The 70,794-nt window shown below is 47.6% G+C and overlaps 5 protein-coding genes across 5 annotated transcripts; 3 read left to right on the forward strand and 2 right to left on the reverse strand.

Annotated features, from left to right (window-relative positions):
* Positions 1 to 1,431: 1,431 nt before the first annotated feature.
* Positions 1,432 to 8,320, forward strand: LOC120959396 (odorant receptor 43a-like). Its single transcript, XM_040382707.2, has 6 exons — positions 1,432 to 1,765; positions 1,825 to 2,342; positions 2,408 to 2,507; positions 2,586 to 2,675; positions 2,746 to 2,898; positions 2,972 to 8,320. The coding sequence occupies exons 1-6, from the start codon at positions 1,478 to 1,480 to the stop codon at positions 3,020 to 3,022; spliced, it is 1,200 nt and encodes a 399-aa protein (XP_040238641.2). The 5' UTR covers positions 1,432 to 1,477; the 3' UTR covers positions 3,023 to 8,320.
* A 5,204-nt stretch (positions 8,321 to 13,524) lies between these two features.
* Positions 13,525 to 18,829, forward strand: LOC120957421 (wee1-like protein kinase). Its single transcript, XM_040379624.2, has 3 exons — positions 13,525 to 15,580; positions 15,664 to 15,809; positions 15,950 to 18,829. Exons 1-3 carry the CDS (start codon positions 13,926 to 13,928, stop codon positions 16,108 to 16,110), a joined length of 1,962 nt encoding a protein of 653 aa, XP_040235558.2. The 5' UTR covers positions 13,525 to 13,925; the 3' UTR covers positions 16,111 to 18,829.
* A 39-nt stretch (positions 18,830 to 18,868) lies between these two features.
* LOC120957420 (cilia- and flagella-associated protein 251-like) lies at positions 18,869 to 22,830 on the reverse strand. Its single transcript, XM_040379623.2, has 13 exons — positions 22,344 to 22,830; positions 22,119 to 22,274; positions 21,766 to 22,054; positions 21,156 to 21,704; positions 20,889 to 21,096; positions 20,691 to 20,830; positions 20,473 to 20,624; positions 20,274 to 20,408; positions 19,961 to 20,200; positions 19,687 to 19,895; positions 19,451 to 19,610; positions 19,312 to 19,386; positions 18,869 to 19,244 (listed from the first exon to the last, which is right to left on the reverse strand). The coding sequence occupies exons 1-13, from the start codon at positions 22,419 to 22,421 to the stop codon at positions 18,873 to 18,875; spliced, it is 2,763 nt and encodes a 920-aa protein (XP_040235557.2). The 5' UTR covers positions 22,422 to 22,830; the 3' UTR covers positions 18,869 to 18,872.
* An 857-nt stretch (positions 22,831 to 23,687) lies between these two features.
* Positions 23,688 to 26,860, forward strand: LOC120957422 (uncharacterized). Its single transcript, XM_040379625.2, has one exon. It carries the CDS (start codon positions 24,347 to 24,349, stop codon positions 26,177 to 26,179), a length of 1,833 nt encoding a protein of 610 aa, XP_040235559.2. The 5' UTR covers positions 23,688 to 24,346; the 3' UTR covers positions 26,180 to 26,860.
* Positions 26,861 to 39,124: 12,264 nt separating this feature from the next.
* Positions 39,125 to 50,074, reverse strand: LOC120955044 (basic-leucine zipper transcription factor A). The gene is made up of 3 exons (XM_040375512.2): positions 48,899 to 50,074; positions 44,073 to 44,201; positions 39,125 to 43,932 (listed from the first exon to the last, which is right to left on the reverse strand). The coding sequence occupies exons 2-3, from the start codon at positions 44,167 to 44,169 to the stop codon at positions 41,588 to 41,590; spliced, it is 2,442 nt and encodes an 813-aa protein (XP_040231446.2). The 5' UTR covers positions 44,170 to 44,201; positions 48,899 to 50,074; the 3' UTR covers positions 39,125 to 41,587.
* Positions 50,075 to 70,794: the final 20,720 nt, after the last annotated feature.

Raw genomic sequence — 70,794 nt, forward strand, 5'->3', positions numbered from 1 at the left:
CGATCTCTGGGAAAAAGTTACAATCAATCCTTTTTCCCCTTTACAATGCAACGCAAGCAAATTAAAACAACACCAACACTTGCAAGCCCCATTCTACTGCGCTCTCCTCCAACCGATTCCTAAAAGCCATTAATTTGCACCGAACACCGAACCCATCGGCCCATCCATCCATCGACCAAGGGGAAACCAAACCGCATTTGTTCCACGGGGGTAAGGACTGTGCACGACCAGTGTTTCGGTTGTAATTCAATTCCCAAGATTCCATTCTACCATTTTCCAGTAATGTCTATGGTTAAAAGTGAATTTATAAACTATAAATAACATCACAATTAAGCGCACAAAATCCACACAACTTCCCGGTGCACCGGGAAAGGGCACAAGATGCAGGCATAAAGAGAGCATGAGAAAAGGTTCCCCGTCTCACAGTTGCTCCCTCTCACCATCGTTCCCGTATTCCGGGGCGTTAGTTACACCGATGATAAACGATCTACGGTGGGTCGTAATCGTGAAAATGCCATGAAAAATTGATTTCGATGTAAGGGCCCCGGTCCGGCTCCGGCGTTCCGAATCGGGCCAGTAAAGTGCATTCATGGGTTGCACCACTCAGTGTTCAGCCCTGTCCAACCCTTTCTACAGCGTTGAAGTAATTGTGGAATCCCTTTACGGGAAGGAGTATAAAATTCGCTCCATTCCTTAAAAACGATGCGCCTCCGAGCGATGATGCTTCTAATGCGTAACGCTTCTTGAAAGTTAAATTTGCATTTCGTCCCGCGTTTTGCGATTGCAACCGGATCTCTCGGGGCGAGAGATCGTGATCGATCAAATTTGATGCATAACTAAGTGCTTCATTTAGCGGCGTCGATCGTGATGGTGATGAATCATCTCTTCTTTGGGTGGAAAGAATTTTGGCATTTTACTGCATTCGTACGAGGTCTTGCTTTGTGTGGCTGTGTTGCTCGGACGCTTCAAGCACGACACCATATCCAGTAAGCGCAGTGATGATTCTTTCACAAGCGAAGCGAAACGATTAGTCATAAATGTCAATGTGGATAAAGTTTGCAGACGGTGTAATAAATTAGAAGCTCGTCCAGAGGCCTCAATTATGGAATTGATCGATGTCTATTAATCACTACGTAATTTGATTTTATAGATATATTTATTTTAGACTTATTACATGCGCAGTTTTTGTGATACAGTTTAAAATATTATATCTCCAACGTAAACTGTACATATCCTTGATATTATACCTTTATTATTCAAGGATTTATTCATTGCATACTCTCACAAGGCACAAGAAGCAGCAGGTGTGAGTTCAATCTCATAATTAATTTCCATCTTATCATAAATTCCTTTTCACTAAGGACTTCTTCTGGACTCCTTAACCTTCTGGAGCCTTCACTAAGGACTCCTTAAAACAGCAACGCACTCCTCTTGAACAATCCAGTCCGTCTTAACGTGTCCACCCCTGCACTTCACAATGAAAATCTGGGAAAAGTACCTTGAACGTAAGCGCACACTTTACCACGCCAAGTATCAAACCCCTCAGCAACTGTTCGACGGTGCGTGCGACATAGTGATCAAGTGTTTTGCTGTATGCGGTGGCGAAAGGATGAAACCGGGCTACACACGCCGCAATGCACGGTTGATCTTCCTGGTGACGGATCTCATTCTGTATCTGTTCGTAAACCTCTACTCGATCGCGATCGTTTGGGGATCGCTCATGGATGTTGTGTTTTGCTTTGTTACGCTGGGAATCGCCATTCAGGTGAGTTGATGAAGTTCTACTTTGAACACTCCATAACTCATCACGGCCCCTCTGCACAGGGTCTGGCAAAGATTGAAGCCTTCACCTGTCCGGAGCTGAACGATCTGCATCTGTACAATGTGGCACGGTTCAAAGCGCCCCCTCGCTTCCGGGAAGTGGACGAGGCACTCTTCCACACCGCCACCATGTGTATGGTGTTTATACGCATATTCGCCGTAGCGTTCTCGATCGTCGCCATTGCCATCTACTCGTACGCCATCCTGATGCCTTTGATCGAGCACGAACTATCGCTCGCCTTTGGGTTCTATCTGCCGTTTATTGACTATCGCACGCCTGTCGGATTTGCCATCAACTGGGTGTATCAGTTTGTGCAGGTGCTGGAAGGATGTATTGGGCTGATGGCGTGCGACTCCTGTCTGCTGGTACTGATCATGAATGCTACCGGACAGATGGACGTTATCATTGTCTATCTGAAGCAGCTGACGCTACTGATAGATAATAATCACACTGGACAACATGATGAGGAAATTGCAGATATTATAAAAGAAATTGTGCTCAAGCATTTAGAGCACACCAAGTAAGTGGTTGTTGGGCATTGGGTGCTTTTTTCCAGCTGAAATTTGCAACTCGAAACCCCTCCAGGTACATGACGGACATGGATAAGCTTCTCAAAAAGCAGTTCTTCATCAACTTTGGATGCATGATTTTCGAGCTCGTTGCATCACTAGCGATCGTTGTTAGGGTAATTAATCATTGTTAAGATTTTAAAGTACTTTAAATAACTCTTTAGCTCAACCTTCAACCATCCACTGAATCTCAGGTTCCTTGGTACCCAGGAATGGCGATCTGTCTGATTTGCACCAATCAACTCTTTATCAACTGTGCATTGGGAACATTCCTATCATCGAAGGTAAGAAGTACTTGTTGACTATTTCGTTACATTGTATGTCCTCGTTTTTTGTCTCATCTCACTCTTCCAGAATGAAAAACTGGTGGAGGAGATCTACAACGTAAACTGGTACGGACTGACGACGAAGCACCAGAAGACACTTCAGCAAATATTGCTCACCTCTCAACATCCTGTGGTACTCTCCGACGGGTTCTCGCCTATCGATTTGTTCAACTTTGTGGAGGTAAAATCATTAAATGATGTTTCGTTGTTGGGGTTTTTGTTATATTTTTAACTGTTTTTCCTCGCCTTTTTAGATATACAAGAAGATTTATTCCTATTTAATGGTTTTGCAGAAAGTATCTTAAATACTTGTTATCTGAAATTAAAGCTTCAAACATTGTAATAACTCTAAACCGATTTGTTGCACACAAACATACTGCAAGTCGTTCCAGTTGATCATTTCACAGAAATTCAACTTCGGTAGATGTTACGATCCTAATTTATCAATCCCACCAAACCTAACTCCAAACGATAACGAGCCAACGAGGAACGATCTCTCACACCCACAAAACCGAAACGTCTCAGAAAACATCCAACATGCTCCAGCATTCCCCATGCTCACGAACAGGAAGCACATAAAGCACGGTGCAAAAATCAAACAATCACATGAATCACATGTAACCGCGCCCGTCCTGTGCACTCCACGGCACGCCGGTGAAACGAAACAATACAAACAAAAGTTTAAAGCCCCGAAAGCCGGCCATCACACACAAACCAGAAATCCATCGAAAACGCCCCAAGTAGAACTTTTCGCCTCCTCTACCCCTCGGGGAGGAATAAAATCATAATCTCACTCGATTCCCGACAAACCACCGCACCGTCGTCAACGCCGCCACCAGCCACGATCGCAGCATCGCCCAAAAGGGAACATGGAACGATGGAACAAACGATACGGCACAATCAACAGTTTCACCACGGCCATTCTGCTGCCTGATTATATGCTTAAAGTATTAGTTCATAATAAATTTGACCGAGGCTTGAAATCGGGTCGAATATTGAATCCGCGGTAAAGCAACGGAACAGCGTACAGAGCACAGGAGAAGAATAAAGCGTTGACCCGCAGCGTTGGCCCCTGCAATTAACATGAATGAATGGGAAATCATAATTTCGCGCGAGTTTTGCGCCACGCCACGCGTCACATTTCGCGCTCAGCCCGGAAACCCGTTCCCGTGACCCGATAAAACTCGAAAATAGTTCCCCTATACTCTCTTTTCTACCTTGTGTCATTCCTCTGCGTCTGTATTTCCCTTTTTTTGACGAACATTTTGCCCACCCCTGGAAATAGCATTGGGCCAACGTCAAACGTGAACCGTTTCACGCCGGACGATAAATTAGCCATCTGTTGGAGAGGAGGGGGGGGGGTGGCAACAGCAAACCCGCGGCTCCCAAAAACTCGACCCCGACTAATAATTATCCTATCGCTAAATCAAAAGCTGTTATCGCCGCTGTCCAAACGCGCCCGATGAGCAGTTCAAAATTGGAAAATAATTTATGAATTAGATCGGTCTCGGGCCCGTGCACGCACACAGCAGCAGCAGCAGCTGCAGCAGCTCGAAAGGGTAGCAGTGCAGGCTGCCCAGTGATCGTGACACACACCTTTCTCTCGCTTCCGTTTTATGGCTCATAAAACGGATCCGAACGACCGTGTTATCTGGATGGTTTCATATTAAACCCGGCAATACCGGCACAGTTCACTGTGTTTGTGTGTTGTGGGTTGAGGTTCGTGACTTTAAACATTTTCTGCTTTAAATGCAATTATTAATTTCGGGTTTTAACGATGCATTTAAACGTTCATAGACATTCCTCGTCGATATTTATTAATTTTAATTAATTTTAGCCCCTGAAAGTATGCAATACGCTCAGCAAACTCTTCTTAATACGACAGTAGAGCTACAAACTGTTACAAAACGCACAGCAAAACTTCTGTTGCCCATCTGTGACACATCCCTTCATCCTATTTACACATCAACAGGCTCACACACACTCACACTCTTTCAGGGATCTTTCAGCAAACGAACCCACCATACCGGAACCCACACAGCTTTCACACGAGCGCAATTCTTCTCGGATAATAAATCGGTGTTGCTGCACCGACGGGTGTGAAAGAATGCACCATCCGGCACACAAAAACAAGACATAAAGTCAGCTCGGCTAAAGGAAGAGGTGTTGGGTTCCCTTTCCCTCTACCAAACCAGAGCCGTCTCTGGACACATCCCGGGCACGACCCATTGTTGTTATCGGTGAGAACGACACTCGTGAGAATAATGAAGCAATTTTATGCAACAAACCATGGCGACCATGGCGCAAAGCTTCACAAACCGGCCACTACCGACCAGGCGAAAGAGCTGTTGTGTCCCGCTTTTGTGTGGTCAGATTGGTGTGACACTGGTGTTGATGATGACGTCAAGTGGAATCAACCCATCCAGTTGAGCTGCAGCCTGGTGATGCCGGGTTTGGCCCTTCAGGTTCGGGTGCTTTGTGGTTATCCTTTTCCAAGGGAAGGGGAAATGGTTTTGCTCCGGCCAGATCCCCAGGAAATCGTTAAGGAAAACCGCGACATTGGTACTGCAAATAGGACGAAACAATTTCGGAGTGCAGCGTGTACAAATAAAGCCCCCAAAATAGCTCTCAAGGATGTTGAGGTTTTCGGGTGGCTGTGGTTTGCTGTTCAATTGTTGCTGGGAAATGGTCACAAGATCAAGTTGAATTTACCTCAAATTAAGCGAATTTAAAGCTGAAAAAGTTTGCTGTAATTTAAGCTTTCATATCTGCATCCCCCACCCAAAACTTCTTCCCTCTAATAGCTGCTCTAATTAAATCATCTCAACGCTGACCCAATTCCCTCACGCACCCCGGATTTAGTGATTGGCTTTATGTCTTTTTATTTACTACCGACGAACGCATTGCTTCACCCATCTGAAAAGCTCCCCAAAAATGGTCCCCAAAAGATGGCAACTATCAAACCGCCTCAAAGATACAGCAATGCGTTAACCGAACCGCCGTGTGCACCGAACAGCACACATTGGCGTGGGCCAAACTTTGTCATTTACTTTATTGATTATTTAGTGTCCATAAAACCGGAAGCGCCGGCGACGTTTGGTGCGTCACTTTGATTACTCTTGCGTCGCCCCTTTGTGCAGGCCAGCCCATCCGCACCAGCGCACTGTCCAATGTTAGGGTTAATCGCAGCTCCAAAGACAACTTACCAGGCTCAACTGGCCATGGCGAAGCGGGTGGAGCTTGTTGGAAATCGATCGCGCTGACATTGATGGACAGTTTGGGGCACTCTCTCGCGCGGTCACATACATTGTGTTCATTGCACGCGAAAGTTGGCACACATTTTACGACCCGCTTTACGAAAAGTTGGCCACCACCACCACCACCACCGAAAAGGTGCTGGCCATGGTGTGGAAGTGTTATATGTAACTTTAATTTACTTTACGCGACCGCGTGTGCGTTTCAGATTAGGTGTCGATGCGCCTGTAAAGATAGTAAAAAGTTATCGTGTACGATCGGGGTGGGGTCGTTTTATGATCACCCGGAAAAGTGTTTCCCTTTGGAAAAGGGATGTCTTGTGGGTTTTTTTGGTGTTGCTTTAAGTTGAAACTTTGGACTACAACTTTGCATACATTCAGGGGGTCATGGATTTCTGACAGCGGATAAAGTCATGAAGGTTCAACGACTCTAAAGGATTCAGCTGTCAAACCAAACAATTCTGCCAGCTTTATGATCTTGAATCCTTCCCTGTCGAGGATAATTTGTCGTAAAATTGGAAACACTCATCCCCCACAGACTAATCCCCACGCACGCTGTCAACCAGAAGCCACCGTTGACAGAATGTAAAGATAAATAAAACGATTAAAAGTTACAACTCTGCTCTGGTCGCTCGCTGTAATTCAATATCACAAGCAATTGATCAGCAATTTACGACACCCACTAAACAGCGAAGCGACGGGACTGGATGGACGGAAAAGTGCCACCGGGAACTGCGACTGTTTACGCTCCCGGTGCAACCCATTAACTTCTCTACCACAACTTCATAATTGATGGACCAACCCAACCCCACCCCACCGTCCATCCGTACCAACCACTGCACCATGCGTATTGTGTCGTAAAATGTTGTCCCGGGGATTCTTTGTGCAAACGCAATAGCACAGGAAAGTCCGCGACATCATACATCATGTAACGGAGCGTCTGCATCTGTCTGTGCGCCATGTGTGCATTCTCATTGTGGTTCTGTAAAGATGCTGTAAGTCTGTCGCGTCGCCCACTCCCTGAAGCTTTCAATTTTAATGGTTTGTTTAGTTCAATTTCCAACCTTCCAAAACTGAACCGAAAAAATCGATAATCTCGATCTCGCGCTGTGTGTGCGTCTCCGCGTTCACTCGCTCGCCGTTCGCCTTCTAATATCGGGGCAGCATTAACGACGCCGCCTCTGTAGATACGGTCGTCCATTTTCCGCGCGACCAGGACCAGGTTTTGCCATCGAAATCGGGGGCCGTCAAACGAATTGCTTCTGTCTGGCCGTCTGGCCAGTGTACGTGCGTGCGTGCGTGCATGTGCGTGCTGTCTGTGTCCTTATGCGTCTCGCCGGTAGTACGCCGGTAGTGACGCTGTGATGCGATGATGCGAGTTCGAACAGACATGTGTTCGGCGCGGCAACGATCGAAATCGTTGTAACAGAGCTGTGTGTGCGGTCTCATAAATCGACGAACATGAGCAGGGAATTAAATACGCACACACACACAGACGTCTGTACACCAGCATCCGCTCTGGGGCGTTTTAGCTCACATATTAGTGAAACTTTCACTACTTTATTGTCAATTTCTGTGTGCACTGCAGCAGCAGTACCAGCAGCAGCTTTCCTCTTACATCCTCACAACCAAAGTGCTGATGTCATGGGCTGGATGGGAGGTGGGGTTGGAAAATCTAGCATTGCTTCTAAGAACCGGTTCAGGATATTAACTAACTGCGTTCCCCGAAATGGACATTCCGTAGCAGCACCAGCATCTATTCATTGCGGTAATGCCACACACACACAATAAGATCGTTGGGAACTTGTACAGCTTTCGTACCTCTCGGCGAACGGTTTCGCCTTAAAATTTCCAAGGGATTTTCCCATCAAACACACACTCACACAGACACACTCACAGCTTATCCAGTAACTATTACTACAAAATCCGAGGGATTGGAAAAAAGGGAGGGTTGCGAAACACTATCCTTCCGGTTACATAGCGGGAAAGTGGATCGGTGCCAAAAATCCAACAACTTCAACGAGTGATTGGTGGTGTTGTTTTATTTTCATTCCTTTTAAGGGGGTATGGTTGGAAGGGGATGGCGTGCGAGAAAACCTCACCATTTGCCAGTAACTTACCGGAGGGGATAAGGGATTGGATGGATGGAGAATCCGCCCTTTTATCTAGGCCACTACTGCATTGTCCGGTGCTGCGGAGATACCGGGAAACTTATAATCCTTTTTCCCTTTGGAGCACGCACTATCATTGAAACACAACACCCCGAACAAGCAGTGGCTACAATTAAATAGCAAACTGTTTTGTGCTGAGGATCCCGTTCGTCCGTCCGTCCGTCCGTACGTTCGTTCGTGGGCCTATGACATCGATCTTTGCCATTCTTTCTTTTAGGGATAACCGTTTTTCCAGGAAACCAATCAATCGACGAAAAGTGTGAAGTTGTAGCTGGTGCAGAGGTTTAGCTTTCCCAGAAGTAAATGGCATATCTCCAAGAATTCGTTTATCGTCCTCCTGGAATCGCTATCCAATAATTGAAGGCCCAATTCGATGGAACTAAAAGCTCCACAACACATTGATTGTTGTTTGCCATACACCTGCTCTTGTGTCCTTGGAGCTCACATCCATATCGCTCAGCTATCGATCGGCTTACCAGCTTCCAAGCCAGTCGACTCGACTTTACCTTTAAAATGCTAACTTCCATCCTGGAAACTGCATCCAGAACATCGGTTGCATCGATTTGCTCCTGCTCGAGGCGAATTACTTCTGACTGTCCATAAATAAGTCCATAATTTATCTCCCATCTGGGGATGGCCAAAAGTAAGCTGTATGCTTCACACGGATAACTCTCCTTCCGGTCGATCAGAGGCAGCAGGAAAAGGATGATCGAAGGAAAAGCCCAAAATGCCTCTCTCAATCAGCTGGGCTGGAATGTCTGCAAATGTCTCCAAGGTCTGCTTTGCCGTCAGTCCCAATGGTGCGGTAAAGCGTTCCTTGGAACAAATCCGTCCCGAAGATGGATTTGCTTCGTGTTTAATTAATTATCCGGTTACATCTGTGCAACATCTCCGCCGCTGTGGTACCAACCGAACCCATCGATATACGATTGGGCATGTTAACAAACGACACTTACACAACTCTCGGTCTCCAACTTTCAATCCCTTGCAATCGATTATTGTACACCTGCTGTTAAAATATTCATCCTAAAAGGGTGTCCCGAGTACAACGCAAATAAAGCAAATGGGGCGACAGAGCAAGGAAACAGGCCCATGGACATCCTTTTCTTTTGCCACCGATGTCTTTTTTTCTTTCTTCTGTTTCCTCAACTGACCACGGTCGGGAGCATTGGGTCAACCAAAAGGACAACTCCTTCGCCTTAGCTCGTTGGACGTGCTTTATGCAATTCCTCGCCCCCTTTTTGTCTCTCTCACTCTCTCTCTCACACTCGGAACTCCAGGCTTGTCGCATTTGGAGTGCGCGAACAATTAATCATTTTCCAACCGGCCCTCAGCCCGCAACACTACAAACCCCGGTCCGACATAATTGTGGTGCTCTTGTAATAATGGTAATTTGCGCGAAACATTTATCATTCTTTGCTAAAAGAGGGAGAGGGAGAGAGGACAAAGAAGAAGAGAAGGAAGAAAAAAACACTCCTCGCCCCTCTGCTGGTCGTGGACGCAGAAAGGATGCAAATACAGGACGGACAAGAGAGCAATGAAAATGTGGTCCGTTTCTTTCTTTTTTTGCTTCAACCTCAAAGCCGCTTTATTTTATCCTTCTTCTATTGTAGCTGTGTGTGGGCCCACGTCTTGTGAGGATCGTGAGAAGAGTGTGTAGGCCACTCTGTAGACCACATACACAGCGCCGCTTCGTTTGCAAGTCTCCACACAAACCGTTCCCCAAATCAATCTTTTCATCTCGTTTTTTCCATTTCCACCGCCTAAACGGTCTTTCTCCCTCTCCACTCCCACCAAAGGAAGGTGCCAAAAGCACGCACAACCCAACCACAAATTGTCATCGCCCATTAAGTGTCCCTACAGCAAAACGACGATTATCTTATGGGGTCGATGGTGAGTTATTGGTTTCGCAAAACTGGAATATTCGGAGGCGCAAAGATACATTACAGCTCTCGCCAGCATATCGCACAAAGTACCGAAATGGAATGGATGAACTGTGGTGAGAATTAGGTTGCGTATTTGCTCCTCAGAAGCTCACCAGAAGCCGGTTGTAGGAGGGTTGTAGAAGAAGGCCCAGTTACGCCTGTTTCGCATATGTGTTCCGTGAGCGAGATCAAAATTAATACAGACGGACAGTATTGAATGATGAGCTGAGTCATTCATATGAATGGACTTATCTTTTGCATATTTTTGCCTGCTTTGTGTTTCTTACTCATGGGCTCTAAGCTTGTTAATTTGTAGCTAAATCTATGCCTTCGAAAAAAGGTTAAGTTTGTTTGGTTCCGCTTAAATTTAAATCCGATTTTCAGTTTTTAGCTAAATGACTAAATGAGTCTATTAAACATCAAAGACATTGAGGGCATTTTGAAAAAGGATATAATACATAAAATATATAAAGCCTAGTAATTAAAATCAAAACAACAAGGTATTATAAGAGGAATAGAATAGAGAAGATGAGCAGGTATAATAAATGTAACATTCGTGAGTAACAATACTGAAACAAATGAGAACTCTCCCAATTCTTATTTAATGATCTTTATAGCATTGAGCTAGTTAATTTTGTATATTGTATAATAAAATAAATGTTATAAATAAAGGTATAAATTATCACACTCCTTCTCAATTCCTTCATTGTCCTCGAACACAGTCCCCTACACAACCTCATCACACTCAATACTGCATCAAACGCCGATAGTGCATCCTCCGCAATGTACGACCCCACCGCGCATCCGAATGAACAGAGGGGGGGGGGATGAAACCAGGAGGGAAACCCTGAAGCCACCGGAAAAAAACCCATCGTCCCACCTTTTGCCACCGACTCGTCAAGATCAATATCATCGGAAAGCCAAGCAAACCAGTAGAGTGTAGAGTGCAAAGTAGTTTGCCGTGTTCCAGTTCCAGTTTTCCACAATCTTCAACAGGCACCCCATCTCCTGCAAGTGCCGCTAGCGACATCATCGCACACACACACACACACACACGCCCAAGTTCCACCGCAATGGCATCGACCGGGGCACTGGGGTATGCGCAATTCCAAAAACCCTTACCCGAAAAGAAACAAGCCCCCAAACCGGCGGCCGGCAAGAGACGCGGCTAAAGAGACAATCTTCTTCTAAGACTTCAGCGTGCAAGACCTCTCCCTCCGTGGACGCCCCATGTCAGTCCCGCCCAACGGAGTCTCTCACACACATACAGAGCCTGCCGAGGCAGACGGGCACGATGATAAATAATATACCGCGCTTTTTTGGCAAATAGTCCCAGACGAAAAGAGATAAAATATTATAGAAATAGAACTAATGTGGCGCCGCGGTTCTTGTCTGTTTGTGCGAATACGGAAGGGCGGGGGGGGGAGGTTTATCTGCGTACTACTACTACGATCTGGTGGGTACTACTACTACTACTGCCACACTACCTTACCTTTCGGTACAGAGAGGGTCTCGGGAAGAGGCAATCATTTTTGGAGGTCCAATTCCTCCACTTTGGCGTTCGGCGGCAACTGTTTGTTCGTCCTCGTGGTCTTACGCATGGAGCCGGTTGGATGCGATTGTGTCTTCTTGCCATTTTCCTTCGTTGTATGTCAACGTTCTAACTTATTTGAGAATTGAATTTAAGAACAATGTTATGAAAGATTCAAAGATTTCAAAAGCTACAACAGTAATTAAATCAACATTTCAGTTCGTTTATTATACGCAATCATCTGTAACAAATGCGTACTCCACGCTCCAAGCCATCCGCCAGCTCCTAATACCAGAGATGCAATCATTATTCTAACTATTCCTCCCATCGCTCACCATCACCACCCGCCGTAGGTGGACTTTTCCCTTTCGGGTGCCAATATGCTGCCCACTGCAACGGCCCAACTCCGTCTGGGCGCATACGGCGGCGCCAAGCAACGCCAAGACCACGGGATTTTCCGGCCCGAGCATGACCGCTCGAGGTGGATTTATGGAAAAGTTTTCCCATCCGCCGGGCTCGGATTGCCCGCTGACACCGAATAGTTACGGTGTTCCCTGGCGGAGAGTGCCAGGGAAGATAATCGGGAAACGTGGAAACTTTATGCGCTTTTGATGTGTTGTTTGTCTGCAGACTCCTTGCAACCGTTGATTGCGGTTTTACCTTGAAGGCCACGCTGCTCGCACTGGGCAGCACACATTCCGAAACATGCGCCAGAGAATGTGTGTGTGTGCGTGCTATTGTGATGCGTTTTGGCGGTGGGTTTATTGTTTTGCTCTTGGCACACGCATCTGGTACGAGGATGCGAGATGGAATCTTTAGCTCAAGGTCGTTCCGCTTGGCAAAAATTTGCATATTGGGGTGGATTTTTGGATCTGACAGTTATTCCGATTGTGGGAGGCTTTTTTTATTTCAAAACAAACGTGCAATTCATTTCCCTGCGGATAAATTATTATGTAACTAATCAATTTGTTATTAAAACTTTGTAATTTTGTATTTTAGATTTCGAAGAAGTTGAAAAGCACTACATAAAAAAGTTCAAAAGATATCATATTGCAACGGCCTTTGCTTCGAAGAATTTTTGTTTGAATATTCAAACTCAAACGGCGATCGCATGTGCTTGCTTGAAAAGAAAAAAACTGTAAAATATTTTCTTGCAACCGGAAACCGTTATTCGCTCAATCAGGCGAACTAAGCGAGACGCGGATGGTGATGTGCATTGTAGTGATGGTCATACGAACCGTTGCAGTGTTCAAAATTATTATAAACATTTTTTCTTATAGACCCTTTGATCAAATTAAAATTACTCGAAAAGTCAAAAAAAATTTCTTCATCAAAAATCTCATCGCAATAATCTTGTTTTTATTTTAAATTAAACTTTTCAACAAAACCAACTTTGCAACACAACATTTGTGTATTTTTTAATTTGTATTGTAAATATTCAACAATATCTTTAGTTTTGTTCGATCCGGTTGCAGTTTTATTTGGCCTTGAATTTGACAGCTGTCAAAGTGGCTCAGATTTTCAGCGATTGTTCTAGAATATTATTATATTTTCGATTTCTGTTGAAGAATTATTCTAAACCTTCAGTAAATTATTGAAAGATTTGTCTATGGAATGATGAATTGAATTATACAGAGATCATTGTTATAAAATCAGATATACCAAGGGAATTTAATAATTTTAATGAAATTTTGAATCATAATATAATCGGCCCTCTGATGAATCTCCAAACCAATGTAAATATTATATGAATATTTTATGTTGCTTTTGGTTTGCTTTCAAGAAATCTTTTTTCCAATCCACAAATTTTATTCACCTCACCAACGAACTAAAATTGTTGCTTGGGAACGTGTCGATCCGGAGCGGAGCAGTTCATTCTCGGAACGCATCCATCCGAAGCCGTCGAGCACCGCCCTCTAAACGCATCATTTTTTCCTACCTCGTTCAAACCCGCAAACGGCTTTTTAATGATTGCTTGTACATTGTGTGTTGTTTGTTAATTCATTCCGTTTTTCTGTTGTGAGCGTTACAAAATCTAGCACTTAAGTGCCATTTATCTGTTACGTTGTGTTACGAGTGCAAAGTTAACTGTTGAAGTGAAGAAAACTCAAACGAATTGCGACTGCGTCACCCACCTGCCTGCCAGCTGCTGTGTTTTGGTTGCCCGTTAGGTACGCGTCATCTGTGCTATGTATTGTGCCTGCGGAGGAATTCGCACCCCAGCTACAGTGAATACGTTCTAGTTTAGGCCCGTTTATTTTGCGACGCACGCAGTTTGTGAAAGGTGAACAGTGGCGAACTACGGATCGCAAAGGTCGTCGTAACACATGGAGATTCATACGGAAAGCAGCGGCATCGATTCCTCGCCGGACATGAATTCGAGCGTCGAACTCAACTCATCGCCGCAGCGTTCGTCGACGGTCATGCCACGGAAGCTGACCTTCGGCAACTCGCCGGAACCGATGCACAACTCGGCGTCCGAGCTGCACCAGCAACAGCAGAACAGAAACCAACCATCCCTGTCGCCACCGTACAGGAAGGTGCAGGCCTTGCGGCTGTTCGATACGCCAGCCACTCCGAAAACCATCCTGCAAAAGTCTACCAACACAATGTTCCGCCGGCAAGTGTTTGGCCCGGGCACGACCCTGTTCCCGTCGGCATCGGCCGGCGCAGAGCAAGCGGATCTGCTGGCACAACCAATGGACGGAGGGTTGCCGATTTTCGCAACCGACAAACCGAAACCGGTTCCGCTGCATCGACGATACGACGTGGGACTACCGCCGGCCAACGTAAACCCGTTCACGCCACCGGCCATGTTCATGCGAACGAAGAAGCGTACCCGGCAGGAGGGCCCCGAAAGCGCGAAGGCAACGCTGGGCCACGGCGGCATTGGCACTGGCACTGCTAACACGATCCGCAGTCACAACTTCCCTACCATGTTTCCTAGCAACCGACTCAACAAGTGTCGGCTGCCGTTCAGCGGGCCGCCCACTCCGTTTGCCCTGAAGCAGCCGAACGATTCCACCACCAACCACACGCTCAAGGCGTTCAACATGGTGGAGGACGAGTACGGCGATTTCCGGCAGGCCCCGAAACGGCTCGCCCTGCAGGACTCCAACATCTCCCGGTACGAGAAGGAGTTCATCCAGCTGTCGTTGCTCGGTACGGGCGAGTTCGGGCAGGTGTACCAGTGTCTGAACCGGCTGGACGGCTGTATCTACGCGATCAAGAAGAGCATTCGGCCGGTAGCGGGCAGCTCGTTCGAGAAGACGGCCCTCAACGAGGTGTACGCCCATGCCGTGCTGGGCAAGCACGACAACGTCGTCCGCTACTACTCGGCCTGGGCCGAGAACAACCACATGCTGATCCAGAACGAGTACTGCAACGGTGGCAGTCTGCAGACGGTGCTGCAGGAACGCTGCCTGAAGGAGTCGGAACTGCGCACGCTGCTGCTGCACATTGCCGAGGGGCTCAAGTACATCCACTCGAACGATCTGGTGCACATGGATCTGAAGGCTGGCAACATTTTCCTCTCGAAGACGCCGCTTCGTTCGGGCACGCCGCTGCACGGTGCTGCCTCTACTGCGGTACCGCTGGACTGTCCGGACGATGGGTTCGAGGACGTGTACGATGATCTGGAGAACGAGTTTCTGGTGACGTACAAGATCGGCGATCTGGGGCACGTCACCTCGATCAACGATCCGCAGGTGGAGGAGGGCGACTGTCGCTACCTGCCGAACGAGATACTGCAGGAAGACTACAGCAACCTGGCGAAGGGTGACATCTTTTCGCTGGGCATTACACTGTACGAGGCGGCGGGCGGTGGTCCACTGCCAAAGAATGGGACCGGCTGGCATCAGCTGCGCAGTGGCCAGTTTCCCGACCTGCCCAACATTGGGAAGGATTTTAACGATCTGATCAAGCAGATGATGCACCCGAACCCGGAGAAGCGTCCCTCGTCTACGACAATTTTCAATCATCCGTAAGTTTGCTCGCGTTGCAGGATGGGAGGCTCTTTATCGTTGAAAAAGGGCTAACATAGTATTTTTCTTCTTCAAAAAATAGGGTATTATCACCGATCGATTCCAAAACGAAGGCGCAGCTGTGTTTGGAGCTGAGCATGGAGCGGCAGAAGAACGAGGTCCTGATGAGAAAGCTGAAGGAACAGGCGAAGCTGCTGAAATCAATCGAACAGCAATCTCTCACTCCAGGTAGGGACGCATGAAAACTTATCTTGAACATCAAATTAAATTGATTAAACAACACATTTAGTCTTCGAAATGTTGGTATAAAATATACAGATCGGTTTGCATCCATCCCTAACGTTCTCGCTTCCTTATCGTTGTTTCAGTTGCTGCAACTGTCGCCCGTAAGACGCGTTCCTCTGCGACGTCTCTCGAGACGTGCACCTCCGACCGTAAGCTACGTTCCTACTCGCACAAGAAGCGCACCACCAACCTCATCTCCAAACGAAGGGGAATACGAGACAGCAGCAAGACGAAGGACTACTAGCCAGACTAGCGCCACCAGACCAGCTGCATTGCAAAACGCCTTCAAATTGAATATTACCTAGTTGTGTAACCGTTTGTTTTGTTATCGTGCCTTTCATTCGAACCCGACGGCAGTTGGAAGGCTGTGTGTTCCAGAGTCACCACTCACGTTTACTTGTTAAGTACCACCAGCTTCCTCACCTCCTCCAAAATGCTCAAAATGCTGCTTTAGTAAGTTGTAGCAGATCATCTATCCCAAAGCTATTCGCAGGGCGGGGGCATCATACCTAAAACAGCATAGCAAACCAATGACCAATGTGTGTGTGTGACCAATTTCAATTCATGTGATCGAAACCGTGGCACCAAACCAAAATCAAAGTCATTTAGTGTGGTGAGAGCGCGTGATAGAGGACCGAATATCTGTATCCCATGTACACACACCCATTCCCCTCTTTCCGTCATACATTTCATCCTCCAGTTTCGCATTCCTTTTCACAGTAAAATTTTCTTTTCTTATTTGTTTACATTTGTAGCTTAATTTATTTTTTTCCTTTTTTTTATTTCTTGCTATCTCTTACGAAAAAAAAACACACTCTTTCTTGCTTGCAAAATTTGAACCTTTTCGCTTTTCGTTACATTTAATTCCCATTTCTTTGCTTCTTATTTTGGCATAACTCAATTTGATTTTATCATTTATTTTTCCCCTTACCAATTTAAAAGCTAATGTTTTTTCGGTCTGTATCGGTCGAATGGGGCAATCGTGTTGCCTGCAGAAAGTGGTACAATTTGTCGAACCATTAATGTGTAAATTGTTGACGTTTAGCGTTCTATGAAATTCGGACAGGATCGGTAAAGGATGCGCAGAACACTCGCTAGTGTAAGACCTATTTAGCTAGTGCTAGATAATTGAATTTACATCATTCGTGAAGCTAGGGAATTTGCTTGATTCAGACTGTGAAGAGGAAACAAAATCGTAAAGGGAATGTAACGTGTTCAGTAGGAGAAAATAAATCATACCGAGCAGAGATGGAAACCAAAAGTGATGGAAATGAATCCAAAAGCAAACCGCGTAATCCAAAATGCACGAGCTGTGTGTACGGCGTTGTAAGAACGGTGAAAGTGAACGTGGCAAGTGGCGCGCTGCTTGAACAATGAAAGGAAAAGGATCTAACTGGATCCACTGTTACTAAAATTAACTTGTGATCTCGTTGAGTTACTCAAAGTCAACGACGTGATGAAAATGAATGCGAACGACGAATACAAACAGTGCTGCTGTAGTGCCGTAGCCTTATCAATGCGCAACTAGCGAAACACGCGAACGTGAAGCGGATGCGGTGCGAGAAGATGCGACTAGCGGGCTCCAGGCCGCTCGAAAGAAGCGAAACGAAAGGCTGTAAACTTGCCGTTGTTGTTATTGAAGAAGAAACACAAACAAATACTGCACAACCAATATAAATGGATCCGTGTATCCGATCAGCTGCCCCCCAAACATTGTGCGGCGCAACCTTATTGTGAGTACAGTGTTTAGATATCCTAAGCAAACGAAGTAAGTGATAGATACTACCGCAAGTGTATGTAGACATGTAAGCAAGCTTTATTGTGGAGTAGGGTTGAGGATTACTTTTTCATATATACATCTATATATTTTGATACACATAATATGCACTATCTGAATGAAACTCGGTAGAGTATAAGAGTTTTATGTTTAAAAGAATGATAACAAAACAAACAAGCAAACAAACACATGCAAGTCATAAGAAACTGTCCCCTGTTTCTGAACCAGGTGGACCAAAACAGAGGTGTGAAACAAACGAAGAGCATGAATTTATAAACTAGGAATATTGGAGAAACTGGGAGAAACAAACATCAACAACAAAGCAGCATAATACTACTGTATCAGTTGAGAGGGATTAAATGCCCGCGGTAATGGAGAGAAGTAAAGGTAAATAGTATATGGAAATGAAAAGAATATTTGTGATTTTACTCAGTAAGCTAAATCGGTCAGTGTCTCCGGTTGAGCTGCACGATCCGGTCTTCTTCCCCGGATCGATCCGAGAGCACCAAACATGCATACCTTCTCGCGGCATGTTGAGAGTGTGCGGACATTCGGAGCGGTTCGGGAAACAACAGGGATTTAGATGCTCACCCGAGACTCGGACAAACACAGCCACATTCTCAAAACTAGGAGCTAGGATATAGGGTTAACAAGATTTAGGGGAAAGATGAATAGATTTACACTCTCACGATGCGCAGCGATATATCTATATAGTCACGAATCGGTATAGTAGCTTCATGCAATGTCCTTCCCACAACGATGACGATAGTGTGCAAAGATCACTGTTAACAACCCGACGGGACATTTGCTCGATCGGGCCATATTATGCCATTCCATTCCAAAGCATCATCGTCGTCATCATCCATCCCGTAGAAACAACGCGCAAACAAATGATGATGGTCTCCGTTCCGTGGATTGTGACCCATCTTTCTCAAGTGCCACTAGTTCTTCCTTTCTTTTTGTAGCCGATGGACCTTGACATCGAAATCAAGCGATAAACTTTCATTCGTCAAATCCCTATCTGACTCCGATACTCATCAACAATCTTTCTTCCTAGGAGCTAGGGTATCATAGTGTTAAGCCTTCCTTATTGTTATGTAGGACCATTAAGAGCGAACACAAAACATGTATACAATTGACAATTGACATTGAATAAAGATTAATAAAGATTGAAGCAAAACGAATGCTCCCCGTACGCTGTGTCCTTCTTTGTCCATCCCAAAGATAGTTCAGCAAAGCCTATCGGCAAACTCGTCGATGGCGATATAGTTAGTGCAATCTTCACCAGTGCCACACTCCGGTGCTGGACTACCGTCCTGTTCGTTCGCTTCAAAGGCGGCGGGGAAAAGTATTCTGCAGTACGCCTCGGTTGTTTTCGGCTCCATTGGCTCACCCATACTCGCCAGGAGCGTGATTAACCGTACCAGATCTACTTTACCGGATGATGTAGTGGCGCCAACATAAGTGACGGCTGTTCGAACATCTTCCGAAGTTGGTGGACCACCAGCAGCTGTGCGATGGTTGAGGAAAAGCTTCAACACCTCCTCAAAGGTCAGAAAGTACGTACCGGTAAGCTCCATCTCTTTGCAAAGGTTCTGTTCCTGCATTAACATTCAAAATTATCTCCCTTATTTCAGAGCTTTGGATACAATGCCTACCGACTCTTACCTCGTACTCGGACATATGGAATCCAATGCTACGCAGATAGTTCGGCACATCCTGTACATTCATGGCGTCTCTGAGCTGAGAAAGAAGGTACATGCTAAAACAAAAACAGACAACTCACAAACAACACGAATCGACTTACTGTAAGTTCCGCATCGCCATCGCTATTCTTCGGTGAGATTTGGTTGTAGAAAAACAGGCTCAAAATCTCGCGCACATAGCAACCTCTCTTTCCACCCGGAAGAAGCGTACAAAAAGGATCTAGGCCCGTTCCAGCATGCTTTAAATTATCGTACAGTGGACTAGAACGATGGAAAGTAGGAATGCTTGCTACAGAAACGTACTTCCATGACCAATCCCACGGTTGTGTTGTCGAACCTAGTGTTAATCTTCCACATGCTAACCGCGTGATCGCCTTCCCCGAAAGTGAAGGCACATCGTACCGTCCAAGCAACTTGCAGTCCTTTCAACCGTTTTGGATGTCCTCGAACTGCCAGATATTTGAACGGATTTCCGTCGATCGGAAGGTGATGTACGTAGATGTTATTGTTTGTAATGAACAGGAAGTAGTCTTCGCCAGGAAGTTGCTAGAATTAGAACAACAGTATTAGTCAAATGGTGCACCATACTCTGCATTTGATGCCATCGTTACCCTGAGACAACGTGCTGGCCCATCGTGAAAAGGTGCCAAAAAGGTGTGCAATATCTCGAAGGATCTGCCATGGAACATCTTGAACTTTAGTTGATCATTGGCAACCAGAATCTGACTACCACCGGGTAAAACGAGAAGTGCTGTCGGATAGGCGGACTGTTCGATCCTTCTCCTTTTGACGATGGAAACAGCTTCGAGTTGTAACATCTCATCGGTGTTTATGGTGTACTGTACCATGTACTATATTGACGGGAACGAGGAACCTAATAGAGTTGATGTTGGGTAAAAGAAGCTTCCTACCAGTTCTACATACCCGATCCTCACCGATGGACACAAAATCAGTGGCACTAAGGAACGCCAGATCTACCAGCCTATGAGTAGCGCAGTTTCCCATCACTTGCCAATCGTCCTTTTCGCGATGGAGAAGTGTGATTGTATTGCTTTCATCCTAAAGAGGAAAGGACAGGTGAATGTAAAGTTCAAACAATCCGATGCATATGAGAAACTCTTACCACACAAACCAAATGTTTGCTGTCTAGAGAAAACAACACCAAGCGGATCTTTTCACTGGTAAACTGCAGCGGACTGCTGCCGGCAAGTATCATCAGATTAGGTTCCACCATCCAAAGGAACCCATTTTCAGCACCACCGGCCATAAATGTTCCTGGCAGGAAGTAGAAAAAGAAATAGTTACATTCGTTGCACACACTTCTTCACACTACCTGCTTACCACAGGGAGAATAGGCAAGGGTGGTGATTCTGCCTCGACGGGTCCGCTGGATCGGTACATCGAGCGCTAATCTCATCGATTTCGTTTTTAAATCATACACAACAAACCGTCCATTGCCGTCGCAAGTGCAAAGTTCGGATCTGAGAAATGAAACGGACAGCTTGTGAGGGGTTCTATAATTCCAAGAGATAGCCATACCTTGCCGAATGAACGTCGAAGGCTGTAATGATACTGGGTGACTGTAGAAACAGCTCCTGTATCTTGTTGTACACTATGTCGATGTCGTAGATTTTGCCCGACTTGGTTGCCGACACAAACCCGCGTACAATTACCGGCCGTGCATCAAACGAAACATCCTTCGGTGCGATATCCTCGATGTTCAATACCACCTTCTTTTCGGTTGATTCTTTGAAAAATTGTTAAGCGATTAAGCAGTTACACTTCCAGATACCATTCAGTGGTTACCTTCTTTCGGCGTTTGATCATCTCCTTCGATCGGTTCAGCCGGTTGCTTCCATCGGCGTGTTTCCACCAGCTCAAACGAAAGTGTCCTTATCGGTTCCAGATCTTCCTGCTTAAACCAGTACAATATCTTCATGGAGTTGTCGTAGAAGCGAATCTCCCCATCATCATCTCCGGTAACGATCTTCTCATCACACGATCGCACCACATTGATCGAAGCGTACTTCAGGTGCAGATACTTGAGGAATTCCTTCCGCTGTACGCCTCCTTCCTGTGCGTCGGAAAACTTCCGATCGTTGCTCCACAGCACAGCCATACCTGCCCCCGTCACCGATACTGCCCGATCCGTACGCTCCACAAACACGGTGTCGTTGTAGTCCTGAAAGCCGTGCCGTTTCGGGACTTGGATGGACAGCTTCTGTTCCTTGCAATCCCACGCACCGAACACGACTCCGCTGTCCAGTGTTACGACAAACTGGTTGCGACGTCCACGGTCCGGACAGAAATGGATGGCCTTGATGCGTCCCAAACGAGTGGGAAGCGTGATAGAATCTACAAAACATTACAACAGTTCATTCTTACGGGTTGCTCTGGAGTACATAGCAATTCCTACCATCAGGGAAATCATTTCCAACCGTCCAGGACCATAGCTTCAGCTGACTGCCCTGCTCATTGGGTATTCCACCCCCTGCCAGCAGGTATTTTCCATCGCAGCTCAGTGAAACTGCTCCAATGTCGCCATTTGCTTTGAAAGGCTCAAAAATTGTCCTGATCGCAATTGGATGATGATGACTTTCTCCTCCGCCAGCTTGCCTATCCCACACGTTGATGCAGTAGGAACAGTCGGAACTTACCACAAAGCGCCCGCTTTCGTCACATCCAATCATATTGACAACATTTTTCTACAATTGTACATGGAATTGTAGAACAGATATTCCAAAATGCTCCTCCAGAACACGAACTCACATGCCCAATCACTGGCGTTATCTTCTCTCGTTCCCCGTCATAGCAGTAGAAGAGCAGCGCATTCCCCGATGCCAGCACAAGCTCCTTTCGGTCACGGGACGTACTGACGTTCAGCAGCGACACCCGTGGATTGAATCCAGACACCCAGGTTAGGTGCTGCAAATACACGAGAACATGGGATTGTATCTGTTTTAGGCACTAAATAATGAACTCAAGTGCTCTTACCAACGGATGACATCGATGATGAATATGCTCCTCATGCTGTATCTCTTCCACGGGATTATATTCCACGAGTTCACTCATTTGTATTTAGAGTTCCTGCGGCTTAAATTTTGTTACTCGAAAGAAGGGACTGTGTAAACAGGGACGCTGCTACCCTAGGCCTGGTTGCTATGATGAATGTACGCGACTGTATTAGCCTGTTGGCAAGGTAACATGGTGTGCGTGTGTTGCTGGCTGTAGACGTGGTCCTAGCGAAAAATCGTAAAATAATTCTGCAATTTAAGGACTTTCAACATTTGAATTGAAAATCCGGTTAAGAACATGACATAACGATCAAATTCAAAAACGGCATCCTATCCCACACGATCAACGCGCTGAAACATTTCAAATATTCATTCTCCTTTCTGTTCCGCCTGTACGGTCACGGTCCATCAGCGCGTTCGAACGCTGACCTCTCTCCCTCTCTATCTCTCTCTCTCTTTCTCTTTCTCTCTCTTTCTGTTTCTCTCTATTTCTCTCTCTCTTTCTGCTTAAAAGACGATATTTCCAACCGATTCGGGTAATCAATTTCCGGTCAGTGACTTCCCCGAGCCGCGACATCGAGCGTTTGTCCAGCTGTTTCGCGCGACCCTGAAGAAGTGTAAAACCCTCGCGACGGTGTTTCGTAACGAACGTAACCACCACCACCGGCATACAGCCAGCCCCTACATGTCCGTCACCTTGTACCGTCGTCATCTATGGGGTGGCTGGATTGGCTGGAATGACACTGTCGGGCAAAGGCCTCAGCGGCTCAACACTTCTCTTCAGGCTTGACGATCCTTTTTTTGCTTTTCCCTCTCCTCCGGTAGGTCTGCGTTTTAACATTGGCTGTGCTGAATGCATGATCTCTTTCTCCATCTCGACTGGCAATGACCTGGCCCAAAGGCACATCAACACCCCTGCCAATTAGCATATGTCGCGGATCGGGTGAACGATGGGAGGACCGTACATGTGGAAAGACGCCCCAAACGTTATATAATTTTCGGTTGCTGGACAAACACTAATCGAAATCAATTTGATTCGTGAAGCAAGTCCAGTAATGTGTCTCTACTTTGCATCGATTTGAAGCACTCAATAATTGTTACTAACCGCTGAAGCTGATACCCTTCCTCCCAAGTGGTCTAGCAAAACACTCCCCGGACCATCCGCTCATCCAAGTCGGCCGTACTTGTCATTTGCAATTGGTATTGGCGTCTGGGTTGAAATAGCGCCCGTGCACACCCGATGGAAAAGGTTACGCTAGTCTGCAAAAACAAAAAAAAACCGTTGCACAACGAATTTGTCGCCTCGTGAAAAGCCTCGTCCCTGGCTATGGGAAAAAGCGGGAAAAAGAGAACCGTACCGTACATTAGACGGTCGCGGCTCGAAAAGTTTTCCACTCACCTGGCACAGTAACGTGACGAGCGCGCGCTGACGTAGGCTTGCAGACCAGGCCAGGAAGTTCAAACCCCACCGCCACCAAACGGCACAATGGCAGGTCTGCTTTTCGTAATGTCCCTCGACTGGAGCAGGGGAAGGGGGAGGACTTCCTCTTCGCAACGCCGGAACATGTGCCACTCGGCAAGGAACGTGACACCAGCAAGCAAGCGGACGTCCTCTTTCGCATAGGGGCTGGTAGGTGTAGCGCACAGGTGCCAGTTGGGTGGTGTTTTGTTTTATTTCAATTTTCACCAAGCGAAAAACTTTTTCACCAAACGCGTCAGTAGGGAGGTTCACTTGTGGGATTTCCTGCGGCGGATAATCATTCTCGTTAATGGGGCTGATGATTGCTGGAAATAGGTGAGGCGCAACAGTGCAGCAGGTTTGCAATTCGTTTGACAGTTCGATATTCGCCCCAAAATGCTCCCCAAGTGTCAAGCCTGAACGACGTTCAACGACGTTCAATGATCGAAGATATCCATGAAGTGTGATGGAGCGAACGCCTTCTTGAAGTGAAAAGTCCGTGGAAAAACTCGTCCAGCCGTGCGATGTCTTTCAAAGGACATCGCTGCTCTCTGCCGGGAGTGCTACGGCTGGGTGATTCCGTGACCCATCTACCTCCCATCCTTCCCGGCACCACCTTAGCCGGCCGGCTACTTCGCCACCTGCGCACCCTGCTGCTCATCTCGCCGGATCATCCCGAAACGCGCATCTACTATCGCAGTCGGACGAAAATTGCGGCCGAAAATGAGCGACTCGTGCGCGAACTGCCGCCCTTCATTGTGCACCCGTTCAGCAGCTTCCGCAAGTGCTGGGAGATGGTCATGTACTTCGTACTGACGCTGCATCTCGTCACACTTGCCTTTGCGTTTGCGTTCGCGCCGCACCTTTCGTACGGCGTCCTCAGCGGAATTCAGCTCTTTGACTGCGTGCTGTGTGCGATGTTGGGGATGGAGTTTGCCCTGAAGCTGATCACCGGGTACGTTAGCCAGGGCGAGGTGGTGCTGGAACCGTCCCGAATCGTACGCTATCGAATGCGCTGGTGGAACGTGGTCAACCGGATGTTGCTGTTCGTACCGTACGTACTGCTGCTGGATGAGCTGGTGCGTGCCTTCTACCAGGATGCGGTCACGATCTACCTTTGCCTGGTGATCTACCTGTACCTGCTCTGCGTTTGGCGCTTCCGGTCGATCAACTGGTACTTTGCAATCGTCGCACGGAGCCTGTTTGGGCTTTCGGAAAAGCAGATCCGGCTGCTGGAGCCCATCATGGACACGCTGTACGTGCTGCACTGGACCTCCTGTCTGCTGTACATTGTGCCACTGCTAACCCTGTCCCTGCTGGGGGATAATGGGTTCGAGGCCAACTTCCTGGTCGATGTGCTGTGGAGTCACGATCAGCAGCGCGATGCCTACCACTACCCGATCACGCACCGAAACCGGCTGCCACCGCTCAGCGACCTTAGAGCATACCTCCAGCAGCACCTGCCGAAGATGTCCATCTGTGCCGAGTTCATGGCGGCACGGTTGGACGATGTGGAGCACAACGTGTCCGTCACCTATCGCTATCTGCGTGCGCTGATGATCACGTTCAAGATCAGTGTGCAGGGTGGACACTCCCTGTCCGTCTCCCGGCACTTCCTGCACGAGTGGACCCAGTCGCTGCTCCTGCTCGGTGGCTGGATCTGGTCCACCTACATCCTGCTGCTCCTGATCCGCACCATCATCACGGCGGACGCAAGCGAAACCCAGTACGACGAGATACTGAACGAGATCGATGCCTTCTGCGGGAGGATGCGGCTGAGTGAGTCGCTGCGCCGGAAGATGAGTCGCCACTTTGCCTGCCACTACCGGATGCACTACTTTGACGTGCGGCCCATCCGAATGCAAGCGTCGGACAACTTGCGGCGCACGGTGCTGATGGAGATTGCGTTCGAGCCGTTCCTAACGCGGTCGGACGTGTTCCACGATCTGCCGGCGTACGTGCTGCAGGACATTGCCGATCAGCTGCGGTTCGAGCTGTACCTGGAGAATGATACGATACTGGCGGCGGGCAGTGCGGCTGATACGATGTTCTTTCTGGCGATGGGTACGGCCGCCGTCTACACGCAGGATGGTGTGGAGCTGGGCCATCTGATCGATGGGGCCAACTTTGGTGCCATTGCGCTGTTCCGGACTGATGCACAGCGGACGGTCAGTGTGGTGGCGCTGGAGGTGTGCGAGGTGTATCGGTTGGAGCGGGCCAGCTTTCAGAAGCTGATGAGACCGCACAGCTATCTGCTGGGGCTGGTGGTGAAGCAGGCCGAGAAGCGAATTCAGGACCGGAGCGTCTCGCTGCAAGAGTTTCCCGACGAGCAGTACTACGATACGTTCTTTTATTAGGTGACTGATGGCATCTTCCGGAGTTGGAGCTACAAGTGGTTCACCATCAATATCAATAAATGAGTGTGTTCATTAAGGACCGGCAGCTGGAGCAAGAGGAACAAATCAATTAATATTAATTTTCAGCAAAAAATGGATCCTGCCTCTACTTCAACTTCGCTCCGATCGATAGCCATTATTAATTTATTTAATTCTTTCATCCACTTTTACGCTTCTCTAATCCCAAACCCGCTCAGAAACCCATTTATCCGGGCTGCTAATCTTACGCAACCGATTGGGGCCCTCCCCTCCCCCAGCATTCACACGCTCTCATAAAACTGGACCGAAACCGTACAAGCGAGCACCGGACGCTCCCAGCACATAAGCCAATCGAAGCAGAAAGCGCCCGATCGTATTTCCGCGTTCGGTTCGGCCGCACAACCTGACCAACCGGGGTGCGCCGATGGAAGCCAACGACCGTTGATGGGATGCGTCCTTCGAAACCGGCCGGCGCAGCAACGTTCCGTGTATCCTTGACCGAGGCCGTCACCAGTCAGTGAGCGCGGCTGAGCGCTGAAAGAGGAGGGAATGATGAACCACTGGTCGGAACAAATCGACTCCATTAAGTCATCCTTGCCACATGTTGCCGCTCCGTGTGTGTGTGTGTGTAAGTGCTAATTAACAATTTCATATCGTTTTGACGGGGGGAGGAGCGGGTGAGAAGACGACCAAACGGTTTTCCAAACCTCCACACCAAGCCATGTTTAACGAATTTGTCGTACGCGTACAAAGGTCGTTACGAAAGGGGGGAAAGCGTTTGGTCCCCTTTGTTGGGTGCTGCAACCCAAGGGTGAATAAAAAGTCACGTTTTCCGGCGGTATGTCGAGCGATTATGTAGCGCACAACCAACTCCACCCACCTGCTAGATGAAGGAAACGGAAAAGTGGCGACATTTCTGTTTGCCTTTTTATTTGCCGACTTTCGCCCTCCGAGGTGAGTGTGCTCGGGAGCGGTGTGGCTGAAGTGTGTTCAACGTGATCCGAGAGGAAACTTGCAATCTCTCATGTCCTTGGAAGGTTTCATGCAACCGGTGTGCCCCGGTGTTGGTTGAGTTGGATGGTTGTTTATGCGTTACTTTTCTTGGGCTCATGAGATCATTATCTTCGCTTTTGAAGGTTCCAGAATCATCCTTTTTTATTAAAGCAAAACATGCTAATAGAAAGCTCTCTGTTGCATAATTTCTACTCCCCAGACACTCCCCAGACAAACCCACCCACTCTAATCGATCATATGAGGGAGGAGGCAGGCTTATTTTTATTAGAATGCGCCTGCTGATAGTGGGTACAGGACGACCTTCACCGGACAGATCTGATAACTGTGGAATTTGTGAATGGGCGTTCGTTCGACAGCCTGGCATATCGAGACGGAATTTCAGAGCGGCCACCTCAAGTGGTCGTGTCACTTGATAATGTGCCACAAATAGATGATGCAACATTTGGTATGCGAATCTTGACATTCAAATAACGCACCTGATCGATAAGACGGTTCCAAGACGCGGTACAGTGCTGAAACTACGAAGCGACACCTTTAATTGGGCGTGTTCAAAGAAATCAATACCACCAATGCCTGTGGCCCACATATTCCCATTTCTCGAGCGTGCTAGTAGTGTGTCCACTAACCCATTTGCAATTTTGCTTAACGTTAACGTTATGCCATCGCGTTTCCCCCGTGTTTGCGTTTGCAGCGTGACACACTAACACACCGGTTGCCAAGCAAAAGGTTCAATTTCACTGCACTGTGGCACTATGGTCGCCGCTTGAAACCGGTCCGGGACGACCGAGAAAAGCATTGACCGAGCAGCATGGCCACGATTACGGTTATGGCGATGATAATACCTCCAACAACGACGACGACGACGATGATGATGATGATTATAGTGGTGATCGGGGTGGTGCTGGTGCTGGTGGTATGCACCGAACGAGGTGACAGAAAGCTAAATGGAGTTGGCTCCGGCCGGGGGTCAATTATTTGTCATCGCTGTCTTCGTTCGTGGAGGGACGCCAGCTGGCCATGACCTTCACACTTGACTGGCTGGCGAATTCGCGACATAGATCAGCAAAGGAGCATGAGACGAAGAGAGAGAGAGAGAGAGAGAGAGAGAGAGAGAGGGAAAAGATAGGAACGTAATGGTTATCATTATGTAGAGGGCTTTGGAAGAAGCTATTGATTAGACTAAAATACGTTATTGCACAACACTTAAAATCGGCGCAAGCCAAAGAAACTGCCACGTAATTGTAACTGTATTTGCTGTTTACATTTCCTTGCTCCTTCGTCAAACAACTCCAACTTCTTGAAAAAGACAACGCTTCTTCACTAAAAAAAAGCTGTCGCTAAATCCGTCCCCACACCCATCAAAGGTCAAGCCCAAGCGCTGGAGGACATACCGCGTGTGTTGTTTATCGTGGAAAATGCAACCCATGCAAAACAAAGTGTCAAGTGCAGGCCGACGTTGGCCATCATCATCGCTCCGTTATTTTTTTGTGACCGAATGCAGTCCATCTGTTGCAAACTTGCTCGAGGTCTGGCCAAGGTAGCATGGAAGCGCGGACAAATAACACAAATCAATGATGCAACACACCGAAGGTGCATCATGGTCAGAGAAGAAGTGACCTTTTAGCATGGAAATGGACAAAATGGAGTCCCAAAAAAGCAGTCCCAAGTTCGAGAATAAAATAACCACCAAACAGGCACAACATTGCGCAACAAACCCACACACACACACATTCGGCTGATGCCGAAAACTTGTCGCGAATGTGTATGCAATTGTATGCGCAATCGTTTATCGGTCATTAGCGCGTTCGCGCGACACACGGGGTTCGATTTTTCAACATTAAATAACAATTACCATCGCAGCCGTTCCTCCGTTCGCTGTCGATAACGTCTCCCATCCCCACCCCGTCCAGCTTCGATCCATCGACTTGCCGCGATAAGCTCAGCCGCAGCCGCACACAGTTGCCTTCCGGTAGTTTTCCGTCCCATTTGCCGTCCATCAACAGACAGCCTCTCCGCGCACTTCGATCGCGCACAACAAAGCAACGGATGGGGTACACAAGAACAACAGCAGCAACAACAAACACACACACACACACACAACATATTATGCAACAGTAGGCGCTGATTAAATACAAGGCGTGTGTGGTGTTAGGAGAGAACGGTGCCAGCTGGTTTGTTTACATCGTACTTCCCGGTCGTGTACCCTCGGTGTGTGTGTGTCTCACTCCCCAAGACCTCAGTGGCCCGATTAGGCGGGGCCCCGATTGGTGCCCGATTGTGTGGCCAAAGATCAAGTACACACTTTGCCACGTGAGTGAGTGGTGCGATGCGGCACGGTACGGTATATTGTGGACTGGATTTGTTTCTTCTCAACCGGGCTTGTAGATTTATTTGTGCTAAATCAATAACAACAACAAAAGGAATTGACTCCAACGGAGCGAAGCTTTGAGCGATTTGAATTTAAAGGGTTGACAAAGTGAGTGCCAACGCTTTTTGAGCTTTTTTTTTGTGGAAGAGGTAACTCATCTAGCATATTTAGAACGATATATTCAATCCCAATTCATATTTGTTGCTCAATTTATATTATTTTATTGAAATCATGCTCCTAATCACGAATGCTGACGTCAATCTTCATGCCCCAAGTCTTGCGAGACAACAATCCCATCACGCAGTTTAGAAGCAGGGGAAGAATACGTGCGAGCATTACCATAACAGTTTGACGTCGATTTTTTGGTCCCCCAAAACGGGAACTTGCTCAAGGACGTCTAGATTTGAATCTTGAACAAAGAAGCAAAGAACTTTATGCAACACCATTATTATCATTATTATTCAACTGGCCACTACATTGAAATGAGCTACAGTTTGTGAGTAAGTAACTTACAGAAACAGGAAGCTTATGTAACATTTAGTTGATTAATGCCGTTAATTAGTAAAACTATTTTAATTGTATTCCAAATCTTGCTACCATGCCCTCAACACGACAAATCACGATCGAGTAACAGCTCCTTACAACACTGCAACTGCATCCTAACTGCTCCCAACTGTTCGCCGGCCACCCAACAGATAAGTAGAGTAAGTGGGTTTGCATTTTTTTTTTTGTTGTATTTTGTTTTGTGCTGCATAATTTTCCATTTTACATTTAATCGCTTTGTATAACAACGGTCTGACCGGCTGGCTGCGACTGTTATTATCGCACCACGCTTGGATATTACACCGACACTCCCCCCCAACGCAACTCGTCCAAGTTCCTCACCGTTTACCAACATAATACCCTTTCGTTTCTCTCTCTCTCTCTCTCTCTCTCTCTGTCTCTTGCTGCATGTTCCATTTTCCATCCGATCGCATCGCGAGTTTTCATTCGATATTGCCATTTTTCCATCCCCTCCTATTCGCAACCACACACACACACACACACACACACACAAAGAGGCGAGAGAAAGTCAACAATCGACAGCCGTAATCGAGGCACAGGCTGGTAAACGATGTCACGGTGGTTGAGTAAAAGCTTTTCTCCCGTCTATCTCTGTGCCACCCGTGTGCTCACAACCAGGTGTGTGGGGCAGTGTGGCGGGGATTTCTACACCTCCTCGCCCTTTCCAACGTACGCCTCTTCCTACCTAAACATACACGCGGTTGAATGGAGTGGAAGGTGGGCAGCGGGTCGCTCCCACGCCATGTGCATCGATCGGCAAAAGGGTGGCTAGAGAGAGGCCACAGGGAATCACACTGTATGGTCGGGAAAGTAGATCATTCCCGTCGGCCCCCGTCTGCTCGGTTTCGGCTTTGGGCTTGTTTGCATGAATAAAATATATAGATATCGCGCTCGCACACAGTGACGCACCGTGTTCTACTTTCCCCCAATGTCCCCCCAAGTGGAGGTGAGGTGCCCCCGGGTCGTGCCGTTTTGTTGCTCCTGTACTTGCTGGTATTTGTCTCCACGCTCTGCTATTGCTTGCTCAATCCCGTGTCGTGTTGTGATATGAAATTTCATTAAATATTTAGGCCATCGAGCGGCGCGTTTCTCTCTTTCTTTCTCCTGGTTTAGCTGCTTTTTTGTTTGTTTTGATACTACATTCCCAGTCCCAGTGTTTTTCTTCCCCTCCCCTCTTTACTGATCGTAACAATGTTGCGAATCGAACTGCACCCAAATTAACCGAGCGTGCAAGCGGGTGCATCGATGCGTTTTGGGCTTTTTATTATGCAAATGGAAGTGCAGTGGAAAAACTGACGGAGGAAAATATTGCAGTGAACTATGCAAAGTGATTAAAACATGTTCTGTTGAATATATTGAATGTAAAAACACTCCAAACCTAAATTAAAGCTCCTTAACAATATATTACATTTGATTGGCTCTGTTATAAAACGGATGACGCCGAACAAAAAAGGCTCGATGCCATAATTACAACAATAATTATTACAAAATTTATTAACCCTCCTGGTGTCTCTTGTCCATTCTTCCGTTCCATCTGGACATTGCAAAGTGTAACTCCTTTGCTGTAATTAAACACAGCTTGTTAAACCACTACGATCGCACCAAGAAGGCATCATAATCGACCGATTGCACCGATATCGACTAAAAAGCAATAATATCACCCACAATCTCCCGATCGAATCTCTTCCCATCGCCCGCAGACTCAACCAGTCGTAACGTTTGACAGCCACCACCACCGCTACCACCGTAACCGGGCTTGCCATTGAAGCAAATGTCAGTGGCCACCGCGGTCGAGTTCGAGGCTATTCCTCGTGAGGCGCGAGCGAGTTCAAAACACGGAACACCACCGCCGGCCCGGCCGGTTTTCATGATCAACCGGGCGTCACGATCGAAACACACCGTGCGTATGCGTGTGTGTGTGACGGAAGATGATGGGGGGAAAAAAGGAAGGGATGGATTGAGCCCGCAAAAGCGTATGCGCGCACGTGGCGGCTTCGATGGGGTTGGAACCGCGCACCGCGAACGTGAGTGGTTTATGCGCACGGAGATCGCTCACGGAAGAGAGTGCCGCGAGTTCAAGTTCAAAGCCGGCAAAGCCGCGGTCACTCACTGTGAGCTTCACGATCGGAACGGCGTTCAGGTGCGAAAGCTTGCCTTTGCAGAGGAATCTGATGCAGTGGAATGACAACATATTGAAGCTAAACTTTACCAACTAACCAATTAACGTGCGCTCTGTTCTTTTGCCGCAAAGGTTGTCTATTGCACTGGTAACAGTTTAATTCCATTGCTTTTATTTTACCCCGCTCGCCGAGAGAGATGACATTTAGATGCCGGCGACGGTGGTGCAGCGATCATAAAAATCGTAAAATTTAACTCCACTGTCCCTGTCTGGTGATTAACATTTATCCATCGTCAAACCGAGGTGTGTCATTTTCCCCCCATTTCCGTGCCTGTATGCGAACCAGTTCCTTCCCTGCTCTCCCTCGATCAAAATGATCCGGTTGATAATTTGGCATCGCTAATCATACGGTGGTGGTCGCCACGAGAGAGTGGTAGTGGTTGTGCGCAAAATAGAGCAGCAATGTCGAACCGATAATGCGACAATAAAGGTGTGTGGAGTAGAACAAAAAGGGAAGGAAAAGGGGAGGTTTTATTGATTTAAATTATGCTGTTGCACGGGGGAACGATCTTGGCGCATGAGTTTGCTACAAATACAACGTACAAAAAGCGGAGCAGATTTAAATGTAATTTCACAACGATCTTACGACACGCCCTTTTCGGTCCCTTTTTGCTACTCCAAAAATACGCCCCATGAGATAATAGCTGCCCCATCGTTCGTTTTCTTTCCCAACTCTGCTTTCGCCGTCGTTGCCGTTGTTGCCGGTTTCTTCTTGAGATGCGCTGCATGCGGGATGCAGCGTGATGCACCTAACGGTACAATCGGTGTCATTCATCAGCACCAGTAGCGAAGCGCAAGATTAATTAACCGCACCAAAATTCCTTCCACTGTGTGATGTGCACATTGCTGTCGTCTGTCGTGAGCGTTCAGCGAAAGGGCAAATCGCGTGTCGCGACTGCCCCCAGCCAGCGCAAGCCAACTCCAACCGTTTCCCAGTTTCCCTATCGACCCAGCCCATCCCATCTCATCCAAGGTCCAAGGTTTGGGTGAAGGAAAAACGAGACAATCTCCTGCTCTGCTCCCTCCCACCCCTTCAAAACTCCCCGCCTTTTGTCTCCGTCCCCGGGCATCCTCCTGGAGCGTGGTTCGTGTGGTTCGCGCTTAACCTAGAAATCCGACGACAAACCAACGCAACGATGCCCCGTTCACAGTGACTCTAACCTTTCTTCCTCCAAACCCCCCCCCCCCTTCCCCCCAGACACTCCAACACCCCGATTTCCACGGTCGAGTGCGGTCGGGCGGGTTTTGAGGTCAACTTTTCTTTTCTCTCCCTCTCACCCACCACTCTTTCGAGTGCTGTCCCTAATGCCCTCAATTCTGGCTTCAATGCCTCACACGGTGTGTGTGTGTGTGTTTGTATGGTTGGTTTTTTGTTTTTATTTTACGTCAGTGTACTTACTTTTAACGGGAGGATGGGAGGAGACGGGCAGCCCACGGGACAACATAATGACCGGCAAACAGCATAATGCTCTCGGGAGCTCGGGAGACGACCATTGGCGCGCGCATTTGCCATCTATCGCGCGCTGCACTCCCGGTGGTGCGGTTGACTGGTTTTCTCTTCTGTCGAGGGAAGGGGGAGGGGGAAGAGGGGGGTATGATCTTGCCAACCGGGCAGCTGGCATATCGGGTTGGCCGTCTGGTTGGCATTAAAATGGCGAGATGAGGAGGAGAGTATGCTACTTTCATGATCATTTACGGAGTCGTGTGCTGATTTATCGGTTTTTCATGAACTAAAACCGAGTTGTCACAAATTAAATGTTTGTTAACACATCATAAAAGCTGCTTAATTTAATATTTAAAAAACATCGAAGACAGTGCTTCAAATTGAACCTCTTTATAAATTGCTTAATCGTTACTTTCATTGCAGTTTGAACACCTTCATCATCCATAAATACTCACCATGCACACGTGCTCCTCCTTTCTTTGTACGCCAAAACATAAAAAATAACCACAGATTGGAGCATTTCAAATTACCACAGGATTAAATATTACATCATGGCACACTTTCCCTGAAGCTGAACCATTTGGAGCAAGACGAATCCGGGAACAGACACAGACACAGGAGATGTGCCCAATAATGCTCCCTTCAGCTTTCCCCCAAACCCACTTGTACCCACTGCTTTGTTTGGTTTTGCCTATTTTACAATTCGCTGCACGTACACACACACGCACACTCTGCTTATTGTTGATGATCGCGATCTCCAACGCACAGAGAGAGAGAGAGAGGGAGGAAGAAGCACATGAAGGAAGGGCACAATTAAGTCCACACTGCCGCCTAAACGTACGTCATACGGGCGTGCGGATGGCCATCCTTTTCACTCGCGCACCTTATTTTGTGTGCAGATCTTTCCATGTGCTGCTCTGGAACGAAACGAACCGAGCTGCCTAACGAACCGCGAAGAACGCTTGCGAATATGCGTCATTGCATTGGCGCAAATATAAGGCTCGAGAGGAAGAACGCGCCAATAGAGAACGGGAGGAAAGAAGAGCACAAGCAAACGCTTACAATAACAAAACTCTGCTTGCAGAAAAATGGAAGCACAAGCAAAAAAGATTCACAAAAATGCTATAAACAGAGCAAAGCAGCAGAAAGAAATGAGAGAAGGAAAGTAGCAAAAAAAAAAAGAAAGAAAAAAATGACAAAAAAAACTCCCCTCACTTCCCCCCCTCCCCCCTAAATCGTAGCCATATTGTGGAGAAAGAACGAGTGAAAGAAGAAAGTATGTAGGTCAAACATGCCCCTCACCATTACTGTTGCTTTTATTATTCCCCTTGCTTTGCGCCTGTTGGGTGTAGAGGCAAAGAAAGCCACAACAAACGTAGCAGAAGAAGAGGAAGAAGAAGAAGAAGAAGAAGAATAAAACGACAACAGCACAAGATCAGTACGTGAAAGGCCGACCGTGCCAAAAAGGGGCGAAAGAAAAGGAAGAGAAAAAGGGAGAGGAAAAGTGCTCGTAAAGAAGAAAAAAAACCGACGCACCACTTCATCATCATCATTCACACTGGAAGGAAAAACTCACCTCAAAAGAGATGATAAAATAGGTGAACAGGTGGGATGTGGAGTGGCGGAGGGAGGTGGATTAGAAGCGGACCTAAACAAGCAAAGGAAACATTGGAAGCAACACACAGCGAGAGAGAGAGATGAAAAGAGCGAATGAAACAAACAGCAAAAGCATCGGAAGCATCAGTTTTCCCTTTGCATTGCCAGCGAGACACGCGGTGGAAAATCGTCCATTTCACAAAATGGTGAAAGTATTATGATGCATTGCGTAGCTTGTAACGTGCACTTTCGCACGGTGCGTGTCATGGCTTTTCCCAATTGCAGCGATTACGTGTTGCCGTCGGGATGGTTTGCTTTCTTGTGTTTTTTTTGTCTTCTTTTTATGAAATTATCTATCGATATGTTTTAGCGATCATTAAGTTTTAAATAGTTTTAGTATGTTTTCATCTTGTATTTAAAGTCATTTTTTTATTTTTGAATGTATTATTCTTAACTTACTTATTTACTCTATGAGAAAGTAACTAGAACATTTTATTCTCTTTTTTTCTTGATTTATTTTTTCAACATAAGTCCTAATTGGACGCCTTGTGGAGCGCAAAATCATTTAAAGTATGCCTGTTTGAGTATGTAGAAGAAACGGAAACTAAAGCGACCATGACCGTGTCTACCAGCTATAACTATTATCCGCCACTAGCCCATTATTACGCCCTATGTTCATTTCCAGCGTGTGCAACACACGATCGATTGTTTTGTAATTATTATCACAGTTTTCTCTCATTATTACTTCACCGCCGCCTTCGCGCGGTACTATTAACACCACCACCACCGGGACACAGCGTTTCCACCACGCTTTAGTGAGCGAACGCGCGATTAGTGAAGCGCTAAACGCAATCGCACCGGCAGCTGCGCACGTGCAAAACCGCGACTGCATTTCTCCTCCCCACGCGGGCTGCGTGCGGTTTGACAACAACGATCTTGGGGTGTAGCATCCACTGCACAGCTAAGCAAAAAGAAAGCTTACCGCACGATAGCGCCACACCAGCACTTCTCCCCCCCCCCCCCCCCCCCCATTCCCATCACCCAGTATTTTGCTAAATCTTTTGCGGTGCACCACCAGAGCAAAGCGCTTGGTTTGGTTTCGCGCCGAGAGCTTAGCCTAGCTCGTCGTCATCGTCGTCATCGTCGTCGTCGTTCACTTAACCTAAATTTCCCTCCGCTTTCTAGTTTCACTGACAACGCGCGGGTATGGACGAAGCGAAGGCTTTCTTTCTTCCCAACCATGGTGTGCTTCGATTGAGATGGTGAGCTTTCTGTGTAGATGCTGTAGATTGTGATTGTAACGCGGTATGTATGCATTCTGAGGAACGTGTCCACTTCACACGAATGCATGGCCCACTACGACCGTACAGTGTGCCATCGATTAACTCGATCAGTGTCTCATATGTCTAAGCGGCGAGTAACCCGAACAACTATCGAATTACAGGCGGAAATTTCAAGCCCACGAGCATTCGATAAACACAAATTTTTCAAATAACATACCAACCTACACTTACCTTTCCGGCAAACCATATCGCAAACAAATTGTTACAACTTGTGCTTCGCCCACCAACCCTTTCAACAAATCGCTCAAATGCCCACCGCTTTTCCTGGCACTTCCGCCCATACGACAACGCCCCAAACCCATTTGAAAAGAGGGAAATCATCCCCACTGTCGGCCGTTCGATCAGGGTGGTCAGCATAAGTGGAGTCATGTGTGTGTGTGTGTAGTCGTAGTGAAACAGCACAGCAAAACAAAGCAGAAGGGAAGGGAGAAAATGGGTCAACGGCACCGGACAAGGTCTTTACCGATTGGCACTATTTGCCCTTCCCGGGTTTTTTTTTGTGTCGGTGGGGCTGAGGCAAGAAACCCTTTCGCTTACGCCATCGCACGGTACGGATGGTTGAGTCCCTTCTGGGTGGTGGCTGCTGTTGGGCGTTCTGAGGAATTCTGCTTCGTAATGGTGCGGGTAGTTTTGCGTAGGCATCGCTTCCACTTCCTGCAATGAACCTGATTTTGACGATTGATTGAAAATGGTTCACCTGCACAACATAAACAGGAACAGGCGCGACTGTAATGACTGTTTTAGTGCATTAACAAGCCGATCGTTCACTTGACACCTTTCCAGCAGTATTTATTCTGCGTTCAAACACGTTGCTGAAGCCCTTTTCCGTCGCACACGCTTCTTTTTGTCAGGCGATGAAAACAGAAAGTTCGGTCGCGCCACCGGCCAAAGAGAGATTCCGTACTTGCGCGCCTCTTATCGACGTCAAACGGATCGCGTAAGTGGCCCTCTATACTCCTGCGTTCTCTCTCTATCACCATACATCCAAGGAACGCACGTTTACACGATTGTAACAGGCATCATCACATACACGCGCCTCACCTTTCGTGCAATGTGACTGCGGATTGCAACGTGATCGCGGCACGGTTTCAATTGTGTGGAGTGCTACAGGGGGGAGGATACGATACGGGGAGCTTCATCCAAAGACCTTCCAAAAGACCGTGTGCTTTGGACATACTTACCATTTTATTTCCTTTTTCTCAAATTAATTATGAAACTGTTTTTAGAGCAAATATAAGAAAATAACAGCGATTTGTTTTGCATTTTTAGGAAAGTGAGTGTATTTCATACGTAAATTTGATACAAATTATACAGTAAACAGTTTGTATTGTAAGACCAGTTCAATATTATATTAGATCTATCTCTCTCTATCTCTCTCTCTCTTGCTCTCGCTCTCTATTTCCTTCATCGTAAACCGATAGAGGCGTGTAAATGTGTCGTCAAAAATGAATAAACAAACACGACGAGCCTTCCATACCTCTCTCGATCTCTACTAAAATCACGTTTTCCCTTCATTTCCGACTTACTTGCTAACACACACAAACATTTGTTCAAAAGATTTTACATTTCGCGTGATACTGTTTTGTTCGTTCATTTCCAAGGAGCCTGGTTGAAGTAGTTTTGTAGGTGTAAGATGTGTGTATGTGTTTAATAGTGTCATCGAAACACACTTTAAGTAAAGCCTTAATAGCGAACAGGAATTATTTGTACACCGCACATGTGTGTGTGTGTGTGTTTTTCTTCGTCGTTATGTGTAAAACAGGTAGCAGAAGATACAAACTAAACTCAATTCAATGTAAGTCTTATGTAAGAGTGTCACAAAATACCTACAAGGCACATAAATGATACGAGACGGGAAATGCAAACGTGGCTACAACACGTACATCTTTCCAATGAAAGCAAACCAAACGGAGATCCTAGCTGGATCGAGAGAACAGTGCAGAAATGCATCAAACTATGCATTCCTGCCGCTGGCCGTTAAAAAGAATACCTTTAAAACTTCAATTGTTTGACCACCTTTGTTTTATATCCCGGTGCAATCGTGATACTAAGATATAACAAGAGCAACAACTTCCCCACAATAGCACAAAACGGGGAGAGCATTTTCACTTTTCTTTTCCAGTTCTTCCATTTGATTGTTTTCGGTTACCACTTCCAGTTACCAAGTTCTCATTTGTTCTTCTCATTTTCATTCCCTTTTGTTTCTCTTTTTTTTTGTTCGTTGCACACAATTACTTCCTTTTGTTTTGTTTGTTTTTCATTTTATGATTTTCATTTTTATTATCCTTCTTTTAATGATTGTGTTTTGTGTATAAAAATATAATAAATAAAAAAGAGAACAATTCTTTTCCAACCGTTATCTTCACCTGCATTGGAAGTGGGGAGAGGGAAGGAGCTGGGGAGATACTTTTAGACAAAAAAAAGTGGGAAAAGAAACTGTTCCTAATTTTCTTTTTATAATAAGGCTCTTACATATACTTGTATAAAAAAGACTGCATATACGCTAGCGAAGAAAAAAAAACACAAAATCTTACTGCAATAGTAATAGTCGCGCACGTGTACTAGCAGCTAACTGTAGCAGTTAGCTCTCAATGACATACTTCGTTTTCACGTGGTGAAACTTGTTTTTCAATAGAAAACATATAATAATCAAATCAATAGCTGTAGCTGTATAATCGTACTGATGATAACAGTAGTAGTAGTAGTAGTAGTAATAGTAATATTGATAATCATAATAATAATAATAATCGTCTCCCTTATCTAACAGACTAATAGTAAAAACAAAACTAGCAAGTAGTAAATGTAAAAACCAAACAAGGAGAAAGAAAAAAACTCTAACACGACACATACGACACATATCACCGAGTAACAGTAGTAGTAGTAGTCTTGTCGGCAAACAAACAGAGAGTGTCATTTGGAGTGATAATAGTAAACGTTAAACGTAATAATAAAAGCAAAGTAAAAATACAAACGACTCTGCGCGCCTCAAAACAAGGGTGTTGCTCGAAGGGTGACATCAGAGTAGGCATCAAACCCGCTACTGATCCGCACACCTCCTGCGTAATACCTGTAGCGAGTGTACTTTCTTGTTTTTTCATCATCTCACTCTCTCTTTCTCTCCTTCTTGTGTTTGTGTCTGTTTATACGTATGTGTGTTTCGTTTTTTAGTGTGTAAAAATAGTTCCAAACCTACGATATCACATTTTTTTCCGAACAAGTTTGCTCCTCCGGTTTCTTTTTGTTAGCTTTTTTGTTTCTTTTCTGTTGTATCGTGTTGTGTTTTCCTTTTCTTCTTCAGTGTTTTTATGTATGTTTATGTTGTAAACAGAACTAATAGTTGCAGGTGGTTTTAATGATAAGGTGTTCTTAAAATTGTATCAATAAATCTCATTCCTTTATACATGCTACACTTAATCGTATAGGTTTTATACCTTCTTCTATTTTTCCCCCCGTTCGCTTAGGATCATCTTCTCTGAAGATAAAACATAAAACAAAACATCGAATCTGCTGCTGCCTTCGACACACTTCGATGCTGGTTTTTTTGTTGCTTCCCTTTGTAGAACCGTGTCAGCACTTTCTGCACTTACATATCTTACGTGGACTGAGTGTTTATGTGTTACCATTTTTTTGTGTTTGTTTTTTTGTAGGTTTCTTACTCTCTCTCTCTCTCTCTCCCTTCGCTAACACTAATATTTAAAATACACTTTATATGCTCATTTGATATATATATAGTTTGTTTTCTTTTTCTCTCTCTCTCTCTCTCTTTCTCTCTCCTGCTATCTTGCTATACAGCGTCGCTTATACCTACCGTGGATATAAATATGTTTGATGTAGTTCGGTTTTCACATTTACAGTTCTGCTTGTTTTTAGTGTCATACACTATTATTTTGTTTTCGCTCTAGTTCTTTTCTTTTTACAAAATGGGGGAAACCCCCTTTTTCGCTTTTCTGTTCTACGACAGAAGCTTCGATCAACGATCTGATTTTAATTTACAGGCCGGCATCGCCAGCTAAATAATTCCAAAGTAAATACATCCACACACTTCCAGCTGCCAGCCGAATCATGCGTAAAGAGTCTCGAAGGGTCTCGGCATTCTCGCTACTTGTTTCTGCCCCTTGTGGGAGCGCGCGTAGAGATCGCTACTTTCTTCGGCGACTGGAGCAGCGAAGTGGAAGAAAGCGGGAGTAAAAAACGGCTAACCAAAGCACCATTTTCCACTTGACTTGCGGCTAAGCCGCATCGTCCAGTGGAGCACAAGAAAGGACAGAGCACCGCACTGAATCGGAGGGGGCCGAACGCACACACACACACACACACACACACCGAACCAACCCCTGTGTTGAGCTTTCTCCTCCAGCGTCCTACGCAGAGCAGCAGCAAGCCACCGAACGAGCTTGTTGCCTTAGCTGCGCCTTTCTCTTTGCGAGCGTACCGAACGTACTGTGGACGGCTGTGGTGTGGTGGTAACTTTCTCCAACACGCAACGCGTCGCGTACACGGCATGCCACGCTGGGAAGAGCCGATCCGATCGCGCGAGCGCTCGCGCACGTCCGAGAAATTCCAACCGATCAACTAACCCACTAACATAAATGGCGTGCTTCTTCGCTCGTCTTTCTCGTGCCGTTCTTTTATCCGTTTCTCCGCTTCATCCGCTTCGTCTTCGATCGAACCACGATGATGATGATGATGATCTCTCCGCAGCTCTCTCCACTAGGCCCTGGGGCGCTAGGAATGCCACAAACGAACCGACCCCCCTTGGGAGGGTTAGTTTCTCAGCGACAACTTCTCAATGTCGTCGTCGCCAGATATCGCTCTGTACAGGAACTAGGGTCACACGTCAGCATCGTTGCAGCCGTCGTCTTCGGTGCCGGCGCGATTTGCGCTACTGGGCGGCGGCGGTCACGCCGAACCCGCTGCCGGTCGTGTTCGAGATCATCATGTTCTTGATGGTGGCCACCTCGGACTCGAGCCGGGCCAGCTTCGACTGCAGATGGATGTTCTCTTCCGCCTTCTTGCTGATCACGACCGACGCCGGGATGGAGGTGATCTTCGCGACCGCCGCTACCATCGCCGCAGTGCTGACGATGGCACCGCCGCTCGCAGCGCTGCTGCTGGAGCTGGCCGCCGATGGAGGCGAGCCCGGCAGCGGTACCATCATCTTCTGCTCCGCCTTGGTCGGCCACTCGTTCGTGGAGATGCCGGAGTCGCGCTCGTCCGACGAGCCGTCCCCGTCGTCCCAGGCCGGTGAGCTCGACCGGTGACCGATCGGTTCCTGTTTGATGTTCTGCAGGGCTAGCAGTGCGGTGGCCGCATCCTTATCGCCCAGGTGGGACTTGTGCCGCAGCTTCACCGGCAGACTGTTGGCGTGCTCGTGGATTTCTCGCTCCCGGTCGGGTTCCTCCTCGCCGCCCGAGGTGCTACCGGCGCTGGCCGTCGAGGAGGCCGTCTGCGCCGGGCTGGCATCGTACGGGGACGGAGCGCGGCGGCTCAGATTGAGCACGTTCGCCGTCAGCAGCGCACTGGCGATCTCGGTAGTGCGCGGGGGCGATCCGTACAGCGCGCTGGCTCCGTTCGCGTAAGCAGCGACGGCAGCGGCCGCCGCCGTCAGTGGGTAGCCGCTGGCGGGAAGGGCTGAGCTGGCGTACGGCGAGCTGGCACCCACGACAAAGTGCGGCGGGTGGACGTGGTGCGCCGCCAGATGGTGCGGGTGGTGATGATGGTGCTGTGAGTAGTGGTGCGAGTGAGCATGGGCCACCGGGACGTGGGCCGGGGGCGATCCGGCCGGACTCGTGCTCGAGATGATCGTTGGCGGCGTGGTGGATGAGATCGGAGCCGAGGAGGAGGAGTTGGTGGTGGTGGTTGGGGATCCGAACCGCGGGGCGGCCGAGGGCGTCAGCGGGGACGGCGAGCGGTCATCCCGGTCCAGGTCACCGTTGGACACCAACACTCGCTGGTGGAGATGGTGAGGATGTTGTTGTTGCTGCTGTTGCTGTTGCTGTTGCTGCTGCTGCTGGAGGTGTTGCTGATGCGGATGAGGTTGATGCTGGGGCTGATGCTGATGGTGCTGGGGATGGTGAGGATGATGCGGATGGTGATGATCAATCACCGACTCCCGCATCGCCTCCCGCGGATGATGGCTGTAGTGGTGAAGAGGGTGCTGGGAGGAGGATGCCAACTGCTGCTGGTGATGGTGCTGCTGTTGTTGCTGCTGCTGCTGCTGCTGCTGCTGTTGCTGGGCAAGCTGTTGCTGCAGGTGATGATGATCGTCCAGGTTGCGTTCGATCAGCTCTAGCCGGATCTGGGAGGGGCTGCGACTGCTGCCTTCAGCCGACGACAGTTTGCCGCCCTCCGAGGCTCGCTCGTACTCGATGATCGTGCTGTTGCGGTGGTAGATGGCATGAACTGGGGACAGGTACGCGGGCCCACCGTTCGTGTGCTGGATCGCACCGCCCGAGGACACGGTGGGCGACGAGCCGGCGGCCGCTGGCGGTGGAGATTCCACGTTCGGGTTGGGATGGATGACCGGAGCTTGCTGGGACGAAGGCAGCTGGGACGCCGCGGCCGCCGATGGCGTCGTCGTAGTAGTCGTTGGCGAGCCCTGGACGACGGCCAGCAGCGTCTGCTGCAGATGGGGCGTGCCATTGGCGGCCGGTGGGCTGTGTGGGGACGAGGCGCGGCCGTGCGATTGCGAGGGAGAGGTAGCCTGCGGTTGGCGCGAAGGGCTGCGCGAAAGCGGAAACCCGATCATGGAGCCGGTCGGCGAGCTGGACCGTGCCTGACCGTTCGCCAGCTTGACGCGCTTGGTCGAGCTCAGCACCTGCTCGTTGGTGGGCAGCGTGGCCATGATCTGATCGACGCTGACCAAGTTCTCGCCGCAGATGTTGTACTTGCTCTTGATCGCATCGAGCTGTGCCTTCAGCACGTGGTTTTCCTTCGTCAGCTCGACGACGCGCTGCTCCAGGACCATGTCGTTGAAGCGACGCTTCTCGCGGGATCGCTTCGCTGCCTCGTTGTTGCGCCGCCGCCGGTCCCAGTAGCTGTCGTCCTTCTTGTTGTCCGGGATGAACTCGCGCTGCTTGCGCTGCGAGAACAGCTCCTTGCGCTTCAGGTGTGCCGCCAGCTCGTAGCTGTTCTGGGGGAACTCCGACTCGGAGGATGTGTGCGGGCTGGCACGGCCGGAGCTGTTGCTGTTGCTGCTGTTGTTGCTCATCAGTAAGGCACTGTGGGCTGTGAGGGAGGAAAATGAACATGAAGGGAAGGCAAAACATCAGTCCCACAGCCACTGAATCGGTTTTCTTGTACTTGGTACATTCAAGACAGTTTTTTTCTGAAGAATTTACAGTAAAAGTCTCAAGAAAGAAACTCACCAGGCATGTTGGAATTGGAGTTGTGATTCTGGCCGGGTATTTCACCGTTGAGCGGCGAACCGTTCTGCTGGCGTGTTACAAAGTCCGCCACCATCATAATAATTTCGCTCGAGCCTAGTATTGGTGCATCTGCAAGTAAATATAACAAGAGAAAGCGCGTACAATTAGCATGATTGGAGCCCATTGAGATAGCTGGTGTGAAAAGCCTCAGTTGGCAATTAATCACGTTTCACGACGGTCACCGTGGGATAAGAATAATCAAATCAAGCAAATATTTACACCACATGCAGCCAACGATTAGCAGGAGAGGCAGGAGGAGCAGCCAAAGGCACACAAGGCAGGGTGCAAAAATCAACATTCCACCAATAACCGCACGGAAACGCAGTTTCGAGCAAAACAAGCAAACAATCAACAACAACCTGCACTTCAACCGAGCGCGCACGTGAACGAAACATGTGACAACGTGCTTGCGCGGAATGTGAGGCAACGCGCGCGCTCACTGCAGTGATCACGCAACGACGAACCTCCGTCATTAGCGCACCATCAGCAAGGGCCGACGAGCCCGACGTTCCACGTGCGTTCCTCCATTTAGACTGTTATTGATTGCAATCGTGTACGATTGGGGGGGATTTTGGAGCCAGCCGGAACCAAGCCGCTCTCAGTCAATTGTCGGAGACGTCATTTCATTGGAGCGGAACTTCGATCTTGCGGAACCGTCATGATGACTGTTTTGCAACCCAGAAGCACAACAACAACAACACAAGGACGTGTAGATAAAGAGGCCAGAAGGAGTTCAGCAGCAATTCTAGCCCGAATGGTTTATCTGCTTCTTGGGTGCAAAAGGCTACCGCCCTTGCAAGAAAACAACAACTTACTCGGTGGAATCTAATCGCGACCCCGTCAGACCATTCCTGTTACGCAACTGATGCCTCCCACGCGTAAACAATCTGCGCGCCTCTGGTTATCAGAAGCCTGCGCACTCTCTCTCGCTCTCCCTCTCTTCTCTCTAAGCACAACAGGAAATGATGCAACACGCAATTGTGACACGCCAGTTCGGTTCGGTGACGCGTCAACGTCCTTCCCGGGAGAGGGGCACGATTCATGAATTAAGGCACGGGTGTACAACACCCGCCCAACTTATCAACCAAACCCCGGGGCCCACTGTCCCTTTCCCTTTCCATTCCACACGTCGCCAGTTATCAGCAAAAGTGAGGGTGACAACAGTGCGTTGCAGATAAGCGTCGTCTTTGAGGGGAACGCAAGAGGGTCTCTCGACTTTATCGACTTTTTATCGGGTCGCAGAGCAGCTATATCGGATGAGGAACAAAACACAAAAGGTTCGGGTAGTACCACTATCTGGACATCTTCACTATCGGGAGGTTATTTTTACGCGTCGAATCATTTCCATCGACGCTTTCCGCGATTGCGTCTGAGCTCTGCGTAGAATTCTGGAGCAGATTAGAGTCTTCATTTGCGTCGGATTCGTTTGCGTGGTGAGAGCTTGTTGATCTCTCTCGGTGATGATATTGCGACGCAATCAGAGTTGCATGGCGCACTTGGATGTCGATACGTCATTGATTTGATATGGAAATTACAGAACACTTATCTGGATGGATCTTCCATTTCCTCGTGTGTGTGTGTGTGTGTGTGTCATGTGAGTCATGCCTAGTTGCCAACCAATTCTGAAGCTTCCGGGTTTTTTTTGTTCAGTGAGTCATAACGGAACGATAATACGAATTCAATGCTCAGGTGTATTTGAAGGTATATTACAAATAGTTTCTTCGTTTTACATCTGTTCAGCAACATCTAGACAATTCTTTTCATCATATTTCATCAGATTCTTGTTGGCGTTCTATTCAACAGATTCTTCTTGGCAATAGGTCTTCGACCTGACCCGAACATCTTACCGAGGATGATGAAATCCCCATCCCCCCAGCACCATTTAACGATCCACTTCAAATACGCAGCGGAGAATTGAGACAGGTATCTCACCACCGGCCGCGCTCACCTCAAACCGGGGTCCCAACAGGTCCCCCCCCATCGAAACGTCAAAATTACGTCATTTTGCCCCTGCCACGGCCAACTGGGGAGGGAGGGGGGGGTGGCCCACATGCTCCTCCTTCCTTATCCGAGCGTACGTGAGAATAAAACCGCGGCGCAAAACGCAGCGCGAGCGCGAGATGCTGCGCGACTGAAGGAATTATTTACCGTTTTCCCAACCCAGCCACCCTTTCCCGACTGTAGCCGATGGTTTCCTTGGGGTTGATATTACGATTTTGCATTCGAGCTTCCAAAGAACGAGAGAGCGAGAGAGCACAAACACACGCGCGGGCAACAAGTTCATCGCCACTCGGCGTGATTAAACACACACGTTTAAAAATTGAGCGATCTCTTCACGATCATCCCCTCCCCGGATCGGGTTCGGGGATGGTTCTGAGAGCGTAAGAACGATTCCGTCGTTCTGCATGCCCTTTCCCCCTTACAAAGTGGCGCTTGTTTTGGCTGGGGCTTTGTGTACACCGCGCACCGCACGAGGTAAACCACCTTTGGGAGAGTAAAGGTGCTTTTATTTACCCCCCTCAAACATTGCACCCTCACTCCCCCTTCGCGGCAGCAATTGACGCTTCGGAAGGGAAGAGGAAGCATATTATACATCGAGCTCGATCGAGATTCTCGCGGTACTAATGGCGTCGCTGACCGACCTTGATCGCGAGCGCGCGCGCGTGTCATTTTGGAGCTCGCGAGCGAAGTAACGTAACCCAGGCCATGCCGGCAAAAACAAACACCTAACCCTCTCACCCGTTTGGTGCGCCGTTTGGTCGGTGGGAAGTTCAAAGCAGTAGAGCAACCTCTTTTTTTAAGACTTCCAAACCACCAGCCAAATTAACACTCCCAAAACAGCCACACAATGGAATCCGTTCCAGTTTGATAGTTTTCTTTGCCGGTTGTCAATCGTCGGCAAGAACTGCGTCGTCGGCCAAGGGTGTATAGCATGTTCGGACGTGTTCTAGCAAGGCGCCCCTCAACCAAAAAACATGAATACTAGTTCTATTGCGTACGCACACCAATACCGCGCGCACGTTTGCAAATTATGTTTCGTCAGCAGAAATAATGAATCCTGAGCGAACCACACAATAAGCCAAGAAAGGGAATGGGAAAAAGGGATGATGAAATCGGTCGAAAATTGCTTCATCACAATTGGAGAGGGGAGGAGGATTCATGGACACATGGGAGGAATCCCCCAATCGGATCATCGGATTCTCCCACTCCCTCGCCCGGATTGCCGGTGATAAATAGAATATTTCACCTTGTTTTGCAATCTTGGCTGCTGCTCTGAGCGGGAATGGCGAGCGTGGGGAAGGCACAAGGCACAACAAAACAAATCCACATCCACCCCTCGCTCCCCTTAATCATTGGGAGGAGGGGTCGGGTCGCGGTGGTATAATCGGTCCTCGCGTGGAACGTTCTACTGGGCGCCCCATCACAACACGATTCGACACGCTCTAAGTACATTGACCGAGGGTTCTCTCGCTCTCTCTTACTAACTCGCTTCCCACCCCAACAGCCCCAAATGACGTCAGATCCTTAATGTTGTCTGTGAGTGAGTAACAAAACATCCCCTCGTTCTCTCTCTCTTTGACACTGCTACTCACCGCAAATCGAGCACCATGAGAAAGTATTGTGCTTTATTTCCGTCACACACACACAAACACACACACGTACTCACAAATTGTGGATGATCTAATAACACGGCAAAGTGTCCCACACACAAACAAAATGTGACACGAAAGAAGGTCATCTTGCTTGGTGTAGAGTTGGTCGAGATGGAACAAGGACGGTGGCGTGCGTGCTCCAACAAAACCAACCATGGGTACCTACACCAATGAGGTCATAGTTCACGCTTATCAAGATCGACCCCTGCGTTTGCCGGTTTGCGGGGGTTAAACGCGTGGTGAAACCGTAAACAAATTGTAATGAAAGTCGAGGGAGGCAAAAACTGTCAACTCATCGGCTCAGCCCGTCGGTCAAGGGGGGCGATAGGAGAAGAACAAGGGGAGTAGCCCAGAACGTTGATAAGCTACCCTAATTCCTCTGCAGGCACACAAGCACACACACCTGTCGAGGAATAGCTATAAACAAATGTTTTGGAGGGAGTCCTCTTCTCGATACTTCTCGACTTTGCCGTTCGAACCTGTTTGACCGTTTGATTTGAATTTCCAGAAGATTCGCACAAACACAGAACGAAACAGAGTGTGACACTGGCAGCAGCACTTACGCATTCCCATGGTAACCTTTTGCATATGTAGCAAAACCCCAAAGGTCAAAAGGCCACTGTGTCAATAGTGATTGCACCACATCGCGCGTTATCACCGATTGTCGAATGAGGCAGCGAAGGGAGGATCAATAAAACTGGACACAAACACACGCACACACACACGCACACAAATTCAGAGCAGAAGCGACGTAATTTGTCCTCAAAAAGGAGCCAAACAAAACACGCAAAACAGGCGGCAACGACCTTCGTGAGGTTAGTTGTCGCCTGCAACTTGGATGGTGTTTGTGTACTGAAGCTGAGCTGAGCTTTTGTGTCGATGAGGTAATACGCAACTGTTGCTTGGAGGATGAGTGTTTGCAGGGGTTTTAACGCGTTTTTAGTGCAATTAGTTCTACTCGTATTTTTATGGATTTTTTTTCAGAAAACCCTCTCCTGTTTGAACGTAAAAATAGGTTCCCGCTCATAAATCATGTGTCATTCGTCTTTGCACAACAAAGAACATTACTCCTCCGCAGCTTTTTTTAGATAATCAGGTAGGATAACTACTCACTCTTTTCGGGGAACCGATGAACAGCAGCACTTCCGTTCCGAGTGCCGAGATAAGACAACTTTGTTGGAGTCGCTGCACTGTCGCTGCACTCCTTCTCGATTGATCTCCGCTGTTCTATTATCGCACCGATTGTTGTTGCAGACACCGAATGCACTTTTGTTTTGTTTGCTATTTAGTTTACTTCTTAACTTCTCACTTGCTGCTCACTGTTGTGTAGGAAGTTAGCTTTTCACCTTTTTCGTGTGTTGTTGAAAGCTTCAATTCTTAAAACACTGCTCCACAACTAATAGATTTTCACGTTAATGCACTTTGCTCTCTCAACGAAGCTTTTTTTAATTGATTACTGCTTTTCTTCTATTGAACGGCAATCCACTACACCTGCTCAATCTACACCAACACAGCGCACAAACACCCGCGTTGTCGTCGTCTTGTTATAAGTGTTATAAATGCAATGCCGATATATCGTACCAAAGGGTGCTCTACTTTTCTGCCCTTTCTGTGCCGCTTTCTTTTCTGTTTAATCTCACAGCAACACTACACTTCACTTCTTCTTATCTCTCACTCTTGTACTACTACTACTGCTTCTTCTCTAACCACACGTATGCAGTTGGTTGCACTTGTTCGCCGCGGTGCACTTTTTGCACTCGCTCACGGATGCGTTTCCTTCACCACGGTCACGGTCGGTTATATGTTGCCTCTATGTGCACACAACACAACACCGTCATGCGATCACACTGCGTGTGCGTTTCCGTACGGCCCAAGGTCTAGACCGCTTCCACGCCACCGCTCAACACTGCTTCTCTCTGAGGTGTTTAGTTTCTGTCTACTGGATCTGGATCTTGCACTGCGCTTCACCTTTCTTCTTTCACTTCACTTGGGGTTTTTTTCAACTCTATTTTTTTCCTGTTAATTGCCTTTTTTCTTGATGGCAAAAAAAGCTTCCAAATTACACTTCACGTACAATTCACACCGAAATTAATGCTTCACCGTGTAATAAACCAAAGCTGTATCGACACACTTTAGTTGCGCTGTACGGTGCTTGCTACCGGGGACTTGTGTGTGTGTTACGATTTTGTGTTGAAAAAACAGCGGACAAACACCGATGGCCACGAGCGCCACTTTTCGCGTTTGCTGCGGTTGCGAGTTTTTCGAAGAATGTTGCGTTTGACTGAACGGACGGCAACTCGAAGCCGCGAATGGGGCCCGCAGACACTCGAGTGAGTGTGAGTGCCCGATCGCACGAATGCCCATTTGCAGGGACCGTTGCCTTGATTGCACAGTGAGTGGTGGAAGGGTTTTGTGGATTAAAACACACTTGCAACACAATTTGCCGTCAAAATGGTTCTTACAAGTTATGCAAATAACTGAATAATTGACTCAATTTTTTGTCTCAAAACCCCGTTCTGTAAAAACAACAAAATGACAACGCCTTACAACGTTACAAAGCATGGGTTCTTCCTCAACCACTAACCCTGCAACCCGACTTCGGGCACTCAATCCGTCTGGTTCGGGCAGACACTCACTCACACACTTGCACCATGCTTGTGTGTTTTGTTTATTGCCCTTTTTTCCTTTCATTTTTAACCCTATTTAGCATTTACGTGTTAGTAAAAGATTGTATTGTGACGTTTAAGCTAAATTCTCAATTATTCAAAGCAATTGCAGAACCACAATTCAATATTGCCCTGTTGCATGTGTTGCTTTCTTCGTACCACCAGTAGGGCCCAAAGTGGAGCGCTCTCATGCTCTCGCTCCCTTCCTCGCTCTCTCTCTCTAACAATCTATTTCTCTCACTCTTTTTTCTTCTATTTTCCCATTGCTCTGCCGGCGCGAGAAATTATGCCAGGTCAGTGATGGAAGATGCCACCCCAATCCGTACTGAGTGTGCATGCGCGTGTGTTAGTGCAGATGTTTCTATGTGTGTGAGTGCATCAGGGTGAAGAAGAACGTGTACGCAAGAACACGGCATTGGGGCGAAGAATGGCGTCTGCAGTAAATGGCGTTACCTTGCTGTTGTGTTGTTGTTATCCGTTTGCGCCAAAAGGGACACGTAATAGAGACGAAGGGGTGTGCGTGTGTATGCGCTTGCAATGGAGAAAGGGGTTGCATGGGAATGGGGGGAAAAGGGAGGACGGCAACTACACGAAGGGACGGTCGCTCGGCCAGACGGACGATGGATTCTCTTTGTTTTCGAGTCCGCGCGCATACTGTACCAACCCTTTCCCCTTCCCCGCTGGTGTGCCATACCGTAGGTTTCGCTTTCTTTATCGTAGCCGTCGTCGCCGTCGCCGCCGTTGTGGTAGTCCGACGGGTAAGACGCCAAGAACACGTCGAGTTTGGAGTTTTCTTTTCTGCTTCGATCCCTGCCCTGACACGGACAACAAAGAACTGCATCGAGTTAAGCTTGAACGGGCGGAAGGGGTGCGAGGGTGTGTGCGTATGTGTGGAAGGGTGAGGACGGAAAGAGGAAGGGTGAAGCAGTGAGTAAGCACTCTCGTTAGCACATTTCGCAGACGATACATTGCACTTAACAGAACGGTGTTCTTTCTCTGAAGTAACTAAAGTAATAGAATGCCAAAAAGCAATGAAGAGGAGAGGGAAGGAAAACAAGAAGCAGACTCACTTACACAGTGGCGTGGTAGAGGGAGGAATGTGAAGAAGAATGACTGTATTCGTTTTGCAAATATTACGAGCATTTTTTTTATGATTTCGTACTGAAATAGCAAAATTGCAAACGCTTCTCGTTGAGTTGTTTCCTGTTTTTGACATTTTACTGTTACGTTTCCATAGGGATGACTCATCAAAGCAGCACCAGCAACGCCTCCTGCGTGTACTTGGATGCACGTGGCAGGGATGCTTTGTCACCCGGTTCACATGTTTCGGCCCCAAAAGGATATGTATGATGGCATTTACGACCGAATTCGCATAGCTTCTACGTTTTCCTCGTTGCATCATCTTGCCTAACAACGCCCGGAGGCGGCTCGAGGATTCAAATCACCTGCCGCCGGAGCTAACCTGCCTGCGGGTGGCAGATAACGCCTCCGAAACTGTGGGGCTCTGGCACGGCACGATGCACTGCAACGTGACGCCGGGTTTTACGCCGCCACCACTCCGCGCCACACACACACACACACTCTCATTAGCGCGATAATTGTGCTCGCGCAGTATGGGGGCTTCGAGGGTTTTTTTCGCAACTTGCTGGGCGGCGGCTCTGCGTGCGTTCGGATGCTATTTTTGTACGCACTTCCGTTCGTCCTCGTCATCTGTCAGTTGAGGCGTTAGCGCGCTGATTAAATGGAGGATGAGTGGAGAAGGAGGTTAGGGGGCGGTGGCAAAACGGGAAAGCCTTACACTAAAACACTTATCAGTGACGCGGGGTGAAAAGGTGAAGGTTACGGACTGCGAGGAAGTGGCAAGGGGATATCCGGACAGCGAAGGTTGCTTGATAAGAAAATTATTGAAAATATTTTACACTGGATTAGTAAGTTTGGACGGACTTATTTTATCATTTTTAGCTGCTACTTTACTTTTACTTTACTTTTAAGGACAATAATGATTTTTTAAATTATTTTTCACGGGGATGCAGTATGTTTGATAAGCTTTCCAGAAATTACCACACACATTTCAATGAAATTTCATTTAATTTCAACATTCAGCGAAAACAGTCTTAGCGATAATTTCTTGTTATATCACGTAACGTTGTTACAACATCGCTTTCGCACAAATTACACTCGATCTCCTCAAAGCGTCCCAAGAAGATCCGCTTTTAGCCTCGTCCTATCATTACCGGTTGGTCTAATTTACGATACGACAAATGTTTTACTTAGTTTTCTGCAGCACCGAATCTTCTGTCTCCTACCATTGGAGCCCTCCTGGGCCTGCACATGCAATCTATTTTTTGCATCACCAACACACAGAATGGCTGACGCCATGGACCCCACACACACACACACGCGCTTTCTGTGTCCCTCCAGCTTATTTCTATTTTCAGCCCCATCGTCGACTACCGCATGCAGTGCGCTGCAATCGAATGCACGTGTTGCAGCGTTGTCTTCTAATGCAAACGCCGGCCGCACGCTCTAGCAATAAAGGCAGCTAAGAACTTGCCTTTGCCAAACCGAAGAATGTGCATCTGATGTCACATTGGAAATTGCTCTCAGCCACATTACGTCAGCAGGAATTTTCAGGTCACATGGTGGTTCCCTCGCTTTATCGTTCTTCGCTTAAAAACATGAAAATTCGTGCAAGTATCAAACAGTGAATCACTTATCGATTGGTAATTGTTATCTTTTTTAAGGTTGAGGGAGGTATGCTTGATTGCACAATGTGTGTTATTGAAATTTAATGTAACATCAGACTACATCCCTCCAACGACTCATTGCACGCTTCCAACAGTTCGCTTGTGCAAATTAGCATTTGCTGGAGATTAATAATAGCTATGCTCATGCTTTTGCATGCATATCATTCTTCACACAAACCAATGACTCCCCGTGTTTGGTCGAATTTCGGGCGGAAAAAATATTTGTCCCTCAACCAGCGATGATTCACCACGAGTCAATTGATTTTCCCCGTGCCAAACGTGCATTAGACATTTGCTTTCGTTCTCAAGCGTGATGAGTCAAGGGTTTTTGCTTCTCCTTTTTTTTGCTATTGAAATAAATCAGGCACACAAACACACACAAAGACCCCGTGCTCGGTAAGAAGCTCTATTCGAATTGATAAAATAGGTCAATGCCTTGTTCTGCAATGATTACTAGCGCGAGGGGTTTTTGTTTTGTTTGCTGGTCCAATTCGATTACTTTACCACCACCACCACCACCACCACGCTAACGTAATAAGGCAGTAAATTAATCCTGGTGACCCGAGAGAGATTAAACATGTTTGCGGAATGCGCAAAAAACGAGCGAGAAAATAAAAACATTGCACGAAACTGTGCAAAACAAATTCCTGTGCCCACGTGGGGCCTTCTTGTTGAGCGCAGGAGAGCGGCAGGAGTGCGCAAAACACAAATTATCATGGGAAACGAAATCACTCAATTGGCACACTTTCGGACGACTGAAACGCATGCTCAGATTGCGCACACACATAATACGCAGCATACGCGCAAAACAAGCGGCCACGACGCTTATGCAATGGGCAAGATTTGAATCAACATCAAACCCATTCTAAGTCGCATTAGAAACCAGAACGAACCAGCCTCACTGTTAACCTTGACGGAAAAGAAGATGGAAGAAAAAAGTCAGCATAAACATCATTGGGACCACTGGGAGAGAGGGGGAGCTTTGGCAAACATAAACTCAATAACAAACCTCAACTCAACCACACTCCTTTACCTTCCCACGCTTGCCCACTGATTAAGAACACACGAGCTGGAAATGGAACCTTGCACCCCTCAATCCCCCTTTTTCGAGGGAAATGGCGCATGATCGCTCTCCGCAAACGGCCCCGTGGGCCTGTCGTCTACTGCACACCTCACAACGGACTTTCCACCGCTCGTGTGTCTCTGTGCTGGCGCAACACTAACGGCAAACGGACATGTGAAACGGATGACACTTGATGCGCATCCCCTTCTCCGTACGGCCTGCACCTGAATCGGATCACATTGAAGGGTCGTTTTCCTTTGCAGGCACGTTTGCCATCGAGGAAAGGCAGTCCGGGGAGGTGACACGTGTGCCCGGATGGTATGCTGATGGGGTGGTCCTCACAACACAGCAAACTGATCGTTGGCCTGATCGCATAAAGAAATGTACAATTGCTCAACGCGGAATGCAACACTGTCGTGTTCTGGGTGGAGAGGAGGCACAGTGTGGCACAAAACGAGTGATTAGTGTTGATAGTTGTGTACAATATGATACTTTTATGGAACGTACGATTGAACAAGGATCGTTTGTTGATATTTTGCAAAATAAAATGGATTGATTCATTTGCTACAAAAATTAACTCAAAATATCCTCCTAAATGTATCAAAACCATTGGGATGTGTGGAGGCTCCACTGTGCTTCCATTTGTAACATTTTGTACAGCACTGTGCCGCCGGACGTAATCGTCGTATGTTTGATTCTGATCGGCCACGAGTGCACGGGTACGAAACAAATACGCTGCAACCTAAACTACCGACAAGCTTCCTTACTGTCGCTTCCTCAACCACGCCCCCCCCCCCCCCACCCCATCTAGCCCTTTCCACTCCCTCTATGTCCACGTGCTCACATTTCCCACGAGATATGACTCAATAACGTGAGCTCGAGCATCCGGCCGTCGCCCATCGAGTACTACCACCAACACCACCACCTTTACTACTACTAGGTTAGGTAATCTTCATAAACGCCACATGACCACAAACCCTCCATCCGCCCCTTTTGGGTAGAAGGGAGGAACGAGGTGGGGGAGGGGTGAATACTCGTGGCCTATTTTATTACGTTCGCGTCATCGGAAAATCGGTGGCGTTCGGTACGAAAACGTGCCCCGACCGATCTGTGTGTGTGGAAGCGTCCATTTGCGTGCGGGGACGGAAGGGAATTGTCGATCAGCTGCAAAACGGGAAGCAATAATTGAGCGCCAACATTGTAGCTGTGTGGCACGGTTCAGGGGGGGGGGGGGGAGCAAAAAGAGAAAAACATAAAACAACGTGCCACTTTAGAACGCAGAAAACAGAACCGCGAATGCCAATCGAAACCGAAGTAGCTCACATTACTACTTCAGCCACCCGGGTTGCGGTTTTGGTTGCAAATTTGGTTTTATTTTTTTCCCCCCATACACAGTCACCGTCACACACACACAGACACGTGGGCTGACCGTTTGGTAGTAAGCGCGAGCGAAATCGCAATCGCGCAACCGTTTTGAGACGGAGGGGGGGGGGGGGGGGTAAAGTGTGTGCGGATAGGAATATCGATTGGCCCGGGCTGGCCGCGGAGTAACGGATCCGATGCTCGATTTAGGTTAGCAAAACATGCCCGATTGGATTAATCCCGTTTTTTTGTGGTACGCAACGGTTGCGCAAAAACTTTGGGTGCGCATAATTTTTGGGTGGCGATTGCAGGGGAGTGCAGAAGGGTGTTTCAATTTATTGTACTGTTTTTTTCAGGGCCCTTTTTAGTCTACTGATTTACCTAAATAGCAGAAAATAGCTTCTTTAACGTTGAGTAATTTTTAATCAGTTTAACTTACGCCATAATAACAATTTCCACACCATCTACCTCCATCTGGTTCAATTTATTAATCCTCTTTTTGTGCCATTCTAATGTAGACCACCATCCAACCAACATACAAACAAAAAGAAACCAAGAAACCCGCCAGACAGCCCAGCAAGAAGAATAAAAAAAAAGCGATAAACATAATTTTATTATTAAAACAAAATCGGCCGTTCATTTATTTACCATTGCTTAACCGAACGGGGCAAGAATTGCTAAGTAGGCCTGATGCCGGGCAAAATTGCAACAATCTTACAACCATCGCAGTACGCCATGGATAGTAGTAAGTAAACACACAAATAAACCACCAGCGTGTTCCAAAACGAACAAAAATAAATGCAAAACACACAGAACACGAAGCAGGAACGAGAGGCGCAGAGCAAGAGAAAGAACCAACCAAGAAGCACCCAGACGCGGTAAGGAAGGTAAGCAAACGAAATAATGAAATATGTTAATTGAGCAAGAATTTTCGGGCCGACCCGTTCTTTGGCACAGTTTTGCAGGCCGCCTGGGGAAGTGCTCAGAAAGTGGGCAAACCCCCAGCTGGTTAAGGATTTTTCGACTGGACCCACAGACAGACCCTTCAAGCTTTGCCATCCATTCGAGGGGAAAGGGGGGGGGGGGACGCGTCGCATTAATGTTACGTAATTCACTCGGACCATATGCTGATGTAATTCGGCCCCGAATGCCAAACAGAGTTTGGCGACACCCGGGCCATGGAATAGCACATTAGCACATAAGAATCGCACACGAAGACGCACACAAAGACGCACACACTGTGTTCTGTGTGACCTCATTCAAACGCGCCGATAATGCAAACGCTCGATCATGGTGGATTTTCGTTTATTTAATGTTTTGCCTCATGGATTTGTTTTGCGCAGACCGTCCCCACAATGTGGGCAATTTGTGTTTGATTTTGTGGTTTTGTCGTGCTTGTCGAGGTTCTCAGGCACCCCGCAGGGCGGGGCAGTGAGGTCTAGAAAGTGTGACAGTTGGTCAATGAGTAACGCACCATTCTTGACCTGGTTCTGGTTCTGGTGGCCTGTCTGTGAAGGCCGGTCGGATGGTTTCTCTTTGTTTTTCTATTGATTCTTCCGTTTTTTATTTGTAGATCTTACTGTCAAGCCATAATGCGGAAATTGAGATCTTCTGGAATTCTAGAAGCCCTCCATAACGGCGTTTAGTGTGCACCCAAAATATGGCAAGGTGTAAAAATTATCACTTCCAACATTATAAATAGCCAACCGGTTAGCATGCGGACGAAAATGAGGCCCACAATGCGAAGTGCTCTCCATCGCATCGCAAGATGGGTGATAAATCAGTTTCAAGTGGTTTTGCGTCAATCAACGTTTTTCATAGAATTAAGTGATCATGGTTATTCCACTTCTATTACACACTCACAACGGCCACTTACGTAAGGCGATAGTGGTTTGTAAAGATGATGGACACGCACACACACACACACACACACACACACACACACACACACACACACACACACACACACACACACACACACACACACACACACACACACAAGCAACCCCCCCTTCGTGTGCCCTTTCTTAGGGGAGAACCAATTAACGTCGTGTGAGTGCGCTGGAACTGAAACATCTCTTCACAAGTGGCGGTTTCTCCGCGACGATCACTTAGAAGTGCCTAAGAATAGGCGAGGTTGCCTTTGCCGGAAGCAACCGCTTCGTTCAATCCAAAACCACAACTCATGACGTAACGCGATGTACAATGTTTCCGAGCCTGATAATCCCGAGCACAGTTGTACACAGGGAGATGCTCTAGTGAAACACATTGCACCAACAACAAGAAAACAATCTTCCATCGATCGGGGATTTCTTACCTTCCCGTAGTGATAATCTAGAGCGTAAAGTGTTCTAAAGCGCGATTACGCCGCGGAAGTACACTTGTTGCTTGGTCTTCCCCCGAGAGGGAGTGAGAGAGTTTGCAAAAGTATGCGAAGAATGTAATCAGAGGTTTGCAAAATACTACCAGTAAGGTAAAGGAAAGGTAAATCAAACGAGTTCGGTTCGACGTTCAAGTGAGTGCGTCATCGAAACCAAATAGGCCATCGCCATGAGGCCACGAAGAAAGAAGAAATGACACCGTTAGAGGAATGGGTACGGGGGGAAGGTTAGCGCTGATAAGGATGATTACCTAACCGATTGCGATTAGATGCGTCTGTTGTCTTGACCGGATTTTAGCGGCAAGCGCGAGCGTCCGAGGATTTGATTTATGTTCTGCGCGTGCTTGATAACTCGCTTGCCCGTAAAATGATGTAATTCTTGCTTCTCCGTAGCTTTGGCGTTCAGTTCTAATTCAGTTACGCCGAATATTCGTGAACAAGAAGCATCCTACGGTGTTTTCTATTCTTAGCGTGACTCAGATGATCCTTTAATGGATTGAAACGACCATGATGCACCGACTCGCGACCGATCGTTTTGCAGCATCACGCCACCAGTGTTCCAAGAACGGGCAGAGCCGCCACTTCGCTGGATACACCAGACACTTCCTCAAACCGGGCGAGGGGGGTCTAAGCTAATTGAAAGTGTACCACGAACCAACCCCTGCGGCCAGAGATACTAATTGCCGGCGCATTGACCGATTCGCCGAAGCGCGCGTCTGCCTGCGCCAATGCCAAAAGCCGTTGGCCGGCAAGTTTTGCGGCAGCGCTATAAACCGCGTCACCACCGCGTGCGTGCGTGCGTGTGAATCTTCATGCGAATATTAATGGCCGCGTTCGACTACTCTCCCTTTGCCGGGGGTGGACACACTTTCCGGGAAGCCGGGAGTGTTCTCGCTTCTTTGTTCTCCCGGGCCCGTGTTCGGTGGCGGAGGTTTGCTTTAGTTAGTTTAAACCCTTCCCATCCTTGCGCCAGCGTTTGTCTTCGTTTTCGATCGTCGATTGAATAACATCATTAATAATTGCCGACGCGTGAGCCTGCAGCGAAAGGAAGCGAGACGTCTGGACCGTGTGTGTGTGTGATTGTGTGGAAGTGGTCGAGTTCAAGATCCTCACTCTAGGGCATGACCATCGCTGAGGCGTGCAACATGAGGAGAACCCCTAGATGGAGCTTATCTGCCGTTGTGGTTTGTTCCGTCTTCCTTGTCCGCTTGATGCAATCGTGCACTATGATTTCATTGCCGATTGGCCCCGCCACTGGATGATAGATTGTGTTTGGCACCGGATTTTGACCGGCATCATCATGTACGGATTAACTTTGTTGCATTTAAAAGGTGCGAGCAATAAGGCTACTGTACAGTGTCATTGATGTTGCATCCTTCCCAACAACTTGTTAGGTAATTTGAGCAGGATAGAGAAATAGAGAGAGGAGAGAGAGAGACCTCAGATTATCAAACAAGCCCTTGATGCTCAAGGAAGGCGCGATAATGGGGCAGCGCCATGCTTTTTGCATCCAGGAAATCTAAGGCCTTAAAGCGAAATGTGTTTTTGGTTCGCTTGATTGCGCGTGTCCTTCGCTGGCTGTCACTGTCGCTAACTAACGCTGGCTCGAGCGCTCCACGGTCGAACTTTATCAGTGACGATGCTGTACAGTGATGCTATTTCTACGCTCCCTTCAGGGTGGTTCAGGGCAATTCATTTTATAGCCGTTGCCGTTATTATTTTTCTGTTCTGTTGAATAACATTTTATTGCTCTGTTTGTGACTCCAGTTTTATGCGCTTTCTTATCATTTATTATAAATGTTCTTGTTTAACTATTCTTATGACTTGCAGTATAAGAACTCCGGGCGATCATATCCCGTTCCCGATGGTGATATACTTCTTCAACATGCATCGCACACACTTCCGGCAGGCCGGAACACCACATCCCGAGATGGCCGAGCGCGTCCGATGAGCGCATTAGAAGCAGCATTTGCATTTGCATTGCACGCTGCGCTGACACACAAAGAGGCACGCTGGTGTCGTACGCAAATGCATGTGATGCTACCTTATTTATATCTGCATTTATCGTTCATTACATTACAACGTGTCCAGCCTGGATGACGTCATTGAATCGTAATAACACGACGAAGAACGGGGACGACAAGCGAACGACACTCATCGATGATTTAACACAACGACCTCGTTCGATGCAAGGTGTGAGGTAAATGCTCACCGCAATGCACTCCAGATGTGTCACACCTTGTGTCATCCATTGGAGTAGAGTATTTAGAACGTCTATTCTGGGTGGCTAGTGCTAATTAAAGCCCCCAAAAAACGGTCGAAATTTAACTAATAAATGAGAGTTTTTAATTGCCTCTTTTCTTTCACTTTGAGCTACGATAACGCTAAAAACTGTCACACTGTCTCCCATTAACCATTACCAACCACCCCGAGAGGGTACAAAAGGTATGACCTTATTTTCCACTTTGAAGCAGTCGCCTTCATTCAACCAGGTGACCTTTAACGGGGAGAAGAGATGGATGGAAGTATAACCAGCGGAAAGTGGCCTCCACTTTTTTGTGGTGATTAGAGAGGCATTTAATTGTCGTCGGCTTTTCTTCTGTTCTCATTCTCCGCCCATTAAGCATCGGATCGGAAGGGGAAAGAAGTGATCTTTCTATCAACTTTCACCTGCCCGCTGCCGCCGCCGGTGTCGGAACGGTGTCAAAACTGCGTCCGCAAATGCATTAGAGAGGAATATCCGTGTTTAGCTCCATTTTTTCCTCACTCTCTCCCTATCTATCTCGGTTATGGCCAGCGGGCAGATTTTGTTTGCCTTTTGAATGGGGGAGAGAGAGGGATTCTGTTCCCTTCGGGTCGTTTTTTGAGAACCGTGGCCGGGGAAGGACCAAAAAAAATGCACACACACACAATCCGCTGGAGTTATCCGGTCGCATCGAAAACGCTTTAGCGATGAGATTTACCTACTTTCACCATCGCCGCGGTGTCGTGCGTCATCGAGGCGGTCGATTGGAATGGGCGGCGTAGAACCGTGAAGTGTGATAGAGAAAAAGTGATGCTTGAGACCCAAAAAAATGCACTCAAATAACTTCTTTTTTTCATTGGGTTGCCTTTTTTGTTGAAAGTCATTATGTGTTGGAGTGGACTTTTTTGTGCAATTACGTTGTTATTGCTTGAGTTGGGGCCAAAAGATAGAGTCCATTGATGACAATATGTATTGTATTGTTCGTCCCTTTTTGTTTTACCAGGATGTACCATTACTCAATGTTATTTCCCACATCATTTAATCATTCAGTCATTGGCATTTAATTTTACGTAATTTATGATTAAAGAGCATCAACAAAACACAGTAACATTTAATGTATTTGTTTTACCCAAAGAGCACATCTAGAATGTTTTTTTATATATTTATATTTCCGGTGAATTATTCCTTCTCATCCTAATCTCCTTTTAGCCCCAGCTAAAAGTTCATGGAAGTGATGCAATGCTCTCTGCATTCCAGTACCATCAATTCTCGAGCACACACACAGCTCGCTGCGCCCTTTTGCGCGATAAATTTAGCCACACAGAGGACTCGGGCTGGAACACTCCAAACTTTCTCCAGTCACGTTGCCAGCCTGTGGCCATCCTCCGTACCACGTAATCGCGGCGTACTGTGTTCGCGCGCTGAGAAAGCTCTTTGCTCTCGGAGTGCTGAAAATAGCACCTTTCCTTCGCCAAGCTGGCCAAGCTGGAATGGCAAAACGGCAGAACAGAAAAATTGTCGCCCGTGTCGCGAGGAAACCAAAGCCGTACCGTACCGAATTGGCATAAGCGTGGCCGTACACGAGACATGTGCTAGGGCCACGTGTCCGCCGCATAATACTTTGCAAACTTTGCTACATCACATTCTCACCGCTGGGGAGAATGAGAGAGAGATATCGAAATTGCGGCCAAAGAAAGGCAAAGTTTTGGACCAATCGTCCAGTGTGCGATGCTAAATAAAGATTAAGCTTTTCATCGCTCAGAAACAGTGTTCTTGTTGTGGGGGCTCGATGGGGTGCAGCAAGCCTAATTATGTCATAACCTATTTTTGCTGCCCGTACCCGCGTCTACTTTCACTATTCCACTTTTGTGTGTTCAGTGTTTACTGCGTTCTCGGTCGCGTTTTGGCCACTCGATCCCGGCATTAGAAATTCCCGTTGCGTTTGCTCCCATCGAAAGCTTCGAACCCAACGAACACAACTGCCAACACACACTCATCCCAAAAGCGATCTTCCGCGGCATTGCTGAGCGTGCGATCACGCGATCGCGCGACTGCGGTGGTATCGTGAGAATAGAGCAAAATGAAAGGACAGAAAGAGAAAGAGAGCCACGATTGGTTTTCGATCGGGGGAAACCGGTATAGAACTGCCCGGGTCCGGAAGAGCCCTCGGCCTAGCTGCCGGTGGAAAGTGTAACGTGATCGCGATTGCAGAGGCGTCGCTGACCTACTAAGCGCGTATGCGGCACCACCGCTGGCACGATTTCGGCCGCGATGAGATTCGATTTCGAGCGCCATGGGAGCGATGGAGAAAGAGAGAGAGCAAGAGGGATCGTGCGTGCGTGTGTGTTATAAAGTTTCGATTTACAGGCAGTCCCCGTTCCTCGGGGCTGTGAGACGCTCATTCTCGTTTGTGCGGTTGGCGTCTTGTGAAAGTGAAGCATAAATTATGAGAAAGCAATCGATGGAATCTTGTTTTGCATATTTTTGATCAGATTAGCTTTCCGATGCACACAAAGTGGAGGATCGATAGAAGAACTTCTTATTCATTTAGACAATTTAAAGCACTTATTTTGCATTTAATTATGTCCAATAGTTATTTTTAAGCTCAAAACACAAAAACTGGTTTAAATACCATTCTGGGCGGAAGAAACCTCCCGTCGTTCCGATACACCGCCGGACGGCTATCTTTATGCGCTCCATATTTGTCCCAGGAACGCTCCACCGTTCCACCTTCAGTTACTCACGCTCCAGACGCGTTGCTGTATCTTACACCGGTACACCTGCCCACCACCGAGAGGAAAAACAAATCAAACACCCAGGTGGAGATATAGTAATGCAGGGCGCAGTGAAATTACGAACCCACCCCGACCCGACGACGGATAAAATGGAACGCGATTGCGAAGCAAAACATAACAGCGTGTGCGATCGTGGCCCCCGGGGGTTGGATGCTGATATTAGGGCATATAGATGGGAGGGTCCGGGTTGGTTGGGTGGGTGTACTTAACCCGGTTTTGTTCCACTTTTAAGTAATGCAGCTGCGTCGGTGGTATCTCTTTACAGTGTATGGTGGAACAGTATGGAATGTTTAATGGATATGGCGATCAAACGGGGGAAATCAACAAGCAAAGAACTTGTAAATGTGGCAAAAAAGAAGCATAATGAAAATAAGGAAGGAAAATAAGGGAAAAAGTAATTAAAAAATAGAATAATTGGAAAAAATGTAAAATGGCTTAACAAAGCTATAAAAAGAGTAATACAAGCAAATATTAATTCAAACAGAAGTGTGAAAAAGAGATAAAAAAACATAAACGACAGCTCAAAAGACACTTAACATAATATGATAAAAGAAAATAATGAAATGTAGGCAAATTCGGGTTATAAAAATAATGATTTTATTTTTATGCGAAAACTTAAACTAGTCCAAACATAAGAAAAAAGATAAGAATACCTAATTACATGTTAAGTACCTCATAAAAAAGGGAAAACACATCATTATCTTAATATTTTTTACCAAAATTACCTCCATGCCAGCTTTACTGCTCTCTTGTCTGACTCTGACTCCAGAAGCATTTCCTCAACCTTGCTGTGTGGCATAATTTACCCTACACTCCGTTCTCCCATAAAAGGGCAATCCCGCGGGCACCCCCCCCCCCCCCATAATTTGGCATAATTGTGCATCCTTGCCACTTGGTGGGTCGCGCGAAACAGGAAGCAATTAATCCGTTGACAGGTTTCGTAATGATCGACTCGTTAAGACCGACCCCTTGGGGAGGATTCTTCGCTGATTGCTTCAGCCGTTGGTTGGGCGCTGAAGAGTGCACACAAGCGCGACCTAAAATACTTCCACGAAAATGGTAGCAAAAGAGAAGCAAAAGAGGGGGGGGGGAAAAAGAGAAGCAAGCTGGACGGGCGGGAAATGATTGGAAAGTCGATGCGTTTCGAAAATGCGGTCAGCGCTTGTTTTCCTTTCACTGGGCTTCGCTTCACTTTTCTTCCCGCTGGTAGCGCGGTTTTCCATTTCTCACTCCTTCTCGGAGGTGCCTTCCGGAATGGATGGAGGAAGGGAAACGCAACTAGCATCATTATTATTCAATACTGTGTACAGCACCCCTCACACAGGGGGGTGGGGGTGGGATGTGTGTAATTCATGCCGGTGAAGTAAATCTCCACTTTCGGAATCGGAAAAGGTGCTAACGCTGGGCGCATGGGGTGTGCGCGTTCTACTTTCCACCGCGCTGGGTCGTGCGTGCGTGCGTGCGTGCGCGCGTGCATTCGCTCTTTATGTGCACTTTCCATTTTTATGCTACTTTCACCGGCCCCAAAAAATAACAAAGCGAAAAGCAACGAAGAAGAAAATGAAGTGAAAAAAAACATACATCCAACGGGGCGGGGCTTTCCCCTCCTGTCTATGTTGTTGCCCAGGTAACGGTGATGCTTCATTTTTCCACGCCTGCTTGATGGTCAGCGGGAATCATATTTCCACCTTCTCTTTCGTTCGAACGCAATCGCGTTCCAGTTTATTTGGGATTAGGCATCAAATGCACGGTGGAATTGACGAGGCTGGTGACATTCCATCCGGGTAGGACTGGACTGGGGAAACGAGGCCGCCCACTACACCACGGTCGGCCGACCATTCGGTGCCAATTAATAGATGCATTTTAATGGCTTTGAACACAAAAAAAAAACCAACTCCAGCGCGTACAAAGGTCGATTTGCTTCCCGATTTTACCTCCGAGCTCCACCCAGCCCCCCATCTTCAACGGTAGGTCCTTCGAGACGGGATATAAATCAACGCCATTTTATTCTTCCACACGCCACATGTTAATGCAGGATCACAGAGCTTAGCGTTTGTGTGCACGCCTTGGGAGTTGGTTGGCAGCTTTTATTGTACTGTATTTGTTGTGCGATTTCGTCCGCGCACCGTACAAAAGCCTCCTCCCCTCGCAGGGACGTGAGCATGTCAATTTTGTGTTTAATTGCAAGCTTAGCAGGGCGAGGAAGGGTGGAGTTAGGAGTATTAGTCCTCAGGTCACGCCAACCCACGGAGCAACGGGGGGAGGTGTGAAGGAAACCGGTCCAGCCTGGAATGAGGATTTGCGCGCTGAGAACGGTGGCATTAGGGGGGTGAACCGAGTGCGCCACATGCTAATTGTGCTGGCCGTTACTTTCTTCTCTGACCTCGTTCTGGGCGTTAGCCGGCAGCCGTGGGTGTTCGCCTGTTTTGCAGCACGGCGCACGGCAGTCGGGTGCACCGTGATGGAGATAAACGCGCGCCAAAGTGCAAGTGACCGTGTCGCGCACCATCGGTCGGTCGTTTATCACGGTTTTTGGACCCCGGGTGTATGTGCACGATTTCATGCGCCGTTGTGGCTGTGGAGCGGCCATAAGCCACAAATCAACCTTCACTGCTTGCTTCCCCTCGGTCAAGCTGCACTCTCATAAGATGGTGCTACCAGGCTACAACAATTGCAAAGGTCGATACGGTTGATAGTGGTTGACATGGAAAAGCTCTTTTTGCTGTCCCGAAACGGACTATCTTTGGCTGATTGGCAGTGTGAGAAAAACCCATGAACCTTGTGCTATTGGCACTTGTTTGCACGTTCAAAAGAACAAGTTCGCTTGTTTAGAATATATTTTAGAATATATGTTCATTACCTTCCATTCACCTAATATTTCATTTCTCATACTGCAAACCCCACATACACCCAGGGGGCATTGGCCCACAAACTGACAAAACCGCTCGCGAGGAAGTGTGTGTGTGTGTGTGTGTTTGAGTGGATCATAAAATATATCACAAAATAAAAACCCGACCCCCGTTGCAGCGAATCCGTTTCGCCTGGCTTTAACGCCCCCCCTGACACCGTTTGGCTTTAGGGCGGTTTCGCTAAATTGAGCGCGCGCGCTCTTGCTTTCAGAATGCCGGCCGCGGCATAGGAGACAACCTGGTACCGCCTGAACGGTGCGGGCGAACCAGTACTACAGTCAGCACTGTAAGGAAATAAACTTTAGCCACCAAACGTTCAAGGTCTTGGCGTACCGCCGTGGCCTCTCCAACTCTCCTTCTCGCCAACCCGGTTGGTTGTAATTGTCGTTGCAAAATAAATGCAACCAGCTCCTTTTTTTATCGCCCCAACGAAATGGGTTGTTCCGTGTGTGTGTCAGTGTTTGGAGCGAGCATGTGGTTCGGTGGGTGTTATGCGGTAGGTGCGGCAGGTTTTCTTTTATTCTACTCCATTTCTGCACACGAGTAAACACACCCTAGAGGGTAGGAAGCTGGAGACCAGATTGACCAGTTTTAGGCTGCTTAGGGTGCTCAGGGAACAAACAGATAAACCCGATAAGTGCGGTAGAACAATGCACAAATGAACAGAAATGAGCAAAATAGGGCGTTGACGAGAGTGCAAAGGAATGAAAATAGGAAAACAAATGAAGGAAACAAACAAGTAAAGAGAGAGGAGAGGATAAAACCGATAAATGGGGTAGAACAATGCATAAATTAACAGAAATGAGCGAAATAAGGGTTTGAGTAAGAGTGCAAAGGAATGAAAATAGGAAAAGGGATGAAGAAAACAAACAAGTGAAGAGAGAGAGAGATAGAGAGAGAGAGAGAGAGAGAGAGAGAGAGGATAAGGACAATCATACAAATAGAAGTAAAACATGCCATGGGGTAAACATAAAACATAAAATATTAATTCTTGTATATCATCAGTAGTCAATCAATTTTAAGGAGTGTTTCCATGTCTGTGTGCCAGTCCTTGTTTTATGTTTCTGCTCTTCTTTCCAACTTGTTCAATTTACTCGCTTTTCTTTTGTTCGTTTTCTTATTCTTTTTTTCTTTTTAATAATACTCTTCTTTTCTTCTTCATATTCTTCTTCTTGTTTTGTGTGATATCTTACATACAATTATCTAACTTACTTTTACCATACCAACCATGATGATCATATGAAGTAACGACGCTTTCCAAACATCATATAAAACAACGCATACAACCCACTTTACTGCCCACCAGCAACAGATTACCTTCATCCAGAGGCCATGTAAACAATAAGGCCCCGTGGACTGTGGTTACAAGCTCTGCCGGTAAGAGACACGATGAAGTAATGGCCATTAGCAATGGCGGACACGGCACGAACGTGGCCCGCTTTACCTTGCCTCGCCAAAATATCCGGTACTGATTATTATTGTTATTTTTCGGTTGCTGTTTTTTTGCGTTGTCGGAATTATCAACATCTGTTGTGCACTCACTCTCTGGTGTTGATAAAAAAAACTTTCCTTTCGGTGCCGCACGCCCAACAACAACAACAGGGCTGCGAAGAAGCAGAAGGAAACGAAAACGGTGCACAAAACATTTAGCCCAGCGAAAGCACATTGACTTTTCACTCCAACTGATCGTGCAAACATCTTACACCCCGGCAATCCTCTGCAACCTAGTTCCCTGTGTTCCCCTCCCAGGCCACCCGGGGGAAGGTTTGTGTGTGTGTTGTTGGGGCGAGTTCACACAACAGTTTCGATCGCTTTCGCCCGTGGCGTCTTGCGTGGCGTTCCGGCAGCGACATAACTTCGTCACACAAAAGGAACACACACATACACACACATGTTTGTCTCTCTGTTGTTTCCCGACCTCGTGATCGCGGCCACTTGCGGTCATCGACGTCTGTAGGTCGTCCCACTGCCTCCCCCACCCAAATGGGGAGAAATTCCCCGCTTGCCCAAAAAAAAAACACGCGCGGGAACCACTGCGTACGACGTCAGCAGCCGGCCACCGCGTGGAGAAAGTGCCATCCGAGTGACCGATTGCGGTCCGGTTCCGGTCCTGTCCGGTCCAATGACTCCTGACTCGAAAAACCGTCGAAAAAGTGCAAATGAGTTGGGTAAGTGAAAGGGCACTAACCTCTTTCTCCACCGCGTGTGTGTGTGTGTGTGTGTGTGGAAACGTGACGGGTTGGGACGATTTTACTTTTGCGCCACGGGAACGTGCTTACAGCATCGAGAGCTGGCCGCGCTTCCCGCCTCGTTCCGTGGTAGAAAGTGACTCACTGTTACCGGTCGGGAGGTGTGATGTGAAACCGTATCATAATAGCAATCAGGAATTACATGGCTTATGCTGGCCGTATTATTCATACCGGAAATTGGGTGACGAATCTTCGGTGCATGCAGTTCCTCCGTTTCCTGGAGCAATGACACACCTTTTACAATAGACTTAGACTAGCTCTTATTAAGCATACCGACCTCATTAATAACAACGCTTGCAACAATCCTCCAGCAACTTTGTCAGCGGAGTCTAATGTGCCTACGATCAACAACGATCGCGCCCCCCAAAGGAAATAAACCCGACACAAGCGTCAAACCGACCGATCATGACCCACAAAGCGATCCGGACAGGCTCCATCATACGAAACAGGGTGGGCTTTTATCTCGCAATTCGTGTTGTCCGCTTACTTCCTTGCCAACCGAGTCCGAAAAAGCTTTCCCAACACTGACAACGCCCCAACGCAACAAACAAACAAACCAACCAAACATACGCTGGGGGGCACACACCACCAGCGGATAACATTCCACTTCTAGGGCGGACGTTTTCGCATTCCGTTCCATGGTCGCCAAGTGCAAGTTCAAGCGGCACTGTAATGTGTGCCGGGATTTTTGCCCCAGCAAGCTCCCCATTTGCACCCAATCTTGATCGATCACGATCGCGTTCTTGCAGCGGGCGGGCGGGCTCATATTTTCATACACAGGTTCCCGCCCATTTCCTTTCCCGAAACAGGATCCTGTTTGGCTCGCTGGGCGGCTAATGGGATAACAGTGTGGACAAAATGCAAAACACCATTGCCCTGCCTTAGTTGCAATCAAGGTTCGTCGGTTCGTGTAATGCATTTGATGGATGTGATTATTGGTATTACATTCTCAAACCACCGCCGGATAATGCAACTGATAGGGCAGTTTGTCCACCGGGAAGGATAACCAGCTGCTGTGCCTCGTGCCCTTTTAATATTCACCTAAACCTGACTGTAGGAGTCTCTTGCAGTCACCAGCAATTAAATAACCATTTACAGGACAGGTCGTGTGTGTGTGTAATGCGGTTTTGTGTTTTTCGGGGAGTGCTAGAATACATAATCTGCTTTCACAACCACGTACGAGGGTGAAACCGTTGCCCATTTTGGTGGCGAGAAAAAAACAGATAAAAAGGTGTGCCCTGGCAAGTGTCATCTCTTTGTGTAACCAGTTATCGTGTCACGCGGGAAAAAGAAATTCACCCAAACAAACAAACAGACCACAGACGGACACATACGCACACCGACATGTACGCCGGAAGGGAAATCCGCCGCGAGTGACGATGATGCTTCCCCTAAAACGAAGTACCCGAACCGTCCAACTTTCCAGACCGGCTCTCCCGTTCCCTCTCTCTCTCTCTCTCTCTCCTGCTCGCCTTCTCGGAGCGTCCTAGTGGCAGGGATCAACCCCAACCGGACCCAAGCATCGGAGTGCATTGACCGGACCGAAAGTTGCGATACCGCCCAGGGGACAGACGAATTTTCGCCACCGACGTTGTTGTCATTTTTGTTGTTGTTGAGCGCTTTCTCCGTCAGTTCAAACTCATCGTCGCACGCGGTTCCGGTCATCGATCGCGCGCGCTCGCTGTTTGACAAAACGGCGTCAACAACGAAACCGTCCGTCCGCACGATCGATTGCGATCGTGCCCGGTGACTGTTTTCATTTATGCATAATATCACTCGACCGGCTGACGTTTGGGGAGAGAAATCCGGATGAACGAGGATGTAATACCCGGAGGTTAATGTACTGTCTTTTTCGGGGTGGAGGGTGGGAACGCATGACCCGGTAGGGAACGCGATGGAACGAGTGAATGGTGGTGTAAAGAGCTTTTGCAGTGAATGAGTGAAACTTTGACACTTCCTTTTCTGGGGGGATATTTGGGTACATTTTCTTGGAAGTTTCAATCAGTCATTGAGATTGAGTTTTTCTTCTTCTTTCAGCTTCCAGGAAACAGGAAATGCAATTGATGACGCAATTGTTACATCTTTTTTGGGAATATCATATACTCATGCATCGCCTACTGTACCACTATCAACATGACTTCATGAGGCATTACCCAACGGTTTATAGTCAGGCGTTCGATATAGCACAAGAAAGGTCATGCGTTCTAATCTCATTCGGTTCTCGTGGACAAGATATGACCCATATCCGTTTAATATCCGTTTTACAATAGTAATTCAACTTCTACAATTTTAACAGATCAAATTGAATTTCGATAAAAAGCTCCCTCTATCAACCGTACCGAAATTTGGGGGGGTTCAAAAGAAAAAGGTCCGACCGAATACCTTTCTGAGTCAGTCGGTTAGCCACCACCACCACTGCTTCACACACAAACAAACTCACAAACTCCTCCTCTCGAAGCTCGAGCTTTCTGTGGGGACAGTTGACCGGGTTTTACCTTGACATCGGCCACGGACATCGTGCGCGCGGCTTTCGGGTGATTGACTGCCGTGTGAGCTTTTGCCACAGAAATGCGTCACAGCTCCCTCTCGCTCC

Source organism: Anopheles coluzzii, chromosome 3, assembly GCF_943734685.1.
Source record: "Anopheles coluzzii chromosome 3, AcolN3, whole genome shotgun sequence".
Taxonomy (NCBI): domain Eukaryota; kingdom Metazoa; phylum Arthropoda; class Insecta; order Diptera; family Culicidae; genus Anopheles; species Anopheles coluzzii.

Bases quoted from the DNA above. Each gene is read 5' to 3' on its own strand.
- LOC120959396 (XM_040382707.2), top strand. From the start codon at position 1,478: ATGAAAATCTGGGAAAAGTACCTTGAACGTAAGCGCACACTTTACCAC. The intron at 2,508-2,585 runs GTAATTAATCAT...ACTGAATCTCAG, and splicing joins CACTAGCGATCGTTGTTAGG to GTTCCTTGGTACCCAGGAAT. The intron at 2,899-2,971 runs GTAAAATCATTA...TCGCCTTTTTAG, and splicing joins ATTTGTTCAACTTTGTGGAG to ATATACAAGAAGATTTATTC.
- LOC120957421 (XM_040379624.2), top strand. From the start codon at position 13,926: ATGGAGATTCATACGGAAAGCAGCGGCATCGATTCCTCGCCGGACATG. The intron at 15,581-15,663 runs GTAAGTTTGCTC...TTCAAAAAATAG, and splicing joins ACGACAATTTTCAATCATCC to GGTATTATCACCGATCGATT. The intron at 15,810-15,949 runs GTAGGGACGCAT...TCGTTGTTTCAG, and splicing joins ACAGCAATCTCTCACTCCAG to TTGCTGCAACTGTCGCCCGT.
- LOC120957420 (XM_040379623.2), bottom strand. From the start codon at position 22,421: ATGAGTGAACTCGTGGAATATAATCCCGTGGAAGAGATACAGCATGAG. The intron at 22,055-22,118 runs GTGAGTTCGTGT...GTACAATTGTAG, and splicing joins TAACGCCAGTGATTGGGCAT to AAAAATGTTGTCAATATGAT. The intron at 20,625-20,690 runs GTAAGCAGGTAG...ACTTCCTGCCAG, and splicing joins CCTTGCCTATTCTCCCTGTG to GAACATTTATGGCCGGTGGT.
- LOC120957422 (XM_040379625.2), top strand. From the start codon at position 24,347: ATGTCTTTCAAAGGACATCGCTGCTCTCTGCCGGGAGTGCTACGGCTG.
- LOC120955044 (XM_040375512.2), bottom strand. From the start codon at position 44,169: ATGATGGTGGCGGACTTTGTAACACGCCAGCAGAACGGTTCGCCGCTC. The intron at 43,933-44,072 runs GTGAGTTTCTTT...CCTCCCTCACAG, and splicing joins CTCCAATTCCAACATGCCTG to CCCACAGTGCCTTACTGATG.